Source organism: Vicia villosa, linkage group LG1 (assembly GCF_029867415.1).
Source record: "Vicia villosa cultivar HV-30 ecotype Madison, WI linkage group LG1, Vvil1.0, whole genome shotgun sequence".
Classification (NCBI taxonomy): domain Eukaryota; kingdom Viridiplantae; phylum Streptophyta; class Magnoliopsida; order Fabales; family Fabaceae; genus Vicia; species Vicia villosa.
The window spans coordinates 80,364,082-80,436,170 of record NC_081180.1 but is presented as its reverse complement, the minus strand read 5'-3'; the positions used below and the strand labels follow the sequence as shown (position 1 = coordinate 80,436,170).

Genomic DNA, 72,089 nt, shown 5'->3' with positions numbered 1-72,089 from the left:
GTTTCTCATAAGAACTTCTAGCGACGCCATCTGTTACTTGGACAGTTACGAAACCGTCTTCGAATTTCAAATCTTCCCGCCTGAGTCCGTCTTCGACGCGTGGCAGTGTATTAAAAAAAAACACTACGAAAAACACGCTAAGTAGTAATACTTGAATATATTTATAAATTTTGTCTAAGTCCCCGAAGACACATACTTTTCACTAGCTTTCAGTATTCATTATCTTCATAGCGAACTTAGAAATCTTTATTCTCGAAGCATGACCATCAGTAGCCATTCTTTTATTTTTAAGGGATGGCTATCAGTAACCATCTTTCCTTCGATTTTCTACTTCTTCGAAGGACAAATTCTACAAAACGAAATCTTCAGCTAACACGGAGCAGTAGCCTTATGGATGTCTGCGGTTTCCATTAATAACCATTTTCTTTTCTTTACAGGTGATTTACATAGTTGGGTTCAGACCAACATGAAAAGGAATATGGGTTGGACCGATGATGATGATTGGAAGATCTTCTGGGCAACTGCATGTCAAAGTATTTGGAAGTGGCATAATTATGAAATGCACGACGAAAACTATCAACGACCCATTTGCATGAAGTCGCACATTGATAGAAATCTCAGTGACTATAGAAATGCACAAGCAGCTTATAAAATCATATTTATCAATATAAGAGAAGTCAAAAACATCAGGTGGGAGCCTCCCTATACGGGATGAGTCAAACTGAATATCAATGGAGCTAGGGACAAGGTTGGTAATGCTAGTTGTGGAGCAATTATTAGAGGAGATGAGGGTGAATGGCTCAGAGGTTTTTTTAAATCCATTGGCATTTGTAGTCCCTATATTGCATAGTTGCGGGGTGTTTACGAAAGGGCTACGTCTTGTAGATAGGATGGGATTTCAAAAATTTATTATTGAGATTGATTCTCAACATGTGTTTCAGGATATCATCGTTAAGGAAGAGAGTAACAACACATGTAGAAACTTGATTTCCAAGATCAGGGCGTTCAATCATCAAGGCATAGATTTGAGATATAATCATATATATCGCGAAGCCAACGAGTGTGCAGATGCTCTAGCCAAGAATGTCATTCTTCATCCGAAAATTTTTTTCCAGTTTGATACTTGTCCTATTTTCATTCAGCATCTCTTAGATAATGATTTGTTTGGGAACTCGATTCCTCGTCTAGTCTCGTTGTAGGTTTCCTTTCTGGGCTTCGGCCCTCCTTATTATCAAAAAAAAAGTTTTTTTTTATCATTTTGCTATAGGATATGAATATATTAAAAAAAGGTATATTAATATAATTTTATAAAACACAGTCATTAATATATAAATATATATATTTTAAAAAATATTTAATTAATAATTTTTTAAATCATAAAACAAAAATTCAATTTCTACAAATCACATGCATAATTTAAAGAAAATAGTTACATTAAAATGTTGATATGTAATTATAAAGACTAATCAACAAACAATTCATTAAACAAAAGTATTGTCTTACATATAAATTATATATATGCATCATGTGCTTGAAAAGAAGTTGATATTTAATTGTAAAAACTAAACAAGAAACAATTCATTAAACAAAGATATTATCTTACAAATAAATTATAAATGTGCATCATGTGCTTGAAAAGAAGTATATATTTGTAACAATATCAGTAAGTAAAGTTTTAGTTGTCTAGGGATTTGGGTTGCATGTCTCTTTTATCTATCTATATGAATAATTTTGATAGAATAACTCTCATGATTATTGTACTGGTTAAAAAATATATATGTACATGTTCTTTCTATCTTGTAAGAAGATTCAGAGACATTTGTAGGTATATTACATTGTGTGGTTATTAGGGTTTTCCTAAGCAGCGAAAGACTATGTATGAAGGTGTTTTATAATGTTTTAGAGTTCCTGCTCATGTGAGGAGAGAGGTTTTGTTATTGAGTGGTGGGCTTAAGTATAAGCGTATGTGAGGTGTGATTTGTATGACTTTCAATTTGTCATTTCCCCTAAATGGGGGGGGGGGGGGGGGGTATATATAGAGGCTTCTTGGGCCTAGGTTTTTCTCAAGAAGAGATATCCCCCACCTGATCAATGTAGGACTGTTGAACCCTTATTTCTAAGGGAGCGCGGGCAGTTATTGATCTTGACTTCTCTCTGTCCCAGAAATGTCTTATCCCACGTTTCCTAAGACTAAGCGATAAGAAAGTGTATGTGTGTTGCACCTCAAAATTTAACCTCTTCTTTTTAACCCTAATTGGCTTGTGTTTATCTAGCATACGCACTCATGCATATCATTCGGTTGTGTGGTTATAGGATCAAGGCATATTTCTATTTGGTTTACTTCAATGCAAGAGAGATATTTGACTATCAATGCAAGGGGGTTGAGATATCCTCAAGTTCATGCTCAATTCAAGCTACAAGGTTTTCTTATGCCTCGGGACTTCTTAACATGTCCACAACTTCATCAGTTTGACTGAGGATTGCAAGACATTTAAAGTGAATCACATTTCTCCTATCATTCTCCTTGGGCTAGGGTTTTGAGTATTGAAATGTGGGACACCTTTGTGAACAATATTTTTGAAGCATTATCTTCTTCATATCTTACAAGTCATCTTTGTTTAAGAGATTCTCCAAGATACCTAGAGGAATTAGGGTCTTAAACTTGAGACATCATATCCTATCATTTTTAACTGAAACTATGGTTTCTAGTCAAAGTCAGCTTGGAGTTGACTTTTTGACCAAAACACCTATTCATGAGTCAAGACATGTTACAAGATGTTAATATATCTATCACATGTCATTCAACTGGTTTCATTGATTGCAATATAGTTAAAGTCATAATTGACTGTAATTGGTTAAGAAATTCATCTGGTACACAAAGTCAACTGTTGACTTTTTAGGAATTTTGCCAAAAATTGGCGATGCCATACACATTTTCAATATTATGTGATAATTGAACAAGATTTGCAATGATAAGTCAAGAAAATCAAAGAAATGACGGAAACTAGAGTTTTGACCAAAGGTTGACTTTAAAAAAAATCATGTTCATGTAAAGGAGAAAAATCATAACTCTCTCAATTTTGGTTCAATTTGGTAAAACAAAGTGAACAATTCAAGATCTCATCTCATACCACATTTCTCTAGTTGGAATCAACTCCATTAGAGTCTTCAATCAAAAGTTATGTAAAGGAGAAAATCATTAATCAATGTTGGAAATTTCCCAACACTGAGAAAAAATTCAAGAACTTTGAATCATAATGGATGCAGGATTTTGATGGAGAATTACTTAATGATTCAAGCCTTATTTTAAGAGGTCACCAACAGGAAGCTTGTTCTATCATGTCTTGTCTTTCCATTGAATACAATAATTTGGTATTTGAGTAAACATGAATTGAGACATAGCTCTTTGAAGTGGGGTACTTGAAATTGTTAAAACTTCAACAATTGGTAAAATCTACATGCACACAATTTCACTTGCAAGAGGCCGAGTTCCAAGGCATTTTTTAGTAGGTTATAGCAGTTTCTTCATGGAAGTTCAACACAAAAATTGTTCTATCATAGTTGAGCTTTCTCATGAATACAAGAAATGAGCATTTGACAATTGGTTAGTAAGTTAGAGGATCACAAAGTATGCCACTTGAAATTGTTAGAATGGCAGGTCTGGCTCGATTTTGTTTCAGCATGAGGCAATTGTGATCAAGTCTCTTCGAGGCCAATTTCCATGCAACTATAATCATCATTTTAAAAACATTCAAACACCAATCTTATTCACTCTCGTGTAACCTTTCATTTGAGCCAAAGTTTGCTTCATTCAGAGATTTGTGGTGCAAGATACAAGCTGGGAAAGATGGTTATATGACCATGAATCACGTGTGGCACGCAGGTTGGCATGATGCCAGACTTTAACTTAAGGCCATTTCAGTTGTATAGAAGGGCTGCATCTCATGCACATTGCCTCATTTGGCCATACAAGAGTCTTGCATACATGCGTTTTCAAATGAACCTGCAACTAATGAGCAACAACTTGTATGCTGCTAAGTTTAGAGAAGGAAATCAACTACACCACGTCATACATAACACCACTGCACCTTTTATATAAAGAAAACACTTCATTCAAGGCTCAGGGACTCTCACTCATTCATCCATATTTTCCACGTATTTTCCTTCCCTCCTTCTACCTCACACTCTTCCATTCCACTTTCACACTTTATCTCTCCTCTAACAACCATAACAAACTCTCTTCCTTGATCTCTCCTTCTCACGATTCATTCCAGATTCAACTATAGATGAGGTTTTCCTCCTCCTTATCACCACCATCACCATTTCAAGATCCTTCATTACCATCATTAAACTGAACCACCATTTAACTGAATTGGCATAACATGGTGTGAAGAGATTCAGTTGCGAGTTTTCCTTCAAAGAGCACACCGATTACAAGTGTACTCTTCTTCTTGGAGATCGGTGAAAGTGCTTGAGAAGTTTTCCATGATTGCTCGTGGCACAGTCTGACTGGAGAAGGTTGATTTCACTTGCCCCCGTGGCACTCAATTTCTTTTTGTTTTCAATTACTTCTTTCATTCAGGAGACATAAAATAAAGACAATTTCTTTATAGACCCCCCATCCTTCTTTGTCACCCGCGGCGAAAATCCCAAAATGCCCCTATATTTCGGAAATGCATCTCCGAAGTTAAAAAAAAAGTGATTTCGGAAGTGCATCTCCAAGAACACCTTTTTTGTACTTAAAAAAAATTATTTCAGAAATGCATATCCAAAAACAACATTTCGGAGATGCATTTCCGAAATATCGCGCGTTTTGCTGTTTAAACAAAACAGCCTCCCTCCATTTCCATTTTACCCAAACTTCAAACCTTCTATATTTCTCAAGCATTTGCAGAAGCACCCAACAAAGGCTACTTCAAAGAACATCAAATTGCTCTCAAACATTCAAAGACCACTTCTAAAGCACCACCAACATCACTTCAAATCTGTAAGTTTTCAAAACTTGAAATGTGGGATTGAAATTGATATTAGGGTGTTAGAAATTAGTATAATGTAGTACATTGAAGTTATTATATGTCACTGGATATACTTAGATAGGAAAATTTTCATTTTGGAGCATTTAGGGCAAGGTGTGGAGGTTCTGCATAAATGGAGTTCGCAAGGGGGTTTCGGAAGTGCATTTCTGAAAAATCCTCCTTGATCAGTTTCGAAAATGTACTTCCGAAATTAACCCAGAAATGTGTTTTTCTTAATTGTTTCGCATTCTTATGGATTTCAATTTTTCAGGAAAATGGCAGGCAACCCCGCACGACTTAGACATAGCAAAGAGACCCAGACAGCGTCGGCTAGACGCGAGCGGGCGGCACAGTTGGCATCAACACAGGGACAGGGTAAAGTACGTATACCCGTCCAGATGGATGAGGCTAGTTCCTCATCTGGATCGAGGAGTCGGCTGGCTCGGGTGTCTTCTTCCCGTCAGGAGGAGGTACGGGAGGATTAGGTGGAGGTGAGATACCAGGAGGAGGATGAGGAGATACCTGATGCTGACCCTCTGCACGAGGAGGAGGAGAGCTTCCCGGGAGGTCCTAGGGACACTTCCGTGCTGATTTCCTACCACGACCATGTCGCTCGACGTGTCTAGGAGGGAGAGGTATTTTTTTAATTTAACCGACTTTATAATTTAACCTTTTATATTTAGCTTTTTATTCCACATTTTCTTAATGGTCTAATTAACAATCTTTTTGTTTTTGTTTTTGTTGTAACAGGAAAGGTCGACGATAAAATTCGTTAACCACGCGCGGAAGATTTTTGATCTGTTTAAACTAGAGGCCCAGTGGTTTAATGATGTGGTAAGTGCTTCCGGGCTCGGAGGGTTGTGTATGACCGGGTATATTACTATCATCCACGGTATGCAGGGGGCTTTCGTGAGCGGTGGCAAAAGGAGACGTCTTCTTTCCACTTACCTGTTGGAGAGTTGACAATCACCTTGCACGATGTTTAGTGTCTACTCCACCTACCGATCAGAGGGAGGCTGCTGCACCATTCCATGATACAGAGCGTTGAGGCTATTGAGTCGATGGTTGACTATCTAGGTATCAACCCTAACATGGCTGACTATGAGTGTCGGGCGACGAGTGGGGCCCATATTTGGTTCTCCAACTTGAGAGAGCTATATGAGAACCACCTGGTGGCAGCGGCCGAGTCCGAGCAGGAGGGGGACGAGCTTTTTACAAAGTATCACCGTGTCTGTGTTTGCGCTTAGCGGTACTGATTCATGTTCTTGGTAGGCAGTGCACTCTCTATGGACAAGAGTGCAACCTACGTCGACGTGACATATCTCCGCTACTTCATGGACCTGACTACCATTCACCAGTGGAATTGGGGGTCAGTTATTTTGGTATACCTATACCAGAAATTGAATGAAGCCTCCAAGTGAAGGACCAGGCAATTGACTGGATCTTCCACACTCTTGACGGTACGTTTCCTTTTAATTATTTCACATTTATTAATGGTTCATATTTATTTTTAACATATTATCGTATTTGTGTCTCAGGGCTGGATCATCTCCTACTTCCCACGCATCCACGGTTTCGCCATTGATCCTGCGTACACTGACGCCTTGCCCAGGGCCGCGCGATACGTTCTCCTAAGGGGAAACAACGCAGTGCTACCATATCGCGTGTACCTCGACCGCACAGCTCACGATGACATCCGTTGAACGCCGTTCACCGACTACCGTGTTGTTGTCCCGTTCGACCGCATCGTGTTATACTCTGGTTGGTTGGCATGCGGGGCCAACATCATGGTGAGGTATACATTATCATACACTATTAGTTGTGTATATAATATTAGTATTTTATTCCAATATGCATGTTATATTTTGTTTATATCAAACACTTTTTACTGCAAGCGTAGTCGTTTAATTTAAAATACAAGACTAAACATTGCTTAGAAAATAAAAAAAGAAAGACATTTTCTGCATATTTCGGAGAAGCATATCCGAAAACACCCAAAAATGTGAAAATGGTGTTTCCGGAGATGCATCTCTGAAAACTACTCCATTTGATGTTTTTCGGAAATGCATCTCCGAATTCTAGGAAAATTTGGAGAAAAAAACTTCGAAGCAGGGGTATTTTAGGGTTTTCGGTAGAGGTTCTCCCCATAGGGGGTCTACAAAGAAATTGTCTAAAATAAAACCAAGTTAATGGACTAGGATGCGCATTGGGCTTAGCCTATGAGCTAACGAAATCTCCCAATTTCAGGCCCAATGGCATTGTATACTTGGTTTAGTTCAATTAGGATTTTGGTTGTACACCCCCTGTTGAGCAGATTTCAAGGATTTCTTTAATTTTGTTCTTTTTGTAACTTTTACTTGATAAATCTGATTTGGTCCAAATAAAAAATGTGAAAAAATATGTTTTACATTCTACAACATGTGTATATAATTGATCTGATTTTTGTCAATTTTTTCTATTTGATTAATTTCCCCCCCAAAGGTTTTACTTTCATGTATGCTTACCTTGACATGTTTCCATGTAAGCCTTGTTTGAGGCACCAAATCAAATGGTCTTAAGCCAATTTTTTTTGCCTATGATTAGGCACCTAATAGATGATCTAAAATATGGAATTTTGGGCTCTTTGAATGTATGTTTGATTTCTCATTTGATTGAAGCTTTGGGACCTGATTCTTTCCATATATAGCATGTGTATGTTTGTTTGTTATGACCATAAGGAAATGCACTTGTGCAACCATTTAGGGATTGTTTTTCTCTCCTATTATTGATTGAGAGATGCCATGTGGTCTCTTTCACCTATTTTTATAGGTCTTTTCATGCCTCTTTGAGTGTTGATACACTTGTATGAAACTCGTCATGTATGCTTGCTTATCTTTGATGCCTTTCCTTGAGCTTACCATGCTATTTCTTATTGAGGCTTATGATACCTATGTGGTTGATATTATATTTCATTTTCTTCTTATTTTTATGGTTTGATACCTATCTTCCATGTTCCCTCTTCTCCTTTACTTAACTTGATGTTAATGTCCCATTAGGAGGATGTTTTAGGGTTTGTTTTGCCAATCTCTTGTCTCAATCTTTGAATATGGTTTGGTTTGATGCTTATAGGTATTTCATGTGTGATGATTCCATGTCTAAGATCCCGACTTCTCATATCTTGGTGCTTAATTCCATGCTTAATGCTTATCTTTCCTTGTTAGGAATAATTCACTTCCTTTGTTAACTTTGATTGATGATTATTTGTCTTGATGCTTTTGCCTCGTGTTCATTCTTGATTGAACTATCTTATGCCTTTGATATATATCCTAATTGAATACCATGTTCATACTTGTCTCTCTTTCTTTGCCATGTCCCTGTTTTCTTCCTTTGCTTGTTGGCATCCTATGATTAGAGGAATAGTTTCCATTTAGGGATATTTGTTTCCATGTGTTTATGGACATTCTTAGTGTCCCATTATAGGGTTGTTAAGGCTTCTTATAAGTCCTTCTTTGCATGATCGTGTGAACTATACCATGATGGGTGTGCCTTCTTTGAGTCTTACTATACTGGTTCTACAGGTGGTTACCGTGTTTATTCGCTATAGGTGGTTACCTATGATTCGAGGTGTTTACCTTGATTATTTTACAGATGCGTACCATGAATATTATATAGGTGTTTACCTTATACTTGCTACAAGTGTTTACCTTGTTTATTTGTTTTGTGGTGTACTATGAGTCATTCAGTCTTTACCATGGCTGAAATCATGACCTTTTCCCCTTTTCCCCCTTTGCGGTGTATGATGAGTCATTTAGTATTCTCCATGGTTGAAATCACGACTTCGTCCCTTTAGAATTTATCCTTTTTACTTGCACCGGTGGTCACCTAATTGCATGTTCTTCTTTTCTTTATACTTGGTTGGTTAAGTAGGTATGCTTTAGGTATCTTAGTTAAGTGCCTATTTTGTGAGTAAGTGGTTACTTGTCATATGTTTGTGTGTTTTATTTCATATCTTGGTTAAGAATGTGATTGCATGCCTTTTTCTTCTCTTCTTTCCTTATGCGATTGCATGCTGTAATACGATGGGAGAACTGACTTTAAAAAATGTTGCGGATAGCAAGAGTCGCCACCGACTTTTATTTTATCCAATTGAAAAGGCAAAAAGAACAGGAAAGACCTTTAAAAGATTTTGAGTTCGGGGGGTAGGTTATACAAAGGGAAGGTGTAAGCACCCTTTGTATCCATGGTTATCCATGGGCTCTTAATTGCTTAGCTCACTTTGAATTGTTTGAAAAGTTTGAAAAGTGTCGTGTGTGTTTAGAAAATATTTGGATAAGAACTTTAGCTTGTAAAATAAGCGTAGCCTTTTTGAATTGATTTGAAAAAGAGTGGGAAATGTTTTGGAATTTAAATTTGAGAAGAGCAAGCAATTAAAAGCAATTACCCTAAGTTTAAATTTCTGTTCTTTAAGTCTTTAGTTGGAAAGGGCTATCCATACCATAAAGAGGGCAGGTAGTCCTTTCATTGGATTTGAAAAGGGTCATCGGAATTATCGTTCGCCATAAGACTGTCCCTACCATAAAGAGGGCATATAGTCTTTAGGGAAGGATATAATAGTCATTAAGGCAACAATAAGGACACCTTAGCATTCGAAGGGACGATCATCATTTTACCGAGGCAACATAGAGGGACTAGATCTCATATGATGATTTTAATCGTAGGCAGCAGGCTAAGGTATCCTTGTATTCGAGGGACTTGACTATTTTTTTAAATCGAAAGGCAACAGGAAGCATAAGAGGAAATACCATTAAAGGTGTGTGTGTGCACCAATCATGTGATTGTATTCAGATATTTATCTTGTAGTTAGTTGTTAGCTAGCGATTGATATCCAGAGGTTAGGATTTTGAAACAGCGAAAGAGCAAGTTCAATTTGTATATCCAGAGGTCCACCTTGGTGGTATTTATTATTTCAAATTTGTCTTGGATGGATGGTTGGTAGAAGAAGTTAACATCGAGGATTGTCTATAATTGGTTGAAGAGCTTGAGAGTCTAAACACTAAGACCTCGACTCGGCCTTAGACATAAGAGGTACCTATTGAGCATCACAAGTCGTTGGCCGCCATTGGAGGTGACGTGGGAGTTTGACACGATGGTTTGTTTGAAGTCTCCCCCGACAATTATGGCTTTTATGTATTCCTTTTTATTTACGTAGTTTGAATAACTTTTGTATCTATTCCACTTTTAGGATTTTTAATGAAATTTCTGATAACTTTATTGACATGTTTTACCTATATCTTTATGTGAATTTTTTTGTTAAGTTGATGCTTATTGGCATCTTCGTTTATTAGCATTTTGTTAAGGGTGAACCTGTCCTCTAGATGGTTTCTCATTTTAGGAAAACCTAACTTCCCATGTGATTTATTCTTTCATGAATAGAGAGTCCCCAGTACGGCGCAAAAATACCTCTTAGGGTTCAAAAAATAATACCTCGTAGGGAGTCCCCTAGTAAGGCGCAAGGATACCCTGTATGGTCCCAAAAATAATACACCTTAAGACATAAGGATACCTCATAGAGATCCAACAATAATACTCACAGTGTCTTAAAGATATTTTTGAGTTATCTCATTTCAAATACATAATTTATTTAAAAAATAGAGCCCCTCATTAAAAACCCATTCCCATGTAGGGAGAAAATGTGTCACCATTTCGTTTTATTATTTTTAGTTTTGTTGTTACAGATTATCATAATGGCACCACCTAGCCATTGAAGTTGCATATGCTTCATAGGGTTTATGTTTTGTTTCTTGTCATTTATCTTTTGGTTTTGTATTTATCATTATCCAGTCTCCTCACATGATTATATATCTTAGGGTTGAGTTTTTAATATGTTTTTACACATGTATAATCAAACTATTGACTATAGTATGAGCAATATGCTTCTAGTCAAATTGTCAAAGTTTGAATTCATAATAACACACTATGTTTTACAAAAATTAAGTTTCTGGAAGTGTGGTTCAAATCACAAGCTTACATGATTCGAATCATAGATATAATAAAGACACTAATTACTTACGTGAAGTCATGAGTTGAAAAAGACTAACATTACCTAAGACTCGGGATGAGACTCAGTTAAGCAAATAAACAGTAGTAAGAACTGTCTCTCCCCAAAAAAGAGTTGGGAACATACATTTGAAACAAGAGAGATTAAACAAGTTCAAATAAATTATGTTTTTCGTTTTGCAATACCATATTATTTAGGGGTGTCGACACATGTGAATTCATGGATAACATCATAATAAGTAGTGAAGTTGGAATAAGTATGATTGACACATTCTTTATCAATGTCGAATCAAATTCTTTTTATTCCTTTTCCAAATTGAGTTTATACCATACTATAATGTTAAATAAATAATCGTGGTACTCAAGTAAAATCATCAATAAACGAGTCAAACTATTTTGCACTAAAAATATTAGAGGTAAGTGAAGACCCCAAACATTAGAATGGATAATATTAAATGGTCCAACACCTTCATTAAATCTAGAAGGAAAAGAGACATAATTGTGGTTTGCTAACTGACAAATATCATACTTAAAAGGCTTAATAAAATATTGTAAGAACAAACATGGAAACATAGATTTAATTATATAAAACGGAGGATGTCCAAGACGTTTAATTTAAAACCAAATTTGCAAGGCAAAAGAGGAAGACTGAGATTGGAGTTAGGAAGACAATACCTTTGGACCATTTGGCTCCTTAGAGAAGTAGTATAACACTTCCCTTTCTTTAGCAATTTCAATCGTCTCTCCCTTAGTAAAGTCATGAAAAACACAATGAGAAGTAAAAAGTGTTACTTTACACTTCTGATCACCGGTAAGCTTGTGGATGAAAAGTAAATTGTTAAAAAGTGTAGGAGCATAGAATATAAATTAAAATGTAAATTGTAATTTGAATAAATAATATAAGTTAGTATTTCGAGTGCCAACAACACGAGCATGCCATATAATTAATAACACCAAAATCAATAGTCTAAATAATTCTTAAGAATATTGCCATAAATAATAAAAGATGGCAAATGCAAACACACCAAGTATGTAATAATACAATTTAGTTACTAAAAACTTTTATAGTGCATCAAAATTATTTTCTAATTTCAATAAAAAATTATATTCTAATTAATTAATATTTAAAGAAAAAAAATGAATGATAAAAAATGAAAAAGGAGTGGTTGAAGATGGAGGCAGAGTCGTGATTCGGTTTACCCGCCAACTTGTTCAAACATCTCCCACCATTCCCGGCCTCACTTTCTCTCTCTATCTCTACAACGCCACCACCACACAAAAATCCAAACCCCCCATAACACACCACAACCACTGCACTCCACGCATCTCTCATTTCCCCAATGGCAACTCTCTCTGAAACCTACGCATGTGCACCTTCCACCGAACGCGGCCGCGGCATTCTCATCTCCGGCGATCCCAAAACCAACAACATCCTCTACTGCACCGCGCGATCCGTCATTATCCGTAACCTCGATAATCCGTTACAAGTCTCCGTTTACGGCGAACATTCTTATCCGGTCACCGTCGCGCGATACTCCCCCAACGGTGAGTGGATCGCGTCGGCCGATGTCTCCGGCACGATACGTATTTGGGGGACGCATAATGATTATGTTCTGAAGAATGAGTTTCGAGTTCTCTCTGGTAGGATCGATGATCTTCAGTGGTCCGCTGATTGCCAGAGGATCGTTGCGTGTGGGGATGGAAAGGGAAAATCACTTGTTCGCGCCTTTATGTAACTACCTTTATCCTTTTCTAATAAATGTTCATGTGCAAATATAGAAATTTGAATTGAATAGTTGATATGTCATTATCGGAAACACGACACCGACATCTCTAAGTAATAATTTGAAAAAAATGAATAAATTAATCTAAATCACAAGTGTAATCACAAGTGTCTTGTCAGTTTCGTGCTACGTAGTTCATTATTTGTTTGAGTAGCGAGAAAAATAAGAACACAATTTTAATATTTGAGGATGGATTAAGCAAGCTTCACTATGACAAACTTCTAATTCTTTTGATTGTTAGAAGCTATGTAATACCGACACCTCTGAAAAATTGTGTTAGTGTTAGTGTCCGTGTCAGACACCTACACTGAAACTTGTGATTATATTTAAATTATTTATTTTTTTAAAATTATTATCGGTGTCACCATGTTAATTTCAATGTTATGTTCGGGGTGTCCGTGATTAACCCTGGGATTTTCTAACTTGTGAAATGATATTAAATTTTTTTGAATTTTCTAATATACTTTTTTGCAGTTATGGCTTAATGCATATAGTATAAAGTAGTATGCCAAATCATAAGGCTTGAATTTAAATTAGAAGATCGTCATATTAGTTCCTCTTTTCTAAGAATTGGCTAACTGTATGCATGTTGAATGTGTTTCCTTCCTGTTTTTTTATCACATGACCTTCCTTTTTATCTTTAACATATTTTGCATTTGAAGGTGGGATTCAGGTTCGACTGTTGGTGATTTTGACGGCCATTCGCGACGGGTATTAAGTTGCGCGTTCAAACCAACAAGACCATTTCGTATTGTTACGTGTGGAGAAGATTTTTTAGCAAATTTTTATGAAGGTCCACCGTTCAAGTTCAATATGTCCATCAGGTAAGTGTTATTGTCCGCTGTAGTGCATTTGTATCGGTATAAGCAATAGATGAATTCTTCAAATTATATATGAATTTGAGTTTATCTTTTTTTTTTTTCCTTCTTTTTTTCGGTTTTCCTTGGCTTCTTTTTATGGGGTGGTAGTAGTATTAGTATATTATAATTTCCTATTATCGTATTCGTATGTCCCATTGAATGCACAAAAAAAGATGTTATGTATTTGCCTAGGGTATTGAAATGTTTATATAAATTGACATGGTTTTTAACAAGGTCTCAATAAAGATAACTTCATTATAGTTTTATGAAGTCATGGCATTATCAATTCTTTACATCTGAGAATAGGGTTGAGTCTTAGCATGAAATATGTATTTTGGGTTGAGTAGGTTTCCATTTCCCTATTCAGGTTGTCATAGAAGACATTCTATATCTGCAGGGACCATACGAATTTCGTCAATTGTGTTAGATATTCTCCGGATGGGAGCAAATTTATTACAGTTAGCTCAGACAGGAAAGGTATTATATACGATGGAAAGACTGGGAATAAACTTGGAGAATTTTCTGAAGAGCATGGTCACAAGGGCAGCATATATGCTGTTAGTTGGAGTCCTGACAGTAAACAGGTGAACTCGCGGTTGTGTTTGAATGTTACTGTTTTATCATGTTGATTTGGATAAAAATTTCATCTTCTTTTGGCCAGAATTGTAGCATAAGATTGCTATGTGAAAACGATTTTGTACTGGTTTAGCATTGTCAAGAGCTTAATAGCTATATAAATATTCAAACAAAATATGCATGTGCATACATACATACATAACAGATATGTAAGGAGGAAAATGTTGTGAATTTATTTATGCTATTCAGGGATGCTATTTACATTGTAGTTTAAATTAAATATAAAAAACTACAGGTTCTTACGGTGTCTGCTGACAAGTCTGCAAAAGTATGGGATATTGATGAGAATGGTAATGGAACACTACACAAGACATTGGCACATACTGAATCTGGTGGGGTAGAGGACATGCTCGTTGGTTGTCTTTGGCAAAATGATCACCTGCTTACTATCTCCCTTGGCGGCACGATTTATTTATACACTGCTAAGGATTTCGATCAAAGCCCGAAGTCCTTATCTGGTCACATGAAGAATATCACTGTTTTGAATCTGCTTAACAAAAGTGAAAAGATGCTTTTGTCCAGCAGCTATGATGGAGTTATCATTAGATGGATTCCAGGCATTGGGTACAGTGGTAAGTTTGATGGTAAACAATTTGGATTAATCAAATTGTTAGCAGCTGCTGAAGAAGAAGTTGTTACTTCTGGATTTGACAACAAGGTAACTGATATATGTGTGTGTCATAACTCATCATTATCACCGTATAGGCTCTTTGTTTTGCAAGCACCAAAGATAACCTCTAAATTCATTTTATCTGCATCTGTTCTGTCATTGATGCCCATATCAAACACTGAAGTAAAACTATACCTCTACTGTCACTCTGGATGCTGATTTATTTGTTAGACAAATTCAAATATTTCTAATTGCATATGATTACATCTGGTAGAAGCTAGGTAGTCTTTTTATGTGTTCATGTATTATAAAGTACATGAAAAATCGAGTATGTTGATTGTACTATTAGAGGTTGAACTCACGTTAGGTGTGAATCTATGTAGGCTTCTGATTTTTGCAACTGTTTTAAGAATCTTCAATGATGATTATGTTCTTGAAGATCTGTGAAAAAATACGGTGCTAAATAGTGCATTTTACAGTAGATGACATATTAACAGATATTTAAAAGCTAACTGTAAACTATAATAAAAGTTGAGACTTGTTGATTTCTTGTTTCTAAAATGTAAAATACTAACGAGTTCCCTTAGGACACTAGTTAAGGCAACAGATTTAGAAATTGTGTTGGAAAGCGATGTGTTTGTTTTTAAGATGTTGAAAAATTGTTCTTTTAATACAAAACTTATATTTATGGCTTCGTTAACTAGTGCCCAGAGTACATGTTATCATGACCCTTCTAAAATTTAAAGCATCAAGTGAGCAAATTTTCGTTTGGTTGTCTTCTTCATAAATGATTGAAAATCAAACTTCTTATTTTAAACACCGATGGCTTTTGCCCTCAATTGACAGTACTTAAATTTACATGCATTAAAATGCAGGTATACAGAGTTCCTCTTCATGGGGATGGTTTTGGTCCTGCTGAGGAAGTTGATATTGGAAGCCAGGCTAAGGATTTAGGCCTTGCACTTAATTCCCCTAATCTTGCTCTTATTGCAATTGAATCTGGTGTTGTTTTACTTAACGGTTCAAAAATTGTCACCACGGTAAACCTTGGCTTTGTTGTCACTGCGTGTACTATTTCACCTGATGGCAGTGAAGCAATTGTAGGTGGGCAAGATGGTAAGCTGCGTATTTATTCTATCTCAGGAGATACACTTACAGAACAAACTGTTCTTGAGAAACACCGAGGTGCAATTAGTGCAATCAGATATTCTCCAGACGTTACCATGTTTGCTTCAGCTGATCTGAATCGTGAAGCTGTTGTTTGGGACTGTGTTTCTAGAGAGGTAACTTCAGCCTGATACTACTGTAACATGGAGCTCAAATGTTTTATGCTTTAATGCTTTGGTGTGCCCTATACCAAATTTTCCTATTTTAAATGAGAAATATGTGACTTATTTTCTTCATGGTTGGAGTATTATTGCATTATTTGTCATGGTGTATGCTTGTTTTTGTCATAACTTATTGAAATTATGTGACTAAATAAATCTCTCTCTCTCTCTCTCTTTCAGGTGGTTCTTAATAATATGCTGTTTAACACTGCACGTATAAACTGCATTGCTTGGTCGCCTGATAGTAAACTGGTAGCTACTGGATCACTTGATACATGTGTCATTATATATGAAATTGGAAAGCCAGCATCAAGCCGTAGAACCATAAAAGGTGCTCATCTAGGTGGAGTCTACGGGTTGACTTTTATTGAGAATGAAAGAGTTGTCAGTTCAGGAGAAGATAGTTGCGTTCGTGTTTGGAATTTGAATTCAGAATAAATCAGCATCAGAACCTGCCAATGCATTTTGCAGTTTTGTGGTAAGAAACTGATTGCTGTGCAGTATTACATGATGATTATCTTCACTGTTCTGCAATGATTATGCAGTGACAAGAAAAGTTGAGGATACAATAGTGTTTAGGTGTCTATTTTTACCAAAGCAAACTGGTTCATTTATTTTGCCTATCAAAGCAGTTTAATTCATTTAGTTTTGCAATAAGTGAATCTTGTCCTCCTAGGCATTTGTAGAGTAATGACATAGATTCCAGTAAAAAAGAGAGTAAGAAACAAGGATTTTTGCGATCTTATTGTGTAATTCAAATTAACATGTATTCTGTCTGCATCTTGTGAGTCATATTGGACAATTCATCTTTCCCTCCCCTTAAGAAAGGGTAATGTGGTGACTGACTGGGTTGCAAGCCGTGCAAGCTCATTTCAGCTTAGTTCAACGTATAACGTATGCTTGGATTAGTTGTGAGTTTGGTAGAATTACTATGAGCGTAATTTTGCAAAAACAATAGAGTGTAGCTTGCGTAAAGTTGTGATGGTTCACTGTGATACCAAACATACACTTAGAATGAAGTTTTAAGTGTTTGTTTGTCTTATAAGATTTTAGGGCACATTTGAATGTACTTACAAAACACATTGAAGTATTGTAAAAGGCAAAACAGTCCAGCTTAGGCAAAAGTTGAAAACCATAGCATATAACAAGTAATGTGGCTTAAGTATCTTGGGTCAATTATACAAAACATCTAATAAATAAAGTGAGCTATAAACCATTGGATTTCAGTAGTGTGGTTAAAATTGATGAAGGTCTTAATTGTTTTATTTGATAAAATGATACTGCTGAAAGCTAAATAAATTTTCTATCGTACAACTCTTAGTTTGATGATATTGTATGAGATAGAATGTTGGACAGTAAAATGTCTACTTAGTAAAAAAATTGTTTAGTCGAGATAAGATTGCTGCACTTCATGTACTTAGTACTAGACAAGATTGGATTAGGAACAATAGCATTCAAAATATATTTTGGGTTGGACCTATATTGAAACGATAGTTTAATCTTGACATTGGTGATAGAAGAAGACTTCCATATTCTGAATATATTGGATCTTGAGTTGATGGGAGCATACAATATTAGATATACGTCCATATTGATTTAAGAGCAACAATACATAAATAATTTTAACACTACATATTTACCTAAAAAAATCATTAAGTATTGGGTGTATGAAATCCTTGGCATACATTTTGCTTAATATCTCCAATTGGATCTAATGTTACACTTCTTACTCATTTTTGTGCTCCAATAATCTGTTCTTCAAATGAGAATTTGTCGATTCATCTAGAATGGTTTCCTACTAGGTGGAAAATTTTCATGCACATACACTTGCACCGTAATTCATATCATAAATCAATAATACATATTATCTAACTACTATCATTGTCAAGAATATTCTCAATAGAGAGATTTAGTTAGCTTAGTCTATCCATCATCTTTAGTACACAAATTAATGGGGATCTCAACATGGGGCTAAAAGCAACAGCATAAGTATTATGGACACTGTTCTTCACCTATTTGTTGCTCAACATGTCCATTTATGCTAGTTGTAGAATTTTGTTTTATTAAGAAAAGGAAAATGACACAAGTAACATATAGAAAGTATTGTTGCAAATAAACTAAACTTACATTAGTATTTTCGTGCACTTCTCTTAAATTAAAGAATTTGACATTAAAGTGTTTGATCTTCTCATGAAATACGGATGAAATATTGCATTTAATGAGATTGAAATAGTCGCTTGATTATCAACAAAAATTTGTGTACTTTTATCTAGCGTCAGGCTCAAATCTGCAAATATATTCATTAACCAAATAGCTTGTTTTACCGTTGCATGGATCTTGAAAGCAAATTCATTAAGAATTAGATATTAGGCCTTGTAGACGTATGATATATTAGACACCCAATCAAGCTTAAAAATGAGTTTCATCAACTTTACCAGCTTCATCCTCCTTGATAAACTTCTCCTTTTGATTCATATTTAATTGTTTTACAACTGTCAAGCTGATTTTTTTTTTAATTCTCTTTTACATCTTTTTTCTGACAAATAAAAATTTCATTCTTCTTTTGAATGATTTCCATACCAAAAAAAAAAAAAAACCATAAGACCATGATTAGTCATCTAAAAGACATATTTCATTTCTTGCTTGAATTCTTCAAATAGTGCTAGGTTGCTTCTTGTTACTAAAAGATCATTAACATACAAAGAAATTATTAAAATATCAACACCAACATGCTTAGGTAAAGTGTAGCTTCAGATAAATTATTATTAAAATTCAAGTGCAACAAATGATAATTAATTATGTTGTACTAAATTCTTGGAAATTGCTTTAAGCCATATTGAAACTTTTTTTTAGTAATTAAATTTTTTCTTCTTGGTCTTTGATCACAAATTTTTTTGGATGCTTATCTCCTACAGAAAATTGTTAAGAAAAGTCGACTTAACATCTATATGAAACACCTGCAACCCCTTTTATGTATTAATGACAAGTAGTATACTTATTGTGTCGTGTCTTGCTAAATGAGAAAAAGTTTGTTATTAATCAATTCCAAATACTTGAGAATAGCCCTTCACAACAAGACTTGCTTTGTGTTTGTTTATATAGTCGTCTGGGTTGAATTTTGTTCTAAATACATATTTCACTCCAATGACCTTTCTATCATTAGGTCTTGAGAATCAACTGCCAGATTTTATTTTTCTTGATCATGGAAAGTTCCTCCTGCATCCAACTATCCATTTCTCCTCCATGATACCTTTTTCAAAACAGTCTAGTTCAAATACAAATATGTTACAAATATATATATATATATATATATATATATATATATATATATATATATATATATATATTAGAGACTAGCCTTATACCGCGAACTGGTAAATCGTCTTCAATATCTTCAAGCTCCAATACAACATTATGATTCTTCTTTGGATATCTCCAACGCCAATTTTCATCTTTAATGAATTGCACGTCTTGAATGAAAAAAACAGTACTTACAACTTCAGCCCTTAACTTCTTTGGCAATTCCTTTTGATGAAGCATATACATAGTTCTCTTCGTGATTGGTTTATTTTTCCTTTCACTCACTCCATTCTGTTGGGGAGTGTAAGGGGCGGTCAACTAATGCTTAATCTCTGCTTCTTCATAAAATTGTTGAAATTAATTTGATACATACTTTTTCCATTAGCTGACTTAAAAATTTGAATATGGAAATAGCTTTGATTTTCAGCATAAGCTTTAAATTTCCAAAACGTCGGAGATACTTTTGATTTGAACTTAAGAAAACAAATACCACACATTCGGGTAAAATTGTCAATAAAAGCAGTATCATAAAGACTTCCATTTAGTGACGGACTCCTTTGTAGTCCAACAAGATCGGTGTGAATGGGTTGGAGCTTCTAGTTTTCCCTTCATCTACTTGTAGGAAATGGATTCCTTTCCTTGTTCGCTTTCCAATTTAACAAGCTCCACATTCGATTAGCTTATCTATTAAAGAAGGAGCTCCACAAACTAATTAATTTTTCAGAATGTAGTTCATTCTCAAATTATGGAAATGGTCCAATCTTTTGTGCCAAAGATCAGTTGCACTTGTTGTAATTGACAAATTAGAGTGATCCTCCTTCATTGAATCAAATGAAAAGTTTTTTCTCTTCATTTTGATATTGAATATTTCTTGCTTTTTTTGGGTCCTTGATTATACAATTATATCTTCAAAAATAGCCTTGTATCCTTATTCAAATAGTTGTCCAACACTAAGTAAGTTTTGATTAATTTCAGGTGCATATAGAACATCAGTGAGATTTTTCGTACCTGAGTAGCTTGTTATAGATATTGTTCCTTTTCCTTTAACTTGAATGTGTACACCACTTCCAATTATTATTCATTTGAGAAATGCTACCCTTACATCTCAAATTTACACTACACCGTACTTATGGCCATGAATACATACTGATTATTTTTTTATTAATTTTTTCTCTCACTTTGAAAACCGTGCAACACCAATTTTCATTGCATAGCATACGGTGTAACTGCATACGGTGTAAAAAACCGGTGTAAACGTAGCATAGCTCTATTCATTTTGCTTCATTTCTCTTTGTTAGCTTGAACAAAGTAAGTCATGTGGATTGTGCAACCACTATCAATCTTCCATGATTTAGATGAGTTATTGCTTGAAAAACATGTTACAACAAAGATATGGTCTTCCTCCTTCTCAGATTGTGCATTTTCTACTTCAACTGCACCTTGTTGGATATTTGCTCTACAAATCACATCTTCATGACTCATCTCATTGCACTTGCTGCACTTTGCATCTGGCCTTCTCTAACATTTAAATGGTGGGTGACCCATTTTTCCACCGTGTTGACAAGGTGAATAATTTTTTTTCTTTTTCCATTTCCTTTGCTTTAACTATTTGCAACATTTTCACTACTTGTTGGATGGTTCTTCTTGGAGTTTGATTGGTGGCTCTTGGCTGGTAAAAAACCTTCAACAATACAATCTGGTCTCATAAGCCTTCGTTGCTCTGGGGCTTATAAGGCATGTATGACTTATGCTAAAATAATCTTACAAAGATCCTTTGTATTCTCTAAAGAGGCTAGAGATGCTTCATATCTTTCTGGCACTGTAACAAAAGTAATTTACAATTCTAGAATCAGTAGAGTTAGTTTCGAATAATCTAAATTTATTTGCAATGGAAAGAATAGACACTTTTGAGTCGTGACACTTTTGGGTCGGCTGTCTTCAAGGTAACATGTAGTTTGGATTGAGATAGTTCTAGGATGAGACACTCATGGACAACCTGCCTTGTGGGCTGCGACACTTTTAATTTATCTGCATTCTAAGTTTTCTATCTTTTAAGTTGCATGCCTTCTAGACTAAACACTATGGGACTGCCTCTATTGTTGGAATGGATTCCCTGATTTTAGAGCGGGAAAGTCAGAGTGACTTTGGGTAGAATTCATCCGTTGGATTAATTGTGTGTACCACAAAGCAACACGTGTCCAATGAAATAACTTAAACTGAATAAAAAAAAGGAATAGTTGCGTCTTCTACCAGTAAACGTTGTCGTTCCTATTTCCTTCCATCCTGCTTGAATTAATTTATTGTTTCTTAAGTTTTTCTCATAGTTCCTTGATTAACTTCAAGAGCTACTCTATACTCATTCTTCCTGCATCTTGTATTTGTTGTTTTAAAACTGCTTTTTTTCATGTGTTTGCAGTAATGTTTCTTCTCTTTTGATTATATTATAAACTCTATCCTTGATTTAGTTTATAAACGAAAGACCCAATTTGTTCCCTTAAATAAAACTATAATTCATTTTTTGATGTGCCATATTTCTCAATTCCATTTATTCTTTGAACAAATATTTTCAACAGAAAATAGAGGAGAACACAAAATCAGTAGATCTTATGTTGATGGCAATGTGTCGGCAACATACAGAAGGTTGATGGTGGCGCATAGGTTAGTGAAGCGGTGCAAGTCACATTGAGGAAGCAGCAGAGTCTCGTTGAGAGAAAAATCGGTTGAATCAATGTTTTTGCGGTACTGCTGACTATGATGTGTTTTGTTTTGATGTTCAAAAATAAAATAAATAACATGACACGTGTTGCTTTATGGTTCACAGAATTGATCCAACGAATGAATTCTATCCAAAGTCACCCTGACTTTCCCGCTCTAAAGTCAGGGGATCCATTCCCCTCTATTGTGGGTCATGACACTTTTGAGTCGTTTATCTCCTGGTTTCCTGTTGATTGGGCCGAGATACTTCTGGACCATCAATCTTTAGGGTTTGGACAAGTAGTGATAAAATATTGGGTTTGGATCATCCAAATATTTTGTTGGACCTTATAGATAAGGATCTCGTTTAGACCAAGTCATCGAGTCAACCAAGATTTAACACTCATACATCTTTTTGATTTATCTTTTTGATTTATGTGACCAAATCATCTCATTTTACTCAAGTCATAGATGTAGTTCAACTTATAACTTTTTGTTTCGACCACCTACTCATTGACTCCATAAGCTTAATGGGAGAGAGAAGATTTAAATAGTTTTATTAGTGGTTTACCATCCCCTCTTTATCAAAAGTTTAGACTTAAAAAACAGCTAACCCACCCAATTAATCTACTATCTACCCATTACTAAGATGTTGCCCAAACTACCAATTTTGCCCTTCCATCCAAATAAATTAACACTGCAAAAAGGCTAAGCTGGTAATTAACAAAAGAATATTTCACCTATGCCAATTGTATTCCTTTCATTGGTCAATTCAAAAAAATGTGTACTGCATTTTGGACTATGTTGAAAAAGTGGTTTCCCTCGCAGACTGTGAAGACCCCACTCCTTTTGCATAGGTCACTTCAAGTTGCACAGTAGGGACAAAGCCTTCTGCATTTCTAACACCGCTTCGCACTCTTTACCGTCTGGAGAAAGAAGAAGAACAAAAATCGCGGAAGTTTTCCACAAATCAGGAGCAGCCCGTCCTCAGGTATGAACCGGTAGCACTCCCAATCGAATACATATTTCTTCTTCCTCTCATTCTTATGTTCTTTGCTTGTCGTCTTTGTCTGGAAATGAATTTTGTTAGACCGTTTCTTCTTCCTTCAAATCACTTTTTGGGTTTATTTATTCTGAAGCTCAAAGATTTTTATGTTTTTTTCTTCTGAAATGTTCATTAGTTCTTTCTCGGTATCTATTGTTTGTTTTATTTATTATCAAGGTCAATGATTCTTATGTTCATTGTTATGTTCATTATTTCTCTCATTCTATGCTCTGAAAATCTTTCTTTTCACTCTGTTATGTTGTTCTACCCATCTATAGCAGAAAGAATGTCAAGACCTCCCATTTTGATTAAAGATTTGGTCAAGGGAAGTCAAGTCTGGAAAATGCACATTAGGGTGGTTGATGTGTGGGTTGTTATTGAGAAAAATGGGAACAAACACCTTGAAGCAGTCATTCAGGATGTAAAGGTTGCATTTTTACCAACTTTTTATGATTTTGCTGAACTTTCATGCCTTTTTTCATGTTCATCATTATGTTACTTTCTTACTAAAATAACTGTTCATTTAACAGGGTGACAAGATTCATGTAACCACTTGGGGGAGAGACTTCCAAGATTGGATTGAAGTAGTCAAGGAGCATGAGACGTATTTCCTTTATAATGGAGAGCCAGTTGACAACGACGGCCCTTTCAAAGTGACTGCTAACCCACTGAAACTCATATTCAATGGAGGTACTACCATGTCTCAAGTTGCGATACCGGAGATACCAAGTCACAGCTACACTTTCCACCCTATTGAGAGCTTTCTCAAAGCTGACTTCAAGCATGACCAGTTGTATGGTACGAAATAGCTTCACCTCAAATAATTTCTTTTATTTACTTCTGTCCATATACATTTATCATTTTTTATTGATAGATCTCTGCATACTTTACGTATCAGATGTCATTGGTGTGTTACAAGATGTTTTAAAAACCCAAGTGGGAGGTGGCGGTAGGAAATCTTGTGTCAATATCTCTTTGCGTGATGTACAAGGCAATGTGATCGAGCTGGTTTTATGGGAGGATTACGCCAAACAGTTCAACAAATACACTACCCCTAACAACTTTGCCGGTCCTACTATAATTGTTTTGACACATGCATGGTGCAAGCCTAACACAGGTATTATAAATGTGGATTTTCTGCTTTTGCTGTTTAGTGAACGTTTTTTGGAGAACAAATGTGATGCATGCTGTTTTATAGTCCAACAAAATGTTCACCACTATACATTTCAGTTTCGGGTTTACCAAGTCTTTCCAACGCATGGAACGGTTCTAAACTTTACATCAACTTGGACCATCCACAAGTCCATGAGTTCAAAGCTAGGTAATATGCTATTTGTTACTTCCTCTAATATCATGAATGCATCAATTACATACATGAATCTTTCCTTCCTATATTTTTTTTCCAGTTTTGGATCCAACTTACCTGCTGCTTCCCAGTCGATGACTGGCGATTCATCTGTTCAATCTAATAACAATTTCTGGACCAAATTGTCTGAGGTCAAGAGTATCGGTGCGGTATCTAAACACGGAAGGGTCTGATTTTTATTACATTTTTTGTTTAATTATTTCAATTTCTATTACACTTCTATCACAATGCTAGATTTATATTTGTTTGATTATTTATATCTATATCACACTTCTTTCACACAATAGGACTGTTATGCAACAACCATTGGAACTACTACTGGTTTTAATGCCTCCCGGTCTGGATGGTATTTTGAATCCAATGGAAATACGGATGCCGAACGCAATACAAAGTGAGCACCCTGTCTTGCCCTTCCATTAAATTGTCAAATTTTATAGAGGAAGCTTTATATCAAAACTGACTTTTACCTTTTATTTTAGATTCAAACTTGAAGTTGAGGTGGAGTATGATAACCAAAACGGGGTTTTTGTTTTTTGGGATAAGGATGTGATTCCTTATACTAAACACACAGCTACCGAATTAAGAGAAATCATGAAGAAGGTGAGTTTGAATAAGGAATATATATTGTATCACATTATATCATTATTAGACATGTGTGGTAATCCTTTGTTGTTTGCTATAGGCCGGAGAGGACAATCCTAAGATTTGGCCTACTCACTTAGATGCGTTGTTGAATAGACAAATGGTGTTTCGTATCAAGTATCAATCCCAATTTCGACGATTCTCTATCGTAAAGATACTTAACGAAGAGGGCCTTTACGATAAGTTTGACACCTACCTCAAAACTAATGAGGTGAGCATCATTTTTTATCACTTATAGAATCTTACTCTCTACATTGATGCCACTGTTGAGTTGCTGCAGCCCCATGTCCTATCTTTTTTCAATAAAATTTCAGAATTCCTGCATACTCATACCCTCTCCAACTCAGTTTCTGTTTATACAACATTTTTTTTCAATTCCTTCAATCATAGGTGTTGTTAATCTTTTAATTCATTCCATACAAACAATTGTCTATGATCAAATATACTAGGTAACTACTGCTGCTGATTTGGAAGTGGACACAACTTCTCCATCTCTTATTCCAACCCAAGTAGGTTTATGCCATTTGACTTTGTTTTATTTAAACAAAACACAATGTTATCTGACACTCCTTGGTAACTCCTTTGTAACTCCAATTTATATCGCATAATTTAGGTCACACAAACTTGCGAACCATCGATCATTGCTCTAACAGATTCTGCTACTGACCATAAGGGCAGTCCTTCTGCAAGCTGCAGCAGTACTCCTGCCAAGAGGGTCGCAACGTCAACCTCAATTAACGAGCTTATCCAGGCTGAAGAGCTCACTCCTAAGCAATCGGCCACTAAGTCAAAGAATGGAAAAAAGACAAAGCAACTAAAAAATGACTGATTTGGTGGGTTTATTTCAGATGTTTTCCTCTTATTTTGATGCTTAACTAGCATATCACGTTTTGTAAGGTTACAATCCAACTATTAAGTCCTTATTTTTGTTGGCCTATGTCAATTCGAATTTGAACATGCCATATCTAATGGTTCTTTCACTCCTGAACTCATCATTAACAAACTTGAGTAATGCTTATTAATTGTTTACTGCTGCATGTTGACTGCTACTATATCCATTGTATTTTTACGTTTGGTCTAAATCAAAAAATATGCATGTTTAACCAATCTAGCAATATGAGGTTTCTATGCAATGTAGGAAGTACTGAATAGTGTGCTCCTCTTATATGTTCTTGCAATATGATAGTGCTTTTGATTAATCTTTGCTACATAGCATAGTTTATTAAATATTCTACCTAACAACTAAAAAACTGCATACCAACATTATTAGAACCCCAAAAAATTGCTTATGTCCAATTCAAATCTTTATATGCAAACAAATAATTAGTGGCAGACCTTCATTTTAGTGGCAGACCTTCATTTATAAGGGTTTTGAATTGTTCATACCTGTTCCAATCTGAAAGCTGCATTTATAAGGGTTTAGAAATGTTCATTGTGATCTGTGAAGGGGGCAGACCTTCATTTATAACAAGAATGAATTGGACAAACCTGATAAATATGAAACTTTAGTAAACTGAGTCATGATTTTGTAAATAGCAGACCTAAGAAATCTCAATAGCAGACATGTAATGTCTCAATATATATTGAATGCATATGCAAATTTAAATATTCTACCATCACTTCTATTCCAAAAAATTCTTTGTCAATTTTTTTAGATTCAATATGATCAACTCTTTTCCCTTCTTGCATAAAATTTAGTCAAAAGTTACAGGCTTGTGTGTGTATTACACTGCAGCCCGATTTTTGATCAATAGGATCAGGTCTTTTTCCTTCTTGCATAAAGTATAATCAGCTTGCTACACTGCAGCCCGATTTTTGATGATTAAAGTTTGTCTTTTATCAAATCCATTCAGTTAATCATTATCATTAGACATGGGGTAACTCAATTAAGTTCAAAAATGCATTACTCTTATTATAATATCTTAATATCTTAGTTTGCTTTCCATGCTATCAATTCTAATTTTTTAAGGGCCTGTCCAAATCTGTACTACTCTGCTTTTTTAAACATGGTGCCTTGCATTGGAGTATAATCTATAGACTGCTGCACTTCCAATGTACCTATTACTCTACTGATTGGTTATTCCTTTTATCTTTTGTGTAAAACAGGCTGTCACGGTACTTAGGGGCTGTCCAAACCTATACTACTCTGCTTTTTTTGATTTGGACCAGACTCCAGCCTCCATTTTGTACAATGCTGCTACGGTATAAACTGCTAAAAGTACATATATCATCATTTTGAGAAAACTTAGGGATTGTTGTCACTTCAACCTTAAATGCATTGTGCTTCATTACAAGGTAAGTCAATGTTTAGACTTTTACTTTTGCTTTTCAATTTCCAATTTAATGTATTGTCAATTTTATTTGACATATCTTTAGAAAGATATCTCATAGAGATACTTTTATTTAAAATAAAATATCAGCTCTGCGACTATTACTATTATTTTCTGTGATTACACAAACAATTTGGATTTTTTTACACTTTTCAATTACTATTAATTGAATACCATTAACTATTATTAATAAAGATCTTCAATTAAAGGAATAAAAATTACTATTAGAAACTTAGATAAGATAAAACATATATTTGCATAATGTCTTCAATAGAACAATATGTATTATGTTCTACTATTACAAACTTAAAATTAATAAGACAAAACTCTGTTTCACCTTGAACAAGTTCCTGAATTGATGAAGCTCATGGAATGCTTCTCTTCCATATGAGGACACTTCTCTCTTACTGTTAGCCCCTAAACATAACAGATATACAGGTAAAAAAACTTCTTTGGTCTTAAAGGAATGCAGCTAAGCACATAAATTTTACATGAGAAACTGTGTTGTTTTTTAGTCTATAACACTATATCAAGTGATTGGCCACATATAAAGATTACTTTGAAAAAATTAATTCTATGCATTCCTTCATATAAAAATCGTGAATCTAACCATGGTACTACCCAACATTAGGATTGTTTTTAATGATTTACCTTGATAAGCAGGAGATAGTGGTGAAGTTACTCACCTTAGGTTGAAATGATAGCAATGAGTGGTATGTTTAGGGATGCTTATAATTTGTCAGGAGAACTTGATAGCAGAAAGCTGGTATAAATCCCTCTTACGGGTGGTCAATTTATATAGTTCTAAATATTATACCAACCTTACAATTAATTCAGTTGGTGTAGCTCCTTTATGATAAACCAACCACCAATATATGTGTGGTTCTTTAGTGAATTGCTGTTTCTGTACTGAGTTTTAATAATTAACGTGCCACACTCTATATGCTGCCATGGTACATTAAATGCATGGTTGGTCTCAATAACAATAGGACAGTATGTGCATAGTAAGAGATTATATATCCTGTGGTTTTTTATTACACCATCTAACACAGTTAAATGTAAATTTGGTGGTTGTTGTAGCTCTTTATTAGGTGCAAAATATGGACCCCTTTGACAGAAAGCACAACGCGAAAAAGGCAAGATCAAGAAGGTCAATGATTCTCAAAGAGACCCGTGTCAAACGTCAAAAATACAATGTTCAACAACAGTTCCCGCGTGATACAATTATAAATACTCCAATGTCATCCACACCTAGACAACCTTTGTCCGAGTTGACACCATCGTTTCAAAACATGACAGCTCTACCGAGATTTGACGGTCAGTCAGTTGGTATATCTTTAGGTTTTGAAGGTTCTGAACCTAGCATATCAAGACATGCCTTTAAAACAAATTTAAGGACCCGACCGATAGATCTTTTGGGAACAAATCTCTTTTCAAAGTTTGCATCCAGTTCTACTATGAGGGAAAATGAGGGATTTACTCCTTCCTCATTGATACCAAAAGAAAACCGGACTCAGCATGAAAACATCGTCAATGATATTGGGAGCTCTTCTGATATGCATACGTTAGTGCAATCCATTTACTATTTCACACTAACTTATAAATCCACCTCTATATATTGATCTATGTATGTGTGTCTTAGAAATCAAGATATCACTTTTAATGAGGTATTTAACTATGTTATGTGTGGCTGTCCCATTAACTTGTATGTCAAGTTAAGCTTGGTTTAAATTACTTAGGTTTCATATATTTCAAATTCCCCCAAATAAAGTTGCATCTAAGCTGTAAACTAATATTCAAATTTAAATTACGTACATGTTTATATGCGTTTCCATGGTTTCATTCTTAGCAGCTTACCACTAAACCCTATACCAGTACGGGGTAGGCCTAAGAATCAATACGGAGTTCCAAATATGGCTAGGAACTTGACCAGAAAGTTTCCTCTACTGGAAAGAGTGGAAGGGAATGACACGGCAAATTTGACCCTCGGTTCCACGACACAAACAAGGTACATAAATGCCTCGACATGTTTTTATATACATGGTTGCCCACTTTGCTTCAAGTAATCTTAAAAGGATAGTATGTTAGAACCTTAGTTTTGTCCTACTTTTTTTTTTCGGTTGCTGCCCACTGTTTGTGGATATCCATTTGTCTACTTGGAAAACATGACCTTAATGCTTTCAAAGGCGCATATATACATCGTTAATCTCAAATAATATATTAATTGTATACATATTTTATATATACATTGTGTAGCTCAAATAATCTATTAATTGTATTATGTTGATAGACGGTAGCAGCGGTTTTTCATCAATATGTGCAACTGCATAGCTTCCAATTTATTAACTATAATTGAAACACAGATTTGCTGGAAACCCCAAACGATCTAGAGGAAGACCGAGAAAACAAATCCAGCATCCAAATTTGAATTTGAGACAGGATACAGAGCTCCCCAGCCAAAGAAGGGTTCTGCCTCATCCCATTCCTCTTGATATACCCGGACCAAGGTACCAAACATTATGCTAATTGAATGCATACAATGACTAATGTATTTTTATAAATGGTGCTTTATTTGTTTCAACAGTAATGTCATTACCCAACCGCCACCTGATCAGCGAATGTCACAGTCCACGGCCAATCACCATCGTAGGACGGAGCCAACGTGTCCTATTTTTACACCTACGATCAATCTGGATTTTAATAGTGACTCCGATGAGGATAGCGACTACGACCCATTTGCAAGTATGTTTAATAAGAGTTATATCACTATTATTTGGGGGAATAGAAATCGCTTTTTACTCTAACTGGGAATATAACGTATCAGCCAATATAAACGAAATTTTTGATGTCGGTAGTGACTGTGTCTCTTTATAACAGCATACCTATCCGACGAGGAAAACTGTTCTGAGTCAGAAGAATTTGAAGCACCTTTTACAATCAACAACAATGCAACCGGACTTTCCGAAGGTAACTAATTTTTCTCCATAATTTTGGTGCATTACTACCAATATTACTATAACAATTATGATCTGCTTTTCTAATATAACTACATTCTCTAATTATGTAGAATATTATGATATCGGTTCCCCTCTTATCGAATGTTGTTATTGCAAAGCAATGATGTGGTATCAAGAACGAATGCACAAAAGTACACATTCAGCAAACCCAAAGTTTATGATGTGCTGTGGTAACGGAAAAGTCGAACTACCAATGCTAAGACATCCTCCAGAAGCACTTGCAAAACTTTTGTTTGACCACGAAAGTATAGTTAGCAGGAAGTTTCAACAACAAATTCGACTATACAATATGATGTTTGCATTCACATCACCGGGAGCAAAGATAGACAATCGTTTTAACAATGGTCGCGGCCCTCCGACAATGAGGATACAAGGTCAAACGTGTCATCGAATTGGAAGTTTGCTGCCTCCTCAAGGGCAAAAACCGAAATTTGCACAGTTATATATTTATGACACGGAGAATGAGGTCGAAAACCGGATGCATGGACTTAGGTAATTCCATATGACTACTCATTGTCCGAAGTTTTACATAACTTATATAATTGGCCCTATGAATACTCACTGTGACATCTTTTACATTAATTATATTACTTTGCATATGAATACTCACTGGCACAATTTTGACAACTTCTTTTCAAATGTCAGGAACAAGGAAAACATTGATGAAAATGTTATAAACCAATTGTCCAACATGCTATACGAATTCAATCCTCATGCAAAGAGCTTCCAAATGGCAAAACAATGGTTAAACAATGGGGAAACTCAAAACCTCAAGCTACGACTCATTTCTAGCCGATCCACCGATGGAAGGGTGTATAACCAACCTACTGTGTCTGAAGTTGCAGCCTTGGTTGTTGGTGATATAGACACGGCAGAAATGCGTGATATCATTATGCAAACAAGAGGAGGAGGACTTCAGAGAATCAACGAACTGCATGCTGCTTACATGGCTTACCAATATCCTTTGATTTTTCCATATGGTGAGGACGGTTATAGACCTGATGTAGCTCATAGGGACTTGCCTTCCAACAGTAACAGCGTAAGAAATAGGCTCACAATTCGGGAGTTTTTGGCATACCGCATTCAAACCAGGTTAAATGAAGCTAAGACTCTATTATCTTCTAGACGGTTGTTCCAGCAATTTCTGGTCGATGGTTACACAATGTTAGAGTCTGAGAAACTTGAATGGTTACGTAAAAATCAACCAAAACTTCGCGTTTCCAAGTACAACTCTTTAAATGAAGAGGGAGACCAGAATCAAGCGCAAGGGAACAGCATAGGTAAACGAGTTGTTTTGCCTTCTTCCTTTGTCGGAGGTCGTAGGTTTATGGATCAATTATACTATGATGGAATGGCTATATGCAGTAAAGTTGGATTTCCTGATTTATTTATTACCTTTACTTGTAACCCAAATTGGCCTGAGATTCAGAGAGTGCTTAGACCTCTTCATTTGAAGCCTCAAGATCGACCGGATATCATATCGAGAGTTTTCAAAATCAAGTTTGATCAGTTGCTTACAGATTTAACCAAAAAAGGTGTTCTTGGCAAAGTACTTGCCTGTGAGTTCATTATCACCCTTAACTCTGATGTCATTATAATTGTTTGTAATATATAACAATATATCTGAATTGTTTATGCTTTTCCAATTGTAGATATGTACACCATTGAGTTTCAAAAGAGAGGATTGCCTCATGCCCATATATTGATCTTCTTGCATCCTTCAAACAAATATCCAGGTCCAGAAGACATTGACAAAATCATCAGTGCTGAAGTTCCCGATCCCGAAACACACCCTCGGTTGTACAGTTTGGTCAAAGCTCACATGGTTCACGGTCCTTGTGGTTTGGCAAATCCAAACTCACCTTGCACGAAAGATGGGAGGTGCACCAAGTTTTACCCTAAGAAATTTCAACCTACGACTATCGTGGACCAAGAAGGGTATCCTGTTTATAGGAGAAGAGACAACAAACACACTATTGAAAAAAATGGACTCATCTATCACAGTGGTCATGTTGTTCCTCACAATCCAAGTTTGTTGTTGAAGTACGAAGCCCACATTAACATGGAATGGTGCAACCAAAGTACTTCTATCAAATACCTTTTCAAATATATAAACAAAGGTTCCGATAGAATTTCTGCAATCATACAAGGCCAGGATAGAAACAACGTCGACGAGATCAAGCAATATTTGGATTGTCGATACATCTCCCCAAGTGAAGCATGTTGGAGGATATTTTCCTATTCTATACATGGCAGAAAGCCAGCCGTAGAAAGATTGTATTTTCACATGGAAGGTGAAAACTCGGTGTACTACAAAGACTACGAGCAGGTTGGTGATGTGTTGCTCAAACCAAGTGTAACAGAGTCGATGTTTACGGCATGGTTCGAAGCAAACAAAACTTATGAAGAAGCAAGATTACTAACTTATGGAGACTTTGTTTCTAAATTTGTCTATCATAAACGAAGTCGAAGTTGGAAACCAAGGAAACGAGGGTATACCATTGGTCGACTCATTTGGGTTCCTCAAAGCACTGGCGAGTTGTTTTATTTAAGGATGATGCTCACTGTCAAAAAGGGTCCTTTATGCTATCAGGACATCAAGACGGTTGACGGTAAAAAGCTAAAAACATTTAGAGATGCATGCTTTGCAATGGGATTTTTACAAGATGATCGCGAATTTGTCGAGGCCATCAAAGAGGCGCATCAGTGGGGTTCAGGACATTTTTTACGCAAGTTGTATGTCACCATGTTACTGTCTTCTTCGATGAATAGACCCGAACATGTTTGGAGAAAGACTTGGATGTATTTATCGGATGGCATTCTTTATGATCAACGAGTCTTCGCAAGAGATCAAGGTATTTAATCTTTACGGAATTTTTATTCGTTGTTTCAATTTTTGATCTCAACTTTTATGTTAAGCCGTATGCATATTTGTTGGGTTCCTCTTTTATACTAATTACATATTGTTTTATACTAATTACCTAACTATTGAATCAAAGCATGTCTTTACTAAACCACTTTATATGTGTTACATACTGTTTCAATAAGGACTAATAGATATTTTGCATCTGGTATTTCAATTTGGGAATGAGAATTCTGCTTTATTTGTTATGTTCAAACAGTTCTCAAATCTGAAAATTAAATGTTGAACCATTATACTGTTTGTACCGTGCAGCAAATGTTTGGTACCGTGCCTTCAAACTGGTTTATAAAAAGGTCTTTTTAATATATCAGCCAGTCTTATTTTACAAAAAGTGGCAGCAATGGTCACTGCTTCTGTTAAATCTTGCGTAAAGGCACAATTTATAAATGATGCTGCAACTTAATTTTTTCTTACGTGGATTTATAAATTAGCCAAATGAAAGATACTATATGTTAAACTATTAAACAATGCTTTCTAAATGATACAATTGATTTGCAATTTGTGTTAAACTATTAAACATTAATCATTACTGTTGAAACAAATGAAGCACCATTTGTGTTAAACTATTAAACATTATACATCAAAATGATGTTGATAATGTGTGTTGGAGACCCGTGATGTAATTAAGAATTGTTTTTGTCTATTTCTTTTCATAGGTCTGACAATGAGTGATGCCGAGTTAAGAGAGCGGACACTCATGGCTATTGAAACTCTATTACAAAATAATAATCGAAGTTTGAAGGACTTCAAGACAATGCCATATCCAAAAGATTATGTTGAATCCTTTACAGGAAATCGACTCCTTCATGATGAACGTCAATATGATGTTGTTGCTCAACAACAAATTTTTGAAAGTCTGTACGCTTCTCTTACAGGTAATAACAACACTTAGTTACAATAATTTAAAATACTTCAACTTTCTATTTTTATTAACAACTCCGATTTGTGTAATCTTCTGATATAGATGAACAAAGAAGCATCTTTGAGGAGATCATGGAAGCTGTAGAAAAGCAAGTAGGCGGAGTTTTTTTTTTATATGGCTACGGTGGCACTGGTAAGACCTTCATGTGGAACACTCTATCAGCAGCCCTTAGGTCTAAGAAAAAAATTGTTCTGCCGGTTGCTTCGAGTGGGATTGCAAGTTTGTTGTTACCAGGTGGAAGAACAGCTCATTCTAGATTTAAGATTCCTGTCCCTACTTTAGAAACTTCTATATGCAACATTGAAAAACAAGATGATCTTGCCGAGCTTCTAAAGATGACAGATCTAATCATATGGGATGAGGCTCCTATGGCTAACAAGTTTTGCTTTGAATCACTCGACAAATCCTTGAGAGATATAATGAGTGAAACCACACATGCTTCTAAAAGAGTTTTTGGAGGTAAGGTTGTTGTGTTTGGAGGTGACTTCAGACAAATTCTCCCTGTTATACCAAGAGGTACTAGATCTGATATTATCCATGCAACAATCAATGCTTCTTATATTTGGGATCATTGTAAAGTCTTGAGGCTTACAAAAAACATGCGCTTGCAAACTGGTCAACCCACTTCTACAGCTGATGACATAAGGAGTTTTTCTGAGTGGATTTTAAAAATTGGAGATGGCACGATGTGTGAGCCAAATGATGGCTATGCTGATATTTGTATTCCAGATGAGTTCTTAATTTCTAGCTTTTCAGATCCGATTAAGGGAATTGTTGAAGATACATACCCTGATCTCATTCATAACTATCTTGATCCCAATTATCTTCAAAGTCGTGCGATTTTAGCTTCGACAATCGAAGTGGTCGATGATATCAACCAATATATAACAAACCTTCTTCCAGGTATTCAATTTCTTTCCGTTAATAATAACAACTTCCTGATATTAATATATAAATGGTTGTTGCCCATACATATTTTCTGAAAATAGGAATTTTCCAATTGTTGTAGGAGAAGAGAAAGAATACTTTAGTAGTGATTCTATTGATAAATCTGATGCAAGTAGCTTTGATGCATATGAGCACGTTACACCAGAGTTCCTAAATGCTCTTAAGACTTCGGGATTGCCTAACCATTCAATCAAGTTAAAAGTTGGGGCCACTATTATGTTAATGCACAACCTAGACCAATCTGAAGGTTTGTGCAATGGTACAAGGCTAACTGTTACTAGGCTTGCTGCTCATGTCATAGAAGCTAAGATCATTTCTGGAAAAAATGTTGGTAACTTATTTTATATTCCTAGAATGTCTTTGTCCCCTTCACAATCACCATGGCCATTTAAACTGGTAAGACGCCAATTTCCAATTATTGTTTCCTTCGCCATGACTATTAACAAGTCTCAGGGCCAATCACTTGATAATGTTGGTTTGTACTTGCCAAAAGAAGTTTTTAGTCATGGCCAATTATACGTGGCAATGTCAAGAGTAAAATCCAAAAAGGGATTAAGGATTCTTATTCATGACAAAGAAAAAGAACCTATGCTCTCTACCACCAACGTGGTTTTCAAAGAAGTGTTCCATAACATTTGAAAGGTGTGCTTCTGAAAATACAAAATTTATCATGCCATTTATGAATTTAGGATAAATTGTTGTTCTTTACTACCAGTTAATATGATTTTTTTGTTTCCTTGCTGTTTCAGGTCCAAACATCCTATTCATTTTGGTGAACCATGTTGCAGCTTTGTTTTCCCTTTTATTATTCGTGGCTACATGAGATGGAGATTCCTTTTGTAACTATCTATCGACTATTACATGCAAGATATTGTTGTCACATTAACAATCATTCATATGTTATGAATTTATCGAAACTTATCTTATTGGAACAATGTCTTTAGTTCATAAATCTTATTTGTTTTAATGTACGCCTTCAATCATTTGATCATTTTATTGAGTTCGACAAAAGGTAGAAATATGACCCGTGCGGGAGCACGGGTGTCTTAGAGCATCCACATCCATACCACCCAATTTGGTGGTATAAATGGACCCCACTTAATATAATATATTATTTCACACTTCTCAATTATTTAAACCACTAATTAAAATTTGTAAATATCCATACTACCCATCTAAAAACTTAAAATGGGTCCCACTAATCACACAATATACACTAAAAAATTGAAAAGCACCGTAGCATTATTTGGATATGGTGGTTATGTAATACTACACCATTTGCATTCAATTATCCATACTATTATGACACAAGTGGTACATGTGGCAAATACCACCCCCTATATTTATGCTCTTACTAGTTACTAGAATATACGAACTAACAGTTAGATGAATTCAACTTTTTCAAGTTCCTTTAACTAAACAAATGATATCCTACAATATTCAGTTGTACTTCTAACCTCTATTTGGATAAGCATTAATCAACCAGAGCACATGTGCATCCAACAATTATTGAAACCATAAAATCTGTTCTTTATTTCTGGTAGAATAAAATAGTACACTAGTTAATACCTTGCTATCAGCATCATGTGTCTATAATTAGCATCATAGTAAATATAATATCACCAATAAAACAACACAACATTCAAGTTTCAATGTGGTCCTACTCCTCCTACCAGTTACACTCATCATTACATTACACACGTGACACACGCGTGCTAACCTACCTAACGTGCACATTACAATATTCACATTGATTCACTTTGTCAACCAAACTGTTCCTACAAACACAGTGCCATCATGTTTGTGTGTTCAGAATATAGTAACTTGTGTCACTTGTCTACTTTAAGAAAGAATGTCTCATATCAATGTCCCTTTAACTCTTCACTTAGATTAGCATATTTATGAGTTCGATAATAAGCTAATTCAGTTGACAGTTATACAGAGAAAGACAATCGACAATCGACTTGTTAAGCTTAGTTCAGTTAACAATTGTACAAAGACAAACATTTGATTATAAGAGTGTGGTCGAATATGTAACATCTCACTTACCAACTTATTAGGGTGAAAATCGAACAGTTATGTTAATAGATTCAAAAAAGAAACTGTAGAATATCAACATAAGAAACACAAGTCATGAAACACAACCAGTGACAATTTAACATGAAATCCACTACTACGACACAGTACAATGATGAAATCATTCACAAACAAACAAATCCACATCCTAAAAACATAACTGTCCCACCAAATTATGAGTCAAACTACTATACTAACTTGGAGAATGGGACTTTAAGGTCAAACACAATCCTTTAAGAATCACTTTTCCTTCACTTTTTTGACTCCACAATCACTATCATGATACTATTACATTATTGAACAGCTGCTGGTAGTATTGTCATCACTGAACATGTGTGCTGCAGAGTTTTGATCCTCACTAGCATTTCCATACGAGTAATTTGCAGGAATGTAGTTGTTATAATTGTAGTAGTAGCCAGTATTTGGAGGAACATAAGGTGACCTGTGATACATCATTTGAGGCTGTTGCTGTTGCATCATCATACCATGCCTTGCCTGCTGCATGTTCATGTTCATCAAAGGAGATGAATGGTTATTGAAACCATTCATGTTCATCAGCATTGTTGGTGGAAATTGTCCAGTAACAAAACCACCATTTGGAATAGCCGTAGAGTTCCCACTTAGAATCGTAGTAGCGCTACCAACACCGTTATTATTATTATTACCGTTAAAACCGGCTAAGTTCATCATAGCACCAATGTCACTACCCCTTTTGGATTCTCCAAGTTGAAGAGTTTCACCATTACCAACCAAATGAGCATTATTCATCTTCATAGCTGCCATTGTTTTGTGATCAACCCCGTTAGCACTTTCCTTCATTCCCATATTCTGATTCGAGCCTCCTTTCTTGCATCCATTACCATTGCCATTGCCATTGCTAGCATTGTTCATCTTAGCTCCAATACCTTTCTTCACATTGCTTGCATCAGCTGCATGTTGTTGTTGTCTGATCATATGAATTTGATTCGCTTTCTCCCTGATGATCCGCATCTCTTCATCTTCTTCCTCTTCATCATCACCGTATTCGTAGTATTCATCGCCCTCTTCAGAAATAAAAGCAGGAAATTTCTGCTGGTTTTTGAAGGCTTCAAGCCCTTTAACCAGCACTTGTTTCTTTCCTTTGTTCTTGTCATCTTTGACAACATTGTTGTTCTTCTGCTTTTGATTCTGATTATTGTTAGTTTTCTGAGACCAAAGCTCAGCATATTTGCCAGATCTTAACAGCTTCTTGATCAATGTTTCAGCATCCACACTTCCTGAAACTGTTACCGTTTGCTGGTCTCCATTTATTTCAACTTGATAAACACCTACATAACAAAAGACCCAAAAGCATAAAAACTTCATGCAGATAAAAGAATAAAAACTGAACTCATAACTCTTCTAATCATGAAAAAAAACAATTTTTAATTATTCTAAACATTTAATGAATTATGTTCACATCATGTTCAAAATGTGGCCTTTTTCAGAAGAAAAAAAGTAAAATTTATAAATACCAAACTTTCTACAGCAAAAAATTTCCCAAAAAGCTATGAAAAGTAGCATTCATTTTCTTTTGAATATAGGCCAAAAAAATTCAATTTTTATGTTTACCTTAAACTCACACAACTTATAAAAGGAACCACATTATTGTAAGTAAACTAAACAATGCTATTACACTGAGTTTGAGTATGTTTCTGAAAGTGAGTGAGTACCTTCAATTCTTTGAAGGAGTTTCTTCACTTTCTGCTTACAACCATCACAGTGAATATTCACTTTGAGAACACAAGTCTGCAGATGAAAAAAAACACAGAAAGGTAGTTTTTTTAGTGAAAAGACCAAAAACCCAAGTATGTTATGCTAATAGGAAGCTAAAAAACCAAAAAGAAAAAAAGGGGTGTTAAAAGAAAGAACAGAAAGCAATATTTGTTAATAAGGAGAGAAAGAAGTACCTGGATTTTAAGGAGCTTAAAGTCTTCTTCTTTAGTCATTTCTTCAAAGTGCTGTTTGGAATGAAACAAGAGTCCTCTTTTTTCTCTCTTTTTTGATCTGTTTGCAACCAAAAGAAAAAGGCTTTAACTTAAGCAAGTTGTTTCTAGTTTGTTTTTGTGACACTCTCTCTAGTCTATACTATACTCCCTAGGTAGTAGGAGGAGGAGCTAGTGTTGTTCTTCACAAGTTCTCGAAAGTAAACAAAAACAAAGGCACATGGGTTTTACAGAATAAATAAAAATTTAAGTTGTGTGTTAGTGTGTGGTGGAAGAGTAAGAAGGAAGAATGCAAAGGAAATGGAAAAGTCAGAGAGAGATAGAGAGAGGGTGTTGGAAACTGAAGTGATGTGATTTAACGTTAAAAAAGATATAGTGAGATGAAAAAAACAATAAAAGAACAACAGCGACTTGACATGGCGAATTCATACTCTGTGCACTTTGTCACATCTCAACGTACTACTACTCCACTCCTCAATAAGAGTATTCAAATTCTAGTATAGTTTTTGCATTTTATAAAACCTATCAACCAATCTAGATATTTTTTTTAACTTCATATATAACTGGCAAACTGGCATGCCCGCCCCGCAAAAGCCCGCGAAAAAACAGTGCGGGGCGGGGCGGGCATATTAGAGAGTGCGGGTCTAAAATCTTGCCCTGCCCCGCAAAAAAGTGAGGGCGGGCCGGAGAAAGCCCGTGGGTATTGAACCTTTTAGGCCTAAAAATAGTAAAATTGTGTGAAAAAGCTCATGCCCGCAAAAGCCCGCAAAAAAACGGGGCGGGGCGGGGCGGACACACTAAAGGGAACGGGCCTAAAACCTCCTCCCGCCCCACGAAAAAGTGCGGGTAAAACGGGCTTTCCCCGCCGGCCGGACCCGTTTTGCCACCCCTATATATAACAACAGCATCTTCAATTGTACAACTTACTTTTGAGTTTTTTATGGGATCCACTAAGCCACATCATATTAAAAGAATTTATTTAATTTTAACTTTAATAAAAATATATGGGTCCCACGACTTTACCTCATAACTTGATTTGATTGGGTACTACAATTTTTTAGTTGTTGCATTGCAATGCAACTCTATTATGACATGGCAAATTTTTTAAATATTTAATTATTAAATTAATGGTACATGTGGAGAACTCAATAGAAGAAACTACCATTGGAGATGGTCTAAGTGACAACGTTATCATATTCTATATATAAGAAATTACTAGTAACATGTGGAAAACACAAATTTGGCTTTTTTTTTTTCAAGATTGTCTTAACTTTCACATACATTAATTGATTAATTGTCAAATATATTAAAAAAAAATTAAATTTTATTATTTCCCTCTATCTCTCTAATAATTTTAGAATAATTTTAAAAAAATTTAAATTTATAATTTTAAATTTTAAAAGGCTTAAATGCAACTTTGATTCCCCTATTATGTCTTTTTTCTAATTTTGGTCCCCTCATTTCAAAAACCGGTTTAGATAATCCCCTTATTTGGAATTTCTTAGTAAAATGGTCCCACTTCCAATCTGAGAGTGTTTTTTAATGACGTGGCAGTGCCATATCAGCAACAAATTATTTCATTTTATTATATAATTATTTCAATTATATTTTAAAATATTTTCTAATATATTAATATATAATATAGTAATAAAACAAAATAAATATAACATTTAACCCTAAATCTAATGTTGTGTTCATCTGGGTTCTTGGAGAAGACAACAACGTAAACCATCTTCTTCGTCAAGCCTCATCTTTCTCGCCAAGCTTCATCTTGTTCATCTCTTTGCTTTCACCACCAACCAATCCATTATTTCATCTTTTTTTTGTTCCATGTCGTCAAGGGTCTCATTTGCATCTACAAATCAATCCGGGTTAAGAAGAAGAGGGAACAAATGTTGGTGTCAGGTTGAGTCTCCATTGATGACATCCTGGACCTACGAGAATTCCGGAAGAAGGTTCTATGGTTGTGGGAATTTTAACTTGATGAGGAAAAAAGGGTGTAACTATTTTGAGTGGTATGATGAAGAGATGAACATCCGTGCAAAAGATGTGATTCGATCTTTGGAAAAAAAATGACGAGCTTCTGGATTTAAGCAAGGAGAGCAAGAATCATGAAAATTTTCTGCAGTTGAAGATTAAGTATATGGGTTGGGGTTTGGGTTTGGCATTAGGGCTTGTAATGTTATTAGTTGTTGCATTAGTTGCAACAAACATTTTCAAGTAATGTAATATTCATCTAAGTTTGTTCTACTGTAATGTTCTATTGTAATGTGACTTCTAATTTTGTTGTTAATGGTTCATCTAAGTTATATGTTCTTGTTTGAAATGGTGTTGTTGAATTTAATTGAACGTGTAATTTTGTTGTTAATGGTTCATCTAAGCTATATGTTCTTGCTTGAAATTGTGTTGGTCAATTCTACTTGTAATTTGTTAATAGAATGTTTAGTGTTATATGTAGTTGTAATTTGATCAATTCTACTTGTTATTAATTTGGTCAATTCTACTTGTAATTTGGTCAATTGGATTTAATTGACCTATAATTGACACAAAAACAACATTTTATAACAGCTATAGCAGTATTTCATTTTGCTGCATTTTATTCAAGAGTTGCATTTTATTCAAGCTCTATAACAGCATATTCAGTAACTTGCAAATTCAGTATGCATATTTAGTAACTTGCAAATTACCACACCATATTCAGTAACAATTGTAAATTACCACACCTGCCTCAGTATTTAATAACTTGCAAATTCAATATGCATATTCAGTTGTATATTCAATATGCAGTCACAAAATGAATAATACCTGCCTCAGTATTCAATAACTTGCAAATTCAGTATGCATATGCAGTCACAAAATTCAGTATGCATATTAAATATGCATAATACCTGCCTTACTTAACAAAATGAACACAGATTGTAAATAACAGAGACATACTTAACAATTGGATATTGAATTTACAATTGCATATTCAATATGCATCACACCTGCCTTACTTAACAAAATGAACAATACAAAAGCATACTTAATAGGCTTAAATAGTTGCCATAATAGCCTCAAAACAACAGTCACAGATTCGTGTAGAATTACAAATGCCTTAATAGGCTCAAAACAAGTGTTAATTCACAAAAACCATAACAGGCTCAAAACAGTGTTAATTCACAAAAACCATAACAGACTTAAAACCTAATGTAACTATTCTTGAGTTGCTATTGGTGCTTGCGACCCTTCTTCTATGATAGTTTGCCCAACATCCTTTTTTGCATTCTTATTTGCCTTTTTATTGCCACCATTAGGAATGGATCTCTCAACCGCTCGTTTCCCTTTGCAAGTTCTTTTGTTATGTCCCATATTTCCACTTTTTTGCATTTCAGAATTTGAAGAAGTCTTGGCAATGTGTTTGTGCTTCTAGGCTCATCATTAGCCTTGTTTCGATTCTTCTTTGGCCATCCAATAGCTCTCCTCATAACAGGTGGGTTGATGGCTAGGTTTCCATCATTTAGCCATAACTGTGGCCCATTTGTTGGCAAGATGATGTGACTATATGTAGCAAGCATAGTAGATGTCTTATATGCACACAAAATTATCTCATTAATATGGTAAAATACAAAATACAGAGTTGAAATGAAATGACAATTTAGATGTTTGATTTACCTATAATATGATGTAACATAGTCTTTTGGTGCTTTTTTGTTATACCATATACAGGCAATAGCATGACAACAGGGTATCCCAGTTAAATTCCACCTTCTGCATGAGCATGTCTTTTGAAGCAAATTCACAACAAATGTTTCTCTACCATCTGACACACCAAAAATGGCAAAGTCATCATCACCGTGCCAAGTTGCACTCCATCCACCAGCTTATTGTTTTGACTTTTCTATGACCTTTTGGATGTTGGGACTTATAACTCCTTTATGTTTACCTAGAGCATCTTTTTGTTTTGAAATCCTCAAAGTTAAATAGTGTTTGATTCCTTCAAGTAGTGTAATGATTGGTTTGTCTCGATACTCCCAAATTGCTCTATTGAAAGCTTCGCACATGTTATTGACTAGCAAGTCACATTGAGTGTCCGTTTTAAAATGTGCTCTACTCCAACATGCAGCAGGGACTGCCTTCATATCTTTCTAAGCATTTGGCTCAAGTAATTTCACGTGTTCCATTGCCCTCTCCCATGCAGGTACTGTTGTTGCCCTAGCAGCCCTCCATAAAACATCCTTCATCACTATCCATGGACATTTCTTTTTCCAATTTCCATATAAATGTTTCACGCACAATCTATGTTCAACGTACTGGCTTGTCTCTAGAATAGCCGGTACCAATCCCTATAAGAATAAGATAAACAAATATAAATGAAGTCTTCTAAATAGTTTACTACATAAAGAATTAGATAAACAAATTAATACCTTTTGCTGGTCTGAGATAAAGCCATATCTATTATGTTGGATGGCTTGCAAATCATCAAGTAACAAATTTAAGAACCATTGCCATGAGTCATTGGTTTCGGCTTCCACAACTGCATATGCTATGGGCATAATCTTGTTATTTCCGTCTGTGCCAATTGCATAATTTGGATCAGTTTCAGTATCAACCTCCTCCACATTCACATCAACACCCTCACTTTCCAAACCAACACCCTTATTTCCCTCACATTTTTATTCACACCATCACCCTCATTTTCAACATTTTTATTCACACCAGCACCATCACTTTCAACAGATTTACTCACATCAGCACCCTCACCCTCCAAGTTCACATTCACATCAACACCCTCATCACTCTCTATAACATCGGGTATATCAACAACATGTTCAACATAAATTTCAACTACCTTAAACCCTTTGACATCCTCAATAAACCTTAAAACATCTTGGTCATTATTCAACGGTCGAAGCCCACGCGAAAATGCAAACCTTGGGTGACAATACCAGAGACACTTAAACTTTCCATAACCCACACCTTTTATCGTTTCTTCAAGATCCATATAGGACACATAGTCCACATCCCAGTCCCATTCCAACTCAGTTATCACTTCACCAACATACAATGTTATAGGATGAGTTATCAATTCCCCCTTATGATGTATTCTTAGTCTAACATGTTGAGCAGGTGCTGACCTACACAAAACGAAATTGACAATAAACAAACAGTGCCAGACATTCAACCAACATCTTAAGGGACCACATACATTAAACAAACAGCAAAAAGCATAGTATGGGACCACTGACAATAAACAAACAATAAAAAGCATAATTTGGGACCACACACAATAAACAATCAGCAAACTAACATAGTTTGGGACCACAATATAAAAGCACTTACCTGAATACATAAGATGGATTTGCCATTTTTCCAGAACTCACGATCCAAAGAACTCACGAAGCGCAGACGTCACGAAGAAGAATGAGGGACGAACACTGGACGAAGACACTGACTGGCGAACAATGGACGAAGACAGCAACGGACGAACACTACCGTCTCTTGTGTTTCAATTTCTAGGGTTCATGTATGGGGAAAAGACAACATCTCTCAGTCCTTTATCAATTTCTAGGGTTCATGGTTTGGGAAATCTGAATGTTTTTTTCTTATGGAAATAACAAAATGGAATAAAGTAATGAGTTTAAAATTTTAAAAAACATTTAAAATATAACAAAATAAATGAATTTAATAAAAGTAATTTATTTATCCACCAGGTTAATGACAAGTAAGCAGTATATATGCCACGTCATTAAAAAACACTCTCAGATTGAAAGTGGGACCATTTTACTAAGAAATTCAAAATAAGGGGATTATCTAAACCGATTTTTGAAATGAGGGGACCAAAATTGAAAAAAAGACATAATAGGGGGACCAAAGTTGCATTTAAGCCAATTTAAAATTTAAATTAAAACTCTAAATTTAAAAATAAAATAAAAACATAATAACCGAGAGAAAGAAATTTTTAAAGAAAATATCATTTTAAAAAATAAATTTCCTTTAATATTGAAAAAAATTGAAAAATAGAATAAATTCAAGGTTTAATGAAAAAATATGAGCCTTTAGATTAAAAAAATTGAATGACCAAGATTTGGCGTCAAAGAAAACTTTGACATCTGATGTCAACGGATCCTGACAGTGTATATATATTTGTTTTAAAATCATGTGAAAATCAATGATGTGAAATAGACAAGAATTGCGGTGGACCGAGTTTTCCGATGTGGTGGAACCGAGACAAATGTGTAAGGTTCGTATTTTAAGGCTCAAATTAATAAGAGAGTGAGAAATGAAATTTAGATGGAATATGAATCATACATTAAGAGTGACATGTGTGCTCTTCTTAAAAATGGGATAAATGGTTGATAATTGATTGTGAGTAAAATGCGGTTGACCGTTTGATCATTTCCAGGAGATGATGCATGATGATTTCGTAAAGAGGATTCTATTGTAAGGAGGGAAAATGAGATCACATATGTCCTTCTTGACAATCCATTATCCCATTACTAGGCTTTATCGACGAGGTCTTGTGACCAGCCCATAACATTTGTCCCTCAAGCCCTTGTTCTTGGTTGACAGTGCGACGACTTGTAACATAGTTCGACATCTGCCTAGGGAGCTCATGGGCATGGATGCCTTGGACGGGAAACAGTAATCATTGGGGACAGGTACACTAAATGTCGTTCTTTAAAGTCGTATTGTGGTGCTGAGGGAAACTGACACATCTCTGTTTGTTGGTGATTAGGTTACTTCTCTTTTTAAAGTCCTTAGTTGTCTATGGATCACTTTTTCAAGGAGATCCCCATCGTCGGACATATATTGTTGATTTAATGACATTTAAGTGCTTAGATATAGGATAAGGATTTCTCGTTCGAGCTTGAAACCCCCTCTATTCGCTCTTACGCTCTTTGAGTAAGGCATATAAATCGTTCAAATTTTTCATCCTATTGTGCCAGCATCAGTTCTATTAAAGATATATTTTATTCATGACAATGATATTAATTTTAATCAAGAAGGATGGCAATGATATTTCAAGAAATTCGACGAATCCTGAGATATTAGGGATTACTTTTGCCTTTGTTTGTGAAAGAGTTTTTATTGAGCTTTGAGAGATGTAGGTTCAGTTACTGATTGGAGTGTGTTTACCCATGTGAAAATGAGACGATCTACAACCCATACGATGGGTGTGACATCCCTTTCTAAGAAAACTTGTTCTCCAGCATAGGCTATCAACTTCCCTTCAATGATTTTGAAGTACGTGTCTTGAATCACCCGTGGACCGATCCTTCATAGTTGCATCCTATCATAAGACTTGTCCCTGGAAGAATTGTATTTGAAGAGCCAACTTGTACCATTTTGCAAACAGTTAAATTGTGTCAATGGTGCTTCTAGGTGTCGATTAAAGAAGTGCATATATACTCGATAGCTGGTAGATGCCAAATCAAGGGGGAGAGAAAATAATATTTTGTAAGTGGAGCTAAAGTCTCCCTTTTCTCTTTTCTTATCCTCAAACATTTCTTGATGATAATTTTTTGCTATGTAAGCATGATTAAGAATGATGATATATGATAATTAAGGAAGGAATTTCGAGCACCTGCAACTTTGGTCTGAATCCCAAACACCCCATTCGTCGGGAGGGGGCTTCTACCATGATTACACCCAACGGAACACCTTCTATTGAGGGTAGCTTCCTAGACTGAACTCTGAGGTTTCCTCATCCAGTGACTTGCTAGAAGGTTTTTTGTAACTCCAAATTAGGTTGGCGGAAATCCAAGCAGTGGGGTTTCTTCAAAAAAACATTCTTGGTCAAGCACCTTAAGAGGGATGACTTCCCCCCTTGAGGATGACGTCCTGTGTTGTTGGCTCTTCTAGGCACGAGGAAGGATAAGGAATTAAGGTCTTTGATTTATGATGAAGATTAATCATATTTCTCTAGCCTTTCCAAGGAGGTTATGAAGAGGGAATTGGCTTCTCTATTGGTCGAGGGGAATTTTCCTTCTTGACTGCCTCTAATAAGAGAAGGATAAATTAAAAAGGCGGGTCGATACCATTTAGCGGGATCGGTACTTAAAGGAAGTACGTGGTGCCTATGATAAGTTATTATCCATAAAGGATATCATGGAACCTTTTAGGTATCTTGGTACTTTGGATAAACAAGTATGACGACTTCTCCATGAAGTGGTTAAGAAAGGTGGAGCATCGACCTTTGCCCTGACATATTTTTCCTAAGTGGGGGTTGAGTATCATGCTCAAAGAAAATTAGAAGATTTGAAGATATCTTTGAAGGAGTCCCAAGATAGTTAGGAGAAGGTTGGGGGTAGTCTTCATGTGATGCGCCAAGAGAACCTTGGCTTTTCTAAATAGTTGGCTAAGTCCTTACGGGAGGTTTTATTTATCAGTGAAGATGCTTTTGAGAGTGCTTTGAAGCGGGTGAAGTATTTTTACCCCCAAAGTTCGTGTCTTCGAAGATGGAATTTGTTTTAACAAAGCCAATGAGGATGAGAAGCTTCTTTTTTTTCATGCATGTACCCGATAATTGTAACTTTTATAAATGAGTGGCATTTTCCATACAATATATTTTAACTTGTTACTTACCAATGTTACCTATACGCAAGTTTGCTTTTGGTCCTAGTTTTGTTTCTTTGGGATTTTGTCCTTCCTCGTGACTTATGATTGGAGTGGTGACCAAGTCTGAGAGTTGAAACCTTGTTTAATGCATTTGTTATCCTCTGATAATGATTATGAGTTTTGTAATCATTTTTTGATCAGTAAAAGCTAGTCCTTTTCCCATTCTTATTGCATAAGATTCTCTTGATACTAACATCCTTTGAATGAGACACTAATAGAGAAGTTTCATAATAGTTTTCAACCATTTCAGCCTTTTTTTGATTTTTTTTCAATCTACCATATAAAAACAATTGAGAAGTATTTGACTTAAAGGCAGCAAAACAAGATCTTATTTTACCATAAGACATAATAATTCACAAATTTAATTCAAATATATTGTTGTGTTAAGGCATTAATATAGCTCATTAAACGTAATTCATAGTCTATATCATTAAGATAACCAAGAAACTATAAACTATCATCATCATGTGTATCCATCGTCCAAGGGATAAATATATTACAAATCCACCAACATTCAAGTAATAAACTAATATATTATATTACTAATTCATTATAAAGCTAACAATATCCACAAAAAGTTCATGAAAAGTGAACTACATCATCATGAAAGCATCATTGATCCGTTGTCGTATCGCAAGGATTCTTGATTTTATTAACTAATAATACGCGGATCAAAACGAGTAACTTTAAAAAGCATACTACAACAACAATGACTCGATTCGTATCGCAAAGGATTCTTGATTTTATTAACTAACAGTAAAAACGATAATGGGGGTTTGTTTTAGAATCGAATCATAAAAGAGAAAATAAAAAGTGATTATTAAATAAGTGGTTAAAACTGGTTAATTTGTCGGTTCGATGTCCAACTTATCATCGGTCAGTATAATTTCAATTCCCTGAATGATTTCAATTCCTATTCGATTATAATAATGAGTCAACAAGCGTAATTCATACTACAATATGTAAATTCCTAATTTCTGAATTAAGCTAACGAATTGAAGTATTGTGAATTAAGCAAACACAATTGCGCAGATTAAGCAAACGCGAATAAATTATAGGAACAACAATCATCGAATCAAATCAATATTTATCCTATGGTACTTGAATTAAGCAAACAGGACACAGAGCATAATATTGAAAGGAATGAGCAATTTGATTGAAATTGATAAAAAACCTCAAAGTATTTGGAATTCGACTCCGACAAATTTCACCTTCGGATTAGTTCTCCATTACACGATCGTACAAGCTTCAAAATAATTTCGTGAATAGTGAATTACCTGAGAATGAACAGTATGGCCAGCCCTTGTAAATGGGAGAAACAAGAATTCGGGTCATAACCCAACTGGATCAAACAAACATAACTCAGGCCCAAAACTAACAACCCAAAACTAAATAAAACTAATATTGCAACTTCAAACGAAATTCTGGTAATTATGCACTAAGAATTTGCCTTTGACTCCAACATGAAAGTTGTAGCTCTTTCTCTTAGCTTTTCGGAGATTATTAGAACGCATCAATCGGATTCCCGTAGCTCCAGTTATGATCATTTTAGCGCAGACTGTTAATGCTGAAAATAAAGTGCGAAAATCAAATAACAATAAAATAAACTGAATTACAAAAAACATTATAAAATAGAAAAATAAACAAACCAAACCATAGAAATGCCTAAATACAAACATAAATGAACGTGCATCAAAATGCACTGATCAATCATCAAAGTAAGGATATGTAATCAAAGACATGCAAAATAAAAGTTCTGCCATGTATTCCTACAACAAACATCTCATTGCATGTAAATGCCTTGGTAGTTGGCTGAGGATATGTACTCAAAGACATACAAAATAACATAAGGACTAACCATTTTATATCCATCAGAGCCAAGTCATCAGAATAGAGCCACTGGAACATGAAAGCAAACAAAAACAACAAATATGAGTAAAAACCTCTGATACATAAAAATAAAACCCTAAATCATACAAAAATGCAAAAAAGAAGAAGAAAGAAACCCTTGACAGTTATTATTATGTGTAGATAAACTTGTGTGCAAATAAAAAGAAAAATTACTGGAGTTAGATAACAAATGAAATATGAATGAAAGCAACTGTGAAATATTGGAGTTAATTATGGAGAGACTTACAAAAATCAAGAGTTTAAATGGATGGAATTCAGAGTGAAGAAATGAGTTGATCGGATTCGAAAGAGAAGAAGGTGAGACGATGCAAAGAGGAACTAGGGTTTGATTTTCATCTCAACTTTCTATCGTTCTCTTTCAGCTTCCAAATATGTGGTTTGAGACTTCTAGTATTATTTGTTAGGTTAAATAAGAATTGAATTGGGCCAGACCAAGTGAAGCCCCAAAAATCAAAACATAATATACAAAGGAAATTTCTTTATACACCCATGTACATACTCACAGACTCTCGGTGAAAACCCCAAAATACCCCTATATTTCGGATATGCATATCCGAAGACACCTTTGTTTAAAAAAAGCGATTTCAGAGATGCGTCTCCGAAATAACATTTTTTTTTAAAAATGGTTAAATATGTTTTTAGTCCTTATAAAATTACCAAATTTTGTTTTTGGTCCCTATTAAAAAAAATGACATATTTTGATCCCTCAAAATTATTATGCGCGTAGTTTTAGTCTCTACTGTTAAACCAATGTGTATTTTTGAATGATTATTTTACAAACATGCTTAGAACGTTATGAAAAATTACTCGAAAAAAAAAAGAAACTCAAAATTTAATTTCTAAGTCGAGATTTGCATTACTTTTATCATTATCTTTTGAAATTTAAAAAATTCATATTTAATTCTTCTTATTTTAAAAAATTATATAATTTGGTAAAGAAATATTTTATAGTATTATAAACTAGTATGAAAAAAATTATTCAAAAATTTAAAAGATTAAGAGTAATTAATAGGGACTAAAACTACATGCATACAAATTTTATAGGGACTAAAATATGTCATTTTTTTAATATGGTCTAAAAATAAAATTTGAGATATTTATACGGACCAAAAACATACTTAACAAAAAAAAAAGGTGTCTTCGGATATGCATATCCGAAATCACCATTTTCTAAAAAAAAGAAGGTTATGCCGGAGATGCATCTCCGAAGTATTTTGGACTTTTACTAAAACGCAAACAACCACCACCACTTCTCACATTCTCTTCAAAACACAAATTTTCTTCTTCAAACTCATCGCTACCAAGTTCATGTCAAGGCACAACTTTCATTCAAGCTCCATTCAAGGCTCAACTTCCATTCAAGCTCAATTCAAGTGGTACTCAAAGCTTTAAAAAATTGTAAGTTTCCACAACTTTCAACTCTAGCTTCAAATGTTATTAGGGCTGTTAGAAATTAGGCTAATAGTGTAGGTTGAAGTTATTGATGCTCAATGATAGTGTTTGTGTGATCAAAAATAAATTTTGTATGAGTTAGGGAAAGAAATAGAAATTGTAAAAAACGGCTGTCATAGGTAATTTCGAAGTGCATCTCCGAAAACACCTCTGACCAGTTTCGGATATGCACTTCCGAAATTGATTCTAAATTTTTTTTTTTTAAATGTTCACTTTGTATGTTCACTTTATCCATATATTTTCACTTTTCTTGCACCTTTGTGCTATGATGCTTGATCTTATTAAGACTTGATTCTTAAACTCACCATGCTTGTGCGACATATATATGGTTTAATTTTCAATTCTTTTGTGATCTTTTTAATTTTTTCAGGAAAATGACTGCCAATGCATCGACCGATCGACTTAGACAAGGGAGGCAGACACAGAAAGCCTCAGCTCGACGCGGGAGAGCCGCGCAGCCAGGAGTGACTCGGGGACGGGGACGGGGACGGGGACGATTCTGAGTCATAGTCCAATGGATGAGGCACCTGCATGATCCTTATCTACACCGAGGAGTCGGCTGTCTCGGGAGTCTTCCTCTCGTGAGGTTAGTCGGGAGGAGAAGGAGGATGAGCAGGAGGAGGTACATGAGAAGGAGGTACCCAAGGTTCACCATGAGCTAGGGGTGGCAAACGAGCATACCTGCCCCGTTTAGGCCCGTCCTGCAAATTCCTGCGAAAAAATAGGGCGAGGCGGGCATATTTGATTGTGCGTGTCTAAATGCTTGCCCCGCCCCGCAAAAAGGTGAGAGCGGGGCAAGGAAAGCCCACAGACATTGAACCTTTTAGGCCTAAAGATAGTAAAATTGTATAAAAAAGCTAATGCCCGCAAAAAATGGGGCAGGGCAGACACATTAAAGGGAGCGGGCCTAAAACCTTGCCCGCCCCGTGTAAAAGTGCGGGCAAAACGGGCTTTTCCCGCGGAATGGACCCGTTTTGCCACCCCTACCATGAGCACGACGATGATGGCCAGGAAAATGCTCAAGACGCGTAGGATGATAGCTACACGGGTGGGCCTTAAGCCTGAAAGAACCTTAAGAGAACCATTTGGTGGTGGCAGCGGAGTCCGAGGCGGAGGGTGATGGTGTATTGTTGGATACCACAGAGTTTGCGCCTTGCGGTGTTGGTTCATGTTCCTGGTTGACATGTCCCTCTTTGTGGACAAAAGTGCCACCTACATGGACATGACATACCTCGTGTATTTTATTGATTTTACTACAGTTCACGAGTGGAACTGAGGTGCCGCCATTCTAGTATACATATACCCGAAGCTAAATGAAGCATGCAACTGGAAGACCAGACAGTTGACTGACTCTTGCACACTCCTCACGATACATTTATTTTTAATTATATCACATTTTAAGCTATTATTTGTGTTTGTGTTTTTACATATTATCGTATTTGTGTTTCAGAGCTGGATTATCTCTTACTTCCACCGCATCCACGATTATGATCCCGATCCGTTGTACACTAATGCCATGCCCAGGGTTGCACGATACATCCTCCAAAGGAGGAATCATAAAGTGGGACCATATCGTGTATACCTCGATCGCACTGCTCACGATGACATTATCTGGATGCTCTTCAGTGGTTACGGTAATGTTGTCTCATTCAACCACATCACATTATACTCTGGATGGTTGGCATGTGGGGCTAACACCATGGTCAGATATCTGCCGGAGTCGTGCATGAGACAGTTTGGACGTGTGCATATGATACCGAGATCTCCATTTGAGTCTGCTCCCGACACCGTTACCCGCTGATATCTCACTGCTATATTTGATGATTGAGCGCATCATTTAGTCTAGGAGGAGTATCAACATATGCGGGACACCCAGAGCTGGCATTGTGTAGATGAGTACGTGACATGATTTTATCAGGTGTCACATCCTATCATGACACCCGATGCTCCAGAATGTTCACCGAGGCCAGCGCACAAGGGGTCTTGGAGAACCAGCAGGCTGAGGATGACCATGTCACTGATCTCCTGCCGATATGCCAGCGGATACAGTTGATTGGGCGTGAGGCATTGGAGAGAGGGATCATTGAGCAGGGCGGTTCAGAGGCAGTTGCCATAGTTCAAAGGGTGGTCAGATAAGCGTATGGTGCTGCGACGTCTAAGAGGCAGAGGAGGTCGTAGGGAGTTCGCATTAGGCATACTTAGTAGTAGTTGCCTATTTATGTTTTATTTGTGACTTTTTTCCAGTGTTGTAATATTTTGACATTTTGCACTTGTCCGAACAACTATTTATATTTATATTTTGACATTTCAGTGTTTTATTCTAGTCTACGTATTTTTTATTTCCGTTACAGTTTGTCGGTCTATAAGAGGTATTTATTTCCGTTACGATGCTCCGAATGTAACAATGTAATGTTATTGTTTTTAAAAAATGAAGGGCTCTGAGCATATTTCGGATATGCATATCTAAAACTGGTTCATGGTATTTTCGGATATGCATATCAGAAATATTTAAAAATGAGATAAGGGTGCCTTCGGATATGCATATCCGAAGATTATTTTGGGGCTTTCAAGGGTGTTTTCTACCCTATATGAGTGTACAAAGAAATTTCCTATACAAAAGGGCATGTATAAAAATAAGTTTTAAAAATATAGTAATTGGGCTCGGTCGGTTTTGGACATCGATGAGTTTGAATTACAAAACCGATTTCACCTATTGAAATCCATATAAACCCATATATTTAACCCGTATAACCCGCAACCCGACCCAATTTCCATTAAAATTGTTGGCAATCGGATTTGTCGGCTTTGGTCGGGTCGGGTTAATTTGTCTAGCCCTACTATAAATTGTTAGTTGGACGGCAAGTCCCAAAACCAGAATTTATGAGATCCAAAATTCCCAAACAAACTTCCTTTTCTTGGTTTGGCATAGTTTTAGAGTGTGTTTGGATGAAGCATTTTAATGAGGTAATGTAATGTTTTGAGGGAATTTAAAATGATTTGCACAAATTTTTTTGTTTGGATACGAAAATGAAGAAATGCTAAAACGATAGAAATTTATGGAGTATTTTATCTAAGTTAAATTTAATTATTTTAAAATGACATCAAAAATCAAAGAATTTGAAATTTCTCTCATACTCCATAAAATGTATTTGTTACTATTATTTTTCTTTAAAGTTTGCAAACTGATCCTCATATTTTCCAAAATTATAAAATTGACCCAAAATTTTTTCTAAAAATTGCAAATTAGTCCTTAATAATTTTTAAAATTTATAATTTGGTCCCTCAAATTTTTAAAAATTACAAATTGATCCTTACTTTTCAATTTTTTAATTTGGTCCAAATTTTTTAAATTTTATAAAAAATACTCTAAAAATCTTACAATGAATTATCTTATTACTTCATCCAAACAAAATAATTTAAAAATAATAGATCTCAATTGAATTATATGAATTTTTTTGAATTTTAAATTCCTTTAAAATTTTCAATTACATCATCCTAAACAATATTAATAAAACATAAAATTGACTCTAATACAAAATAGTTGACTTGGTTTTTTAAAAGATCTAAAAAAATATATCTAAAAATGTTTGATTCTAACCAATAAAGTGATAAACCATCAATTTGTTTGATTTAGTTAGATTTAGATTCAAACATGAAGACAAAAAGTAAATCAACTCAGCTAATTTAGATAAATTTACGGTTTCATTGATTTTATCTACTTTAAAAATATTCTATACATCAAGTACGCGATAAGTATTAAATATCTAAATGAAAAAACTATATAATATTGCTAAACAAATATTTTTAAACTTCCCTCTTCTTAGGAATAGTTTAAAAAAATTAAATTATAAAAAAATATAAAAATTAAAAACTAAATCCAACATTAAATAAGCCCTAAATCTTTCTTTATATCAATCAAACATATATAACGAAGAAGCTCAAAGTTTGGTTCCGCGTTCTGTTAATCTTTCTCACGTTTTTAAACAATTTTACTGTGAAAACAAAAAAGCTCCTTCAAGCTCGAGGCGCGTTTACTTCAACTCTAACTTCATATCCGCGATTTCTGGCAATTCCAGATTAGGGTTTTTCTTTTCTTTTGCAATTTGGCTCCATTCTCCCGTCGTTTGCTCTCAGATTTCGCAGCTTCATCTCTCCCAACTCGCCGTCTCATTCATCCAAGCATTCAAGTAACTTTTCTTTTTAGTTATATTCTTTCTGTTATTGTTATTTTGATTATGATTCTATTCAAATTCAATTTATTGTTATCTGTTGTATTTTAATTATGATTGTATTCTGATTCAATTTGTTGTTATCTTTTGTATTCTGATTTGGAAAAAAGTATTCTGTTTGTATGAATTGTATATTCCATCACCGAGTTAGGGTTTATTCACATATACTAACATTATGATATCTATTGTTTTTATCGTTAAGCAGGTTTTGTAAGGCGTAGCAATCTACAACATGCTATCTGGGGTGAAATTCATACCCCGTGACCAGGTTTGTAGACTAACAATACTTCTATCATATTTTCACTTTTATTATTCACTCCTAATTTAGGTTTGACTTTGTTTTCTATCCACTAGGTACAAGACGAGGAGAGAAAGAAATCAGGAAGTAGGAGGAAAGAGGATAAGAGTCCCAGGAATAGCTCTTCTGATGAGGAAGAGTTTGATAGAATAAAAGGTTCTAGAAAGAAGAAGTGGTATTCATCTGATGAAAGTTCTTCATCTTATACAAGCGAGAGTGAAAGTGACCGGGATGATAAGAAAAGGAGAAGGAAAGGAAAGAAGAAAAAGGACAAGAGCTCTAGGAATATGAATATCTCTTCTGACGAGGATGAGCTGGATGAGATAAAAAAGGGATCGAGAAAGAAGAAGCGGTACTCATCTGATGAATATACAAGCGAAAGTGAAAGCGACCGGGATGATAAGAAAAGGAGAAGGAAAGGAAAGAAGAAAAAGGGTAGGAGTAGAGAGAACAAGATCAAAGGAGAAGCTACCGACATTGCAGGCAATTCTACAAGTAAGAAGGATATTGCTAGAAAAGAAATGGGGTTGGATTGGATGCTTAGGTCTGAAAGTAAGAGGCCTGCAGTTTCAGAAACAAATGAGATGTTACCAGAGGAAGCTCCAGTTGAGGAGGTATGTCTTAGTATAAAATTCTGTTTCCACTCAGCTGTTTACTTGTCCAACTCTCATGTCTAGTCTATTTTGATATATGTTTGTGTCCCCAAAGGAAGCCTCATTGTTATCTTATTTTTTTTCTTTCTCGATTTTTTAATGAGTTCTCTGTTTATATTATTAAAACACGTTGGTGTCATTTTCAAGCTATTTCTTAGGAGAAGTGGAAAAAAAAAAGTAAAGAAGGGAAAGATAAAAAAATTAGGGAACGTAAGCATCGAAGGACATTAATTTTTTACTAGTACGGTCATCACTCATCATTAAAATAGCGTATTTGGAGTGCAATGCATACAAATACTATTTTAGAGGTAAAAAGTGGAAAATATACCGTAGCATAAGTATTAGAGTTTAAGTAATGTGGATGTGGATACATTATACAAATTGACCTTGAGATGAAAGATGTAAACCATAGGATCCAAGTAGTATGGATGAACTAATGATTAAAGAAATATTTTAGGCGTGGTTTGTGATAGAAAATACCACTTAATATTAAAGGACAGTCGTATTGTAATATAACTTAAGACCTGCAACATTATATAGAGTCATTGTTAAGTATCAGCCATGGCGGATATCAATGGTGGGGTTTTGTCTATCCACCATAGCCAAAATATGTGAAGGATGGCAGCAGCGCCATATGCCGATATGGTGCCACCATATGTCAGCTGTTATTGCAGGGTTTTGGCTCTCTGCCATGGACTGCCATCTTCCGTTGTCAACACTGAGCTTATTGTTGAGCGGTAATAAAGATTCATCAAGAAAGCAAGGTCATTGTTGTAATTGTTTGATTGTTCCAATGAATGACTAGTTATACAAACAAGACAATGCAGGGTTGGGAATAAAATCACTATAGATGAAGTTTGGAGAAGCAATAATTTTAACTTCCTAGTCATTCATGACATGATAATATCTCCAAATCTTATGCCGAGGCTCCGGTTCATGCTGTTGTATCGTCATCACCCACTAATATTTTTTGAAAATGATGAAAACTAAGTGTGATTAAATAGAAAGAATAACTAATAAGTAAATGTTTTAAAAATAGCGAATAAGATGAAGAAATGCATTCTAGAATAATTTGTGAAATTCTGTTTTGATTAATTATAACAAAATGAGACTCAAGTAGGGATTTTAAGCTACACTCACCAAGGCTAACATACACCCTTTGTAGCTGAATGTAACTAACTCTAGAAAGCTGTAACAGAGGTGCCAGCCGACACAATTCTGAATAACAGAAAGAAACTAGAATGAAAAATAAAGCATTTTATATTTAATTCTTACAAAATGGAAAAAATTATGAAATGTGTTATCCAAAAACTGAGAAAAAGGTATCAATGTTGGCTTTTAGGGAGCATTAGCATTCCGAAGTATGATTTGAGTCTATGGCTTTCTTCTGCATGAGAATTAATTTATATTCATTTGTCTAATCTTATTTATTCGAGTAATTTTTTAAGTATTTTTCATGTATCTTTGTATGTTTATGTTTGAGTGACTAATGAATAGCAACATTCCCTGTTGATGCTCTTACAGGTTAAGTGTATGTTCATTTATTGTCTATCTTAAAGGCTTTCATTTTTTTGCAGCTTGTTATGATCTTTAATCCCATGGCTAACATAACATGTTAACAAAACTTTTTTTTCTTCTCATTTTTTAGTCAAAGAAGGCAAATCCTAGGGAATTGAATCCTTATCTTAAGGATGATGGCAGTGGTTACCCAGAAGAAAGTGATGGAGTTAACGTTGCTGCAAGCAAACTTCTATCATCTTCCCTTGTTGGGGATGGAGGAGCAAGTTGGAGACTTAAAGCATTAAAGCGTGCACAAGAGCAAGCAGCTCGAGAAGGACGAAGTTTTCAAGAGGTTATATGTGCTTGCTTTTCAGATATTCTTTATTTTTATTTTTTGTATTAGTTTTTCTCTATTTATGTTAGGAGGGTTGAGGAAGGACCACTCTGAATTGTTAGCATTTAGGATTTGAATATTTGCTTTGTTTGTAGAATGGTAAACCTTTGTAAGGAGAATCGTCACCTCTTTTTCATATTATTTCGCTCTCCAAAAGCAGATTCATTCCCGTATTTTCTCTCTGCCATTTTGTTCTTTAACTACGCTTCAATGGTTATTAACGCATTCACTATGTGGATATGTACAGGTTGTGGGAGAAAGGTGGGGTTCCCTTGGTGAGTTGACTGCATCTGTTGCATCAGGAGCAGCTGCCCCAGCCCGAGCTCATCTACGTGCTATTAAAAGTAGACAAAGAAGGGTAGCTGAAGATAATTCACCAGATTCTGAAAAGCCTATCCAAAGAGATTCTAAAAGGGTAACTTTGAGAACAAATAGAAAACTATAGCATTTTTATTTTTTAGACAGATTCTATTTTCAATATATTATTCTGGGTATGAATCTCATTTATGAGATATATTCCTTTGTACTAAACTGAATTTTGCAAATGTCAACAGGATCGGCACCATGAAATGAAAGCACCTAAAATGCAAGATTCACTGTCTTGGAGAAAGCACAAAAACCAGTTTGTGGTAGCTGAGGGTGCTGAGATTGTTGCTGCTGCAGCATCTAGCTTAAATAAATTTGCTAATGATGGAAGCTTTATGCAGGAGTTAGTCAGTAAGGTGAGCGATAACTCAGATGTTAACACACCTAGTGAAGGAAATGCTGTAGCAGTACAGAATAAAATGAGTGCCAACCAGTTGGCCGCCAAGGCTATGCAACTTCGTTTGAAAGGGAAGAATGACGAAGCTGACAAACTAATGGTAAAGACCATAAGATAAGATGGGAGAGTGTGCATTATTTTATTGACTTTGTTTTTCTCTTAATATATTGTCTACAAAAGCACATCCTTCTACTTTCATGATTATTTTGATTAAATTGTTCACTTTCCATTATTGTTTTGGTGTGCAGGAGGAAGCGAAGATTTTGAACACAAAGCAGGCCAACGAAGATCATGCAGTTAGATCAAGAGCTGAAGGAAGTTCTAAAAGGTATTTTTCTATCTTGGAACTCTATGTATATGTTTTTTGAAGTCCTTAATCCCACGCGTATTTTCAAGAATTCTGGATGTGAAAACATTTTGGTTAAGATGAATTTCTTGTATTGCAGCAAAACATAGTGTGACATATATTGTCTTTGTTTTTTTTTTTTTAAATTTCTTTATAAGGTCAGAAACATGTTGATTTCTTCCATCAATTAGTATTAGTGTCTACAACCTTATACGAATTTCATTTTTCTTTAGGTATGCTATGCAAAGAATATCTACTGAACAGAAGAAAGGCGAGGATGATGCCGATATGAATCTTGCTCGCAATATAATGCAGAACAAACAATTTAAAGTTCACACTCAAGCAGATGATGAATATGATTTTGAAGATGGTCCAAGCAGAAAGAGTAAAAAGAAGCAAGGAGGTGAAGACCCCAAGAATATCCATAATAAGATGAATTCAAATCGTTTCTTAACCCAGAAAGAACGTTGCCTCTTTTGTCTAGAGAATCCAAAGCGACCTATGCATCTTGTTGTGTCCATTGCAAATTTCACATATCTTATGTTGCCACAGTTGCAGCCCTTGGTGCCTGGTCATTGTTGTATTCTACCCATTCACGTGAGTTTAATTTCTTCTACTATAAGTTTTATAAATGTTATATGAATTTAAAGTTGATGAACTGATTTTTTAGTCTGTTTTTTGTGTCATAAAGAACTTCATTATTTTTATTTTATAGACTCATAATTTGTAACTTTTTCTTATCATCAATATGACAGCATGAATCAGCTACAAGAACTGTGGATGATAATGTGTGGGAAGAAATCCGAAACTTCAAGAAATGCCTTATTATGATGTTTGCAAAGCAAGATAAGGAAGTAGTGTTTCTTGAAACTGTGATGGGATTGGCACAACAACGGCGCCATTGTAAGATTGAGTGCATTCCTTTACCCAAAGATATTGCTAAAGATGCTCCTTTATACTTTAAGAAGGTTAGATGTTAAACATTGTTTTTTTTAGTTCTGCATTGCTTATATCTGTCTCTCCAGAATTCATGCTTTTCATTTATGCATCCTTGAAATGTACTGTTAATAGGCTGCACATAATTGTATTACCACGTTATGGTCTAAAAGCCAATATGAAAGTATTATTAGTGTTTCTTACTTTCTTTGACACTATATAATTACCAATTTTTGGGGAGTAACTTGTTAAAACGATTCTAGTATGATTAAAATTATCTACTCAGTTTCATATGATGTCCTTCATATTCATGAGTGAAATGTCAAATATATAGTGCAAACTGCAAATAGGAACTTGGACCATGCAAATTGAATCAAAAAGCCATATAAAGTTTCAACTATTCACAATTATTTCCTGATGTGTCTGTCATTTTATTGGCTATCTTGGGTTTTCAAAATTTCAACTACCCAGATTTATCATATTTAGAAAAGATGACATTTAACTCTTTTGTATGAAGACATTTGGATGGGCTAACTTGTAGATTATGAGCCACAAATTTGATAGTGATAAGATGGGAGCATACTTGCTTCATTTTTGTTTCAATGTTGTACTCCATACTCATTGCATAAGGTAGTCTAATGTGAGATTTGCCTGAGCCTAAAACGGCACCGATCGTGTTTAGATATGGATAGTTGAACTTGAACCTAAAACCAGACATATCTATCCAACCCCCTACCCAAAAAAAACTGAAGTCAAGTCAAGGACAAGGATGATACTATTTGTTAGGAATTCAAAACTTTTGAGAGAGTTGAATCCCGGAGCTTTTAATCTGGTCCGGTTTGATTAATTATAGTTAAAGTAGTTGCATATAGAAAACAATTAACCACACCCTTTATAAAACTGAATTATTTTCTAGGTCAGCTCAAATGCTTTATTTTAATTTTGGGTGTAGTTCCGTTCAATTTATAAGCTTACTTGCACAACCGTTATGACACGTGTTATTATGAGTGTGCTACATGTAAGCCTTCTCATAATGAGTGTGCAAACCGTTAAAACTTAGTTGAAAGCAAACCTGTAGAAACGGATCATGTTATTATGAGTGTGCTGTGTGCCACATGTGGTTAAAACTTAGTTGAAAGCAAACCTGTAGAAACGGATCATGTTATTATGAGTGTGCCACATGTGGTTAAAACTTAGTTGAAAGCAAACCTGTAGAAAAGGATCATGTTTGTTAAACACTGTTTCTGTTATCAATCATTTACCTCGTTTTCACTTGAGATTATTATTATTACAGTGCCATTAGTGAAAGATCCTTTATAATGCTTTGTTTCTATTCATTATTCCGTTTCTGTTTTTGTTTCTGTTGTTTTTATTGTTTCAAACCATAAACTCACCGTTTGTAAAATGACTTAAATCACAGGCAATTGATGAAGCAGAAGATGAGTGGAGCCAGCATAATGCCAAAAAACTCATTGATACCAGTCAAAAGGGTCTGCGCAACTCAATCCCGAAGGATTTTCCTTATTTTCATGTTGAATTTGGCTTAAACAAGGGATTTGTTCATGTCATTGACGATGAAAAAGACTTTAAAAATAACCTCGGATTGAATGTTCTTAGAGGTATGCTGCATTTACCGGAGGAAGATATGTACAGACGGCAAAGGTATGCAGCATTGGACGTACAGAAGCAAGCCGTGGCTAACTTTTCTAAAGAGTGGAAAGAGTTTGACTGGACAACACAACTTCATTGACATTTTTTTTGGTAGTATTTATAGTCTGATAGAAACAAATCATGCATTGTAACAAGAAATGAATGGAGTAAAGTATTAAATGAGTCACTGAGTGTTATTTTTATTTTTTTAATCAATTGTAACAAGAAATGAAATGGAGTAAAGTATTAAATGAGTCACTAAGTGTTATTTTTATTTTTTTAATCAAGTATAAGTTATTTTATTCTAATAGCAATTATGGTAATGGTGATTACACAATTGATTTTAATTTATAAAAGAAGCATAACTTCACACTAATAGGACAGATACGATAATTAATTTCACTGTTCACAATCGAGAGTGAATAAAATTCTATATATACATATTTAAAACATTTTCCATTATGCATTTTTTGAAAGAATATATTATAATCTGTTTAAATCAACTAAGCCGATATGTAATATAATATTTTAGACTAAGCCGATATGTAATATGATATTTTAGTAAATAGTTTAGCTGTGGAACCTTCGTACACATATCAACTGTACGTTGTCATATTTTAATTTTAATTTATAAAAATACATTTAAGTATGTAGAAAATCATTATATAATAATAAGAAAATTTATATATTTGCTCACATCAAATAACTATATTTATTGCCACCTCTCATACAAAGTGTGATTTTTTGTCAAAAGAAGTTACTAATAGCCAAATTCACAAGTTACAACAAAGGTTTCTTCAAGTTCAAACAGTTATCTAATGCTTGCATAAACAAATCCTAACATCCTACAATGTCTTTGTGTAAGGGTAAGTTAAGCAATTAATGGAGTATTCCTCAGCCTATCAACTTTCAGTGCAAAATGTTTCACAGTATTCTCCATTCCTGCATCCATTAGAGCACTCTTGAAGGCACTGAACATATTTGCAGTAGGCCGAATCCCAACATCCAACATTTGTTGAAAGTACTTACTCGCTTCATCCAACTTATTTTCACGACACAAAGAAATGATCAACGTCGAGAACATGTGAATTCCAGGAAGCATTCCCCTGTCTTTCATCTCATCCCAAACTACCATTGCCATATCCAATTGATTTTCATTACAAAACATCCTCACCATGATCGCGTACGTGTTTGCACTCGACTCACACCCCATCTCAGTACTCATTCTCTTGAAAACCGAGTAAGCTTCTTTTGTTCTCCCACCCTTCATCAAATGAACAAGTATTATATCATAGGTTCGAGAATTCGGACCGATCCCAAGCTCTTTCATCTCACCAACCATTCTGTAAGCGTCATCCATCCGCATTGCCCAGCAGTAAGCCCCAACAACAGCATTATAAGTCGGCACCTCTGGCGGAAACCCACTAGCCTTCGATTTTTCAAAAAACTCAAGAGCTTCATCTAATCTATTAACATTACCAAGACCAATAATCAAAGTACAATATATATGAGGACTAGGACTCACATTCTTCAATTGCATCTCATGATAAAACCCAACAGCCTCATCATATTTCTTAGCCTTACAATAAGCATTGATGATTATACCATAGGTAACAACATCAGGCTCAAAACCCTCATCCCTCATCTCTCTACAAACCTCATTAACCTTCAACAAATTCTGTTGCTGACTCCAACCTTCTAACAGAATACTATAAAACTTCAAATCAGGCTCCAAATCCCATTGCTTCATTTTATCAAACAGTTCCTGTGCTCTCTCAACATGAAACTTCGACTTACACAAAACATCGATTAACTTGTTAAAATCCGATATCTACGGCTTTAATCCGTATCTTTCCATTCTCTCAAACGTCTTCAATGCTTCATTAACGATCCTAGCTCTAACATATCTACGAGCGATTAGAGCAAAAGTGTCACCATTCAGCAACTTTCGTTGTTTCATGTCATCTACCAGATTCCAAATCATCTTGAACTGTTTGATCTTACCCAATGCTTCAATCAAAGCATGGAAGCTCTCTCTGTAGTGTGTTTGAACCCTTTTTGTTTCTCCGCCCAACGGAAGAACGAAAGTGCGAGAATACCAGCATTGCTGAGCTTGTTTAAGACATCAGTAACGAGCTCCGGTGATACCTCCGCCGGGAAGTTGCGGAGGGAGATATCGACAGGGGAGTCGGGTGCGGTGGAGAGGATTTTGCAGATTTTTCGGCGTCTGGGTTGGTGATGTTGGGTTTGTTAAGACGAGATGTGTGAATTGAAAAAATGGTGAATTTTTTAGAGACCCAGATGGGTTTTGGATGAATTGATTGGTGGGGTTTGAATAATGGTGATCAAAATTTGAACTTGGTGAGAGTGTTGAAGAAATTGGGTAAGAGGATTTTGAGAGACGAACAAAATTGGGGAATTTTCGGAATAAGCGTGAGACTATCATACTTTCAAGAAATTTATGTTTGTATTGCTTTCAAACCGTTATAGTTACTACTCAATAAAGGTTTTTTTGGCAATTCAAATGTTAAATGCTGATATTATAAAGATAACATTTTTCGGATTCAAATGTGCGATTTGGGAAAGAGTCGTGTAAAATCACGGCAAAAAATAAAAAACATCGTAACATGGAAGCTTGGTTTTCCATTGAGACGAGGAAGTGTAGTGTGCTTTCTCGTTTTGCATTGGAATATGATTTTAATGCTACTCCCTCTGTTCTAAAATAAAAGGAATAAAAGGATTAAATATGTTCTTCATCCTTTTAAATATAGCGGTTTTTAATTTTAGTCCTTCTGAATATTTTCTTCAAAGAATAGTTCTCCTAAAAATTTTAATTTTAACTTTTAGTCCCTCATGGCAAAATCGTAGCTAAAATGGTCGCTAATTCCGTCGCTAAATAAAAAACCTTCGCTAAAACCGTCTCTAATTTGTAAAAACCGTCGCTAAATTGGTGGAGGGACCAAAAGTTAAAATTAAAATTTTTAGGAGGATCATTCTTTGAAGAAAATATTTCGAGGGACTAAAATTGAAAACGGCTATATTTAGAGGGACTAAAAACTTATTTAACCCAAAATAAAATAAGTGTCTTTTTAGCCATAAAAAGTTGTCTCAAAATAATAGTTTTTTTACTTTTCCAAATGCAACATTAAGTAACATTTACCATCTTTACCCCTTGTAACACTCCATACATAACTGACTAGTATATTATGCAGGAAATGTTAAAATTGATATTGAGTACATACAAAAGACATAGTTATAGAAAGATCCAAATAAAATACAACATGAAATCCTATTAAGAATTACAAAACATGTGTCTTCAATGGATCTGCACAGCGGAAAGATGAGATCAGACGAGGTCTCCGAGCCGTCATCACTTCCAAGTCTTCAGTCCAAAACCTGCTACTGACCAAACGCTACTAAACTGCACCTGAAAAAAATATAAGTTGATTGGGGTGAGATTACTAAATCTCAGTGAGTCCTCCTATTCTATGGGTCCACTCGAATCTACAGGGTACATGCATCAACAAAACTGAATCCACCATTGATCCGGGGTTCAACCTCACATCCGGTACAAGTACGGAGAAAACAAGTGACTCGTCCACCATTGGACTTGCCTAAAACAAATACACATTGTATAGCAAACAAGTATGCAAACCCGCATCCATATACGGGGAATCCAGAAGTGTAACAACCTCGACTAGATTATGGAATAAATGCATCCTCGATGAGTAACCTCCTGCCTATTGTCAAGGGACTTGTACAAGCACACTGCAAGACGGTTAAACGGGTTCGCACAAGCCTAAGTGGCCGCGAGATGACCTTAGCCTAATTGGCGTCATTGTCTCGTTAACCTTCTTCACGCTAGTGAGTTACGCCGAGTACAAACCGCCACCTTGACGCCTGAGCCCATCGGGCGAAAGCCTAGTATTAGTCTACGTGACTTCACTAGAGGTGAGTTACCTCATTATGCATTAGCCTATATGGCCGCATAACCCCACCATACCGAGCACGCAAGTGTGTTAACGCCAAGTGAGTAAAACCCCGTACGGAAACTCACGAGCACACTGCAACGGTAGCTCAGATGCACACCATATCGAACAATACACATGAACGGGTTATTCCATTGGACTACACGGTCCGGGAGGGCTCATAGACTACATAGTCGGAGCAGCGTCCCAATCTAGCCTTCCGGCCACTTCGATTCAAGCATACAGAAATATGACGTAATGTCAAGGTCACAAACAATGCAATCAATCCAATCGTTTAACCAAAACGACGGCATCCATAGATTTCCATTTATAAAACATAATGGCATAACATTTACAATTATGGATATCACAGTCATGATAAGCAATAGATAATATATGCCACGCATAACATGGGAATTATTAATCGAATGATAGAAACATAAGTTCTCATACTAATTCATTGATTCACTAAGTGGGGTTCCACTATTGTTAAATTAAACATTCTGGTTTTGGGATCGATTTTATTAGAAAGTACACGTCGCTAGCTTTCCAACGATATAAAGTTTACGCAATTCTGATACCCGAGCCGAAAGTTATGACTTTCTAAAGTTTGCTGATTTTTGTACTTTTGCTCAGTGTAACCGGTTACCCAGAGTCCAGTAACCGGTTACTGGCATACAAAATGCCCAGTAACGCAATTTTCTACAAAGTAACCGGTTACCCAAATGCCAGTAACCGATTACCCTGAAGCAGAATCAATTTTTTGCATTTCTAAGGGTTCTAAACCAGTCCCAATGGCTTCTAACTGATTCCAAGTATCATAATTGATCCCAAACGAATTTATAACATGCATATATACAAAATCATCAGCATGCAAAGGATCAAAACAATACAACATACCATAACATTATCAATTAACAAGTTGATCATATGCAATTATAGATTATCACTCAAACCCCAATTCTAACCCTTGCATGCAAATTCCCCAAGTCTCTAACTAAGGACTCACCTTGCATCAATGGAGCTTTGGATGATGAACATGCTGCAATTGAGCTCCTAACTTGACCAAAACTCCAACTCCAAACTCATCAAACCCGTATCCCTTCATTCACACATTCAGCATAACTGACACAACTTCAAGCTCGCTTTTCTCCTTCAAAACAGAAGCTATGAACGCGAACCATATGTGCAAATCGAAGAGAATTTCGTTAGCTTTCCAACGAGACAAGAATCGCTACGATCGGAGTTACGAGCAGAGAGTTATACCTGATTTACTGGAGATGTATCAAGAGTTGCGGAAATGACTTTGATGAACATAAGCTCTTCTTTCTCCTCCATGCTCTTAAGCTCTTTTCTCATAAATTCTGATTTTTGTAAGTCTTCCACCAAACATAGCCTTATGTTCACATGCAAGTGATGTTTATGGTCTCTTTTATCCTCCAACTAAGTGGTATTTACCACTTTGCCATCTGGTTCATTTCTAACCAAACTCTTGATTCTAACCATTCTAAATAAAATCTTTTCTTAGAAATTTCTCAATAATGCTTAGTGTTATATTGACACTTAGTTGTCATAAGGTATCGCCATTTATTCTTGTTTTGAGAAATAGAGATGTTACATTCTCCCCCCCTTAAATAGAATTCGCCCTCTAATTCATTTCAATCGCCACGAAACCCAATTCTTCTTACTTCTTCCAACGAGGGGATGAACGTTCCGTACATCCCTCTTTCAACCAACCTTACGACTCTGCTTGAGTGTCGCTCCATCCGAAAGAACATAATCCACCAAACACTTGCATTCTACTGTTCATGGTCAGAAAACCTAATCCTCACACAATACGTCTATTCAGATGCTTCGTCTTAACATTCCTGACCGGAAACCTTAGTACTCACCCAACGCATCCCCTCTGGAACTTCATATCAATAACCCTGAGAAAGATCTTCTAATACTCTTAATTTCCACTAACCTACACTGGACTTCCATGCCTTCGAAAGCCGTAATACTCTATTCCTGTCGGGCGTCCTTAGTTTCAATCTTCGCTGAACTTATCCTTACTCAACATACATTACTAATTCTTCCCCAGCTCTTCGAATCGCTTCCTGTTCATGAATCCTCGCTACCACGTTGCTCTCCACAACGAAACGTCGGATTACCTCCTAAATTAGTCCATTCAATGACGTTAAGATGACTGCCAATTCACTTGGTCTTAACTTCCAACTCCCTGATGCTTACGACGACTCGTTCCAAGTTCCCCTTTGCGTATGCAACTAAGGCTTCTTACTTCGATTCCCGTTTCGGTATTATCCGTAACAACCGTCATTACCATCCACAATGTGAAACACTCTGCAACTACAACCTTGTTATTCCACCACCTCACACAAGATTCCACTGATGAAAGGTGAAATTCAGCAGTTAACCTGCAAACACTGCCCACGCCTTCCTGCACACTCGTCCTGCATAAGGCATAGCCACAAGGAACTTACACCAATTGCAATTCTTCACTTGCTTTCAGCATTTCAACGGTCACGATGCTCTATCCAACCGTTGATGCTTACAAGCTCAACTGATGATCTACGAACATCAGATCACATGTCATCCACAAGGTCTCTTCCCAATCCGGCCCATTGACGACACCTCTCGAGATTATGGTGGATCTCCGAGAGAGACTGACATAAACGAAACGCTGCTTCGACGAGTTCCTCTTAGGGAGATACTTTCATCCCAACATAAAATCCTACAAATAGTTCGTTCGTTCCTACCTCGGACTTATCTGATTCTTCTTTGATCCGTTGCGCTACTCTGATTCCAACAAGTCACACACCTTGAAATCCTCCGAGTCACGTTATATCCATAATTCACTTAGTTTCCATTAATACACAATAATTCCTTATCTACAGCTGTCCAATTACAACACGTGTTAGGACTCCATATACATCCATCATCGACTACTACTCTTGAAAGTTGCATACTCTCCATAATCAAGCTTCTACTTACTCTGCCATTCCATATAGTTCATCTACCGCAACTTAGGTACACGTTTCGATCTCAGGACATTGAAACCCAAAAATTCACTGACTTAGAGGTTCGTCCTTGTCACTGATTTCCACAGTGTACATCTGCTATGTTTTTCCCCTTCCAACAAGTCTGGTTGCTTAGCCGGTATAATAAACCCTTCAAAAACGTACTGCAGCTCATGATAACTCTAGCAGTTTTACACAACGTCTACCCAACCATACAGCTTCATTCTCTTAGCGTAGTATCACCTCTGATAACTCGTGCGACTTACTGATATAACAATCCTTCCATAGCCACACCTCATTCACACAGTCATCTAATGTCTGTTCCACCTCTGAATCAGACACTAAACTGACTTCCTCGGTGGCTGCATCCTTCATTGCGGTGCTTCTAACAGTCAGAGTGTAGCCACAATGCAAGAAATTGCACTTTGCACTTCGAACATCTCTCTTATAAACTCCTTAGCAGTTCTCAAACCAAAATGTCCATGCTTTATCAAGATTAACACTTTACGAAACGAGAACGTCCCCAAGGTACAATCTGATACTAACTCACGCGATCACGATCACTCAGTGTCTTCATAAGTATAGTATTGGATCTTGATCCATTTCACCATCGTCTGCCCAGTTATTCCCTTACTATCGAGCGCGACGTATGGATCCTTATCCCACATACCTTATGAGAGTTTGAATCAGTGTCCCACGAGTGCCGAATCAGAATTCTACCTTGAGCTTCAGATCACCTTTGTCCCACACATGTCGGAAAAAGGATGACTCACGCATCTTGTGCACAATAGCGATACTGCGACATTATACCCATTTGGTAGTACCAACATGGTGGTCTAACTCCGAGGCCATGTATCTAGGTAACCTACCTCAGTGGCGTATAATGATCTCCACGCGTATCCTAAAGTCACAACCGACAAGTGTCTGAACAGGCTTCCAATAGGCTCATCGTTCCTCAAGTCCTTCGAATCACACTCCTCAGGATGCTAAAACCTGAGAGTGCTACACACCAAGGTTTACTTAATCGTAAAGCCAAAATGGCAAGCACGAAGATTTGAAGTTCAACTTCGGATTACCATGCAGTGCGCGTACCCACTCGTCCCACACGTGCATGAGATTCCAAGGATAATTCAGTTCAGATAGGAATGCTATAGCTCCTAATGACCAACTCAGCTGCGATCATCCTACTGACGTCCCAGATAGATCTTAGTTCTTACTCGCCTGAACACCCAACGCCAAGCGTAGTTCTATGGCTTCACTCGGGGTCAGACAAACAACAACCAACAAGAACTTAGGTCACTGCATTTCACGCTTCTACATCATTTCATATTCCATCTAGCGTAGTTCTAGAACTTAAATATAAAATGATAAGAACAGAAATTCATATCCTCTTCTATCCACCGGGTATTCAAGCCTCACCCAATCGTAAGCTACCACACTCGTACATTCCACTAACCCTTACTAGGAAACTACTCTCGCTTAGGGTACTTCAAGTTGGATCAGGATCTAATACTCCGCCCATCCAATTATTGTCCGTACCAGCGCAATCAGAAAGGTCTAACTCTTCTATCCGCATTTCCAGAGGTCATTCTATCCTATCAGCTCACCCGTCATACTTAACACCGGCAGCATCATCAGTACTGAATCCTACTAATTCCCAGCTCAACATCTTCGGAGAATCTCACTTACAAGGCTCCTACTCAATCCTATTTGGATTTTCCTTGCTATTACCAAGACTTAGAGAAATTTCACTTCGTCCAATCAGAATCCTGGGGGTTCTAGTTGTCTCGATCCACACCTTGACAGTTTGGGTATCACTACTCCGCGTCAAACGCTCTCCTTAAGCTTGACGACTCCAATATCCCTTCTACTTACGTCGTCCAACAAATCCAGCTTCCATATATAATTCACCACCCAACTAATCCTTGCTACTTAGGTTCACGACACTTACAGGTTTACGAGTCCTCGTGGCGGCTCTGCCGTAATTCTACTGTCTCACACCCAGTCGATGAGTTGATCAAGTTCAACAACTGAATGAGATTTCAGTAAAATCAGGCTAGCAAGACACACACGTGAGGAGGAAAGGGATTGCTAGTGATGTCTCATGGCTCGGCCGAGAATCGACCTGCTCTGATACCAACTGTAACACTCCATACATAACTGACTAGTATATTATGCATGAAACGTTAAAATTGATATTGAGTACATACAAAAGCCATAGTTATAGAAAGATCCAAATAAAATACAACATGAAATCCTATTAAGAATTACAAAACATGTGTCTTCAATGGACCTGCATAGCGGAAAGATGAAATCAGACGAGGTCTCCGAGCCGTCATCACTTCTAAGTCTTCAATCCAAAACCTGCTACTGACCAAACGCTACTAAACTGCACCTGAAAAAAATATAAGTTGATTGGGGTGAGATTACTAAATCTCAGTGAGTCCTCCTATCCTATGGGTCCACTCGGTTCTACAGGGTACATGCATCAACAAAACCGAATCCACCATTGATCCGGGCTTCAACATCACATCCGGTACAAGTACGGAGAAAACAAGTGACTCGTCCACCATTGGACTTGCCTAAAACAAATACACATTGTATAGCAAACAAGTATGCAAACCCGCATCCATATACGGGGAATCCAGAAGTGTAACAACCTCTGCTAGATTATGGAATAAATGCATCCTCGATGAGTAACCTCCTGCCTATTGTCAAGGGACTTGTACAAGCACACTGCAAGACGGTTAAACGGGTTCGCACAAGCCTAAGTGGCCGCGAGATGACCTTAGCCTAATTGGCTTCATTGTCCCGTTAACCTTCTTCACGCTAGTGAGTTACGCCGAGTACAAACCGCCACCTTGACGCCTGA

The 72,089-nt window shown here is 35.9% G+C and overlaps 5 protein-coding genes and 1 pseudogene across 5 annotated transcripts; 4 read left to right on the top strand and 2 right to left on the bottom strand.

The window, feature by feature from the left end:
- Positions 1-12,222: 12,222 nt before the first annotated feature.
- On the top strand, positions 12,223-17,352 carry LOC131610568 (actin-interacting protein 1-2-like). Its single transcript, XM_058882545.1, has 6 exons — positions 12,223-12,783; positions 13,498-13,659; positions 14,093-14,279; positions 14,567-14,989; positions 15,817-16,224; positions 16,450-17,352. The coding sequence occupies exons 1-6, from the start codon at positions 12,392-12,394 to the stop codon at positions 16,705-16,707; spliced, it is 1,830 nt and encodes a 609-aa protein (XP_058738528.1). The 5' UTR covers positions 12,223-12,391; the 3' UTR covers positions 16,708-17,352.
- Positions 17,353-23,594: 6,242 nt separating this feature from the next.
- On the top strand, positions 23,595-26,145 carry LOC131647177 (uncharacterized). Its single transcript, XM_058917093.1, has 10 exons — positions 23,595-23,735; positions 23,839-24,106; positions 24,183-24,425; positions 24,539-24,629; positions 24,715-24,823; positions 24,962-25,065; positions 25,154-25,274; positions 25,357-25,527; positions 25,766-25,825; positions 25,930-26,145. The coding sequence occupies exons 1-10, from the start codon at positions 23,595-23,597 to the stop codon at positions 26,143-26,145; spliced, it is 1,524 nt and encodes a 507-aa protein (XP_058773076.1).
- A 2,601-nt stretch (positions 26,146-28,746) lies between these two features.
- LOC131647166 (uncharacterized) lies at positions 28,747-36,095 on the top strand. The gene is made up of 11 exons (XM_058917083.1): positions 28,747-29,210; positions 29,499-29,654; positions 30,010-30,153; positions 30,231-30,388; positions 30,524-30,613; positions 30,714-31,155; positions 31,309-32,222; positions 32,316-33,518; positions 34,243-34,461; positions 34,551-35,411; positions 35,518-36,095. Exons 1-11 carry the CDS (start codon positions 28,747-28,749, stop codon positions 36,093-36,095), a joined length of 5,229 nt encoding a protein of 1,742 aa, XP_058773066.1.
- A 1,495-nt stretch (positions 36,096-37,590) lies between these two features.
- On the bottom strand, positions 37,591-39,986 carry LOC131610560 (heavy metal-associated isoprenylated plant protein 37). Its single transcript, XM_058882533.1, has 3 exons — positions 39,461-39,986; positions 39,224-39,299; positions 37,591-38,839 (listed from the first exon to the last, which is right to left on the bottom strand). The coding sequence occupies exons 1-3, from the start codon at positions 39,497-39,499 to the stop codon at positions 37,821-37,823; spliced, it is 1,134 nt and encodes a 377-aa protein (XP_058738516.1). The 5' UTR covers positions 39,500-39,986; the 3' UTR covers positions 37,591-37,820.
- A 15,402-nt stretch (positions 39,987-55,388) lies between these two features.
- LOC131643305 (uncharacterized) lies at positions 55,389-62,483 on the top strand. The gene is made up of 10 exons (XM_058913495.1): positions 55,389-55,647; positions 55,895-55,957; positions 56,044-56,601; positions 58,289-58,492; positions 58,782-58,949; positions 59,089-59,397; positions 59,546-59,625; positions 59,877-60,240; positions 60,399-60,611; positions 62,000-62,483. Exons 2-10 carry the CDS (start codon positions 55,922-55,924, stop codon positions 62,327-62,329), a joined length of 2,262 nt encoding a protein of 753 aa, XP_058769478.1. The 5' UTR covers positions 55,389-55,647; positions 55,895-55,921; the 3' UTR covers positions 62,330-62,483.
- Positions 62,484-62,927: 444 nt separating this feature from the next.
- LOC131643306 (pentatricopeptide repeat-containing protein At1g71060, mitochondrial-like) lies at positions 62,928-64,821 on the bottom strand (annotated as a pseudogene).
- Between the last annotated feature and the right edge of the window lie 7,268 nt (positions 64,822-72,089).

What these genes read in the sequence shown, in the direction of transcription:
- LOC131643305 (XM_058913495.1), top strand. Translation starts at nt 55,922, where the DNA reads ATGCTATCTGGGGTGAAATTCATACCCCGTGACCAG. An exon ending in ACGAAGCTGACAAACTAATG is followed by an intron (nt 59,398 to 59,545) that starts GTAAAGACCATA and finishes TTTGGTGTGCAG; the next exon opens with GAGGAAGCGAAGATTTTGAA. An exon ending in GCTGAAGGAAGTTCTAAAAG is followed by an intron (nt 59,626 to 59,876) that starts GTATTTTTCTAT and finishes ATTTTTCTTTAG; the next exon opens with GTATGCTATGCAAAGAATAT.
- LOC131647177 (XM_058917093.1), top strand. Translation starts at nt 23,595, where the DNA reads ATGTCAAGACCTCCCATTTTGATTAAAGATTTGGTCAAGGGAAGTCAA. An exon ending in TAAGAGAAATCATGAAGAAG is followed by an intron (nt 25,275 to 25,356) that starts GTGAGTTTGAAT and finishes TGTTTGCTATAG; the next exon opens with GCCGGAGAGGACAATCCTAA. An exon ending in CCTACCTCAAAACTAATGAG is followed by an intron (nt 25,528 to 25,765) that starts GTGAGCATCATT and finishes CAAATATACTAG; the next exon opens with GTAACTACTGCTGCTGATTT.
- LOC131610568 (XM_058882545.1), top strand. Translation starts at nt 12,392, where the DNA reads ATGGCAACTCTCTCTGAAACCTACGCATGTGCACCTTCCACCGAACGC. An exon ending in AAGTTCAATATGTCCATCAG is followed by an intron (nt 13,660 to 14,092) that starts GTAAGTGTTATT and finishes CTATATCTGCAG; the next exon opens with GGACCATACGAATTTCGTCA. An exon ending in GGAGTCCTGACAGTAAACAG is followed by an intron (nt 14,280 to 14,566) that starts GTGAACTCGCGG and finishes AAAAAACTACAG; the next exon opens with GTTCTTACGGTGTCTGCTGA.
- LOC131647166 (XM_058917083.1), top strand. Translation starts at nt 28,747, where the DNA reads ATGGACCCCTTTGACAGAAAGCACAACGCGAAAAAGGCAAGATCAAGA. An exon ending in GGTTCCACGACACAAACAAG is followed by an intron (nt 29,655 to 30,009) that starts GTACATAAATGC and finishes ATTGAAACACAG; the next exon opens with ATTTGCTGGAAACCCCAAAC. An exon ending in TCTGTACGCTTCTCTTACAG is followed by an intron (nt 34,462 to 34,550) that starts GTAATAACAACA and finishes CTTCTGATATAG; the next exon opens with ATGAACAAAGAAGCATCTTT.
- LOC131610560 (XM_058882533.1), bottom strand. Translation starts at nt 39,499, where the DNA reads ATGACTAAAGAAGAAGACTTTAAGCTCCTTAAAATCCAG. An exon ending in TTAAGCTCCTTAAAATCCAG is followed by an intron (nt 39,300 to 39,460) that starts GTACTTCTTTCT and finishes TTTCATCTGCAG; the next exon opens with ACTTGTGTTCTCAAAGTGAA. An exon ending in ACTCCTTCAAAGAATTGAAG is followed by an intron (nt 38,840 to 39,223) that starts GTACTCACTCAC and finishes TTTGTTATGTAG; the next exon opens with GTGTTTATCAAGTTGAAATA.